General features: G+C 45.5%; 1 protein-coding gene across 1 annotated transcript; it reads left to right on the top strand.

The window, feature by feature from the left end:
- Positions 1-5,534: 5,534 nt before the first annotated feature.
- On the top strand, positions 5,535-49,428 carry chrnb1l (cholinergic receptor, nicotinic, beta 1 (muscle) like). The gene is made up of 9 exons (XM_072459204.1): positions 5,535-5,574; positions 5,649-5,758; positions 5,904-6,012; positions 6,092-6,239; positions 6,403-6,588; positions 15,852-16,075; positions 20,406-20,587; positions 24,795-24,927; positions 49,092-49,428. The coding sequence occupies exons 1-9, from the start codon at positions 5,548-5,550 to the stop codon at positions 49,230-49,232; spliced, it is 1,260 nt and encodes a 419-aa protein (XP_072315305.1). The 5' UTR covers positions 5,535-5,547; the 3' UTR covers positions 49,233-49,428.
- The last annotated feature ends 14,896 nt before the right edge of the window (positions 49,429-64,324 follow it).

Below are 64,324 nucleotides of genomic sequence, written 5' to 3'. Positions count from 1 at the left end.
CTTGTCCTTGTAAACAAATTGTTTCTGTGTGTGTGTATGTGTGTGCGTGTGTGTGTATGTGTGCGCTTGTGTCTGTGTATGTGTGCGCTTGTGTGTGTATGTGTGTGCGCGTGTGTGTGTGTGCGCTTGTGTGTGTGTGCGCGTGTGTGTGTATGTGTGCGCTTGTGTGTGTATGTGTGTGCGCGTGTGTGTGTATGTGTACGCTTCTATGTGTATGTGTGTGCGCGTGTGTGTGTTTGTGTGTGCGCGTGTGTGTGTATGTGTGTGTACGTGTGTGTGTGTGTGTGTGTGTGTGTGTGGGCTTGTGTGTGCGTGTGTATGTGTGTGTGTGTGTGTGTGGGCTTGTGTGTGTGGGCTTGTGTGTGCGTGTGTGTGTGTGTGTGTGTGTATGTGTGCGCTTGTGTGTGTGTGTGTGTGTGTCCTGTGTGTGTGTGTGTGTGTGTGTGTGGGGGGGCTTGTGTGTGCGGGTGTGTGTGTGTGTGTGTGTGTGTGGGCTTGTGTGTGCGTGTGTGTGTGTGTATGTGTGTGTGTGTGTGTATGTGTGTGTGTGTGTGTGTGTGTGTGTGTGTATGTGTGCGCTTGTGTGTGTGTGTGTCCTGTGTGTGTGTGTGTGTGTGTTTGTGTGTATGTGTGCGCTTGTGTGTGTGTGTGTCCTGTGTGTGTGTGTGTGTGTGTGTGTATGTGTGCGCTTGTGTGTGTGTGTGTCCTGTGTGTGTGTGTGTGTGTGTGTGTTTGTGTGTGTGCCCCGTGCCTCTGTGAGCTGCAGATCTAGGGCGGGGCAGACAAGACTGGGTCCATCGTTAAAGATACAAAAGCTCCACCCATAAGGTGGAGGCGTCGACCAGAGAGTCGTGGTAAAAGATACATACGCTCAGCACAGACGTGTGCAGAGGCAGAAAGCGCGCTGACGTCTAGAGACGGTCAAACATGGGAAAGAATCAATCTAAAAGCGATGGGCCCGTCCTGGAGACGCCTGTCACTATGGCAACATCAAATAAATGTGGGAAAGAGTGTCTGGAGTGTCGGCCAGGGTGGACCAATAGCGGTTTTCCATCTGGTGGATCTCTGAGCACGAACAAAATGTATGATTCATGTCAGCAAAACTGTCAAATGAATGAACAGAAATGAGTCTTGAGTGAATTTAATACTTTTTTCCTGAAGAACTTTGAATTGCCTTGTGTTCGAATTGTACTCTCCAAATAAACTTGCCTTGGACTGCTGCCCCGACAAAATTGTCTATAAGTTTGAAATAAATATTTTTATATAATCATGATAGAGTTTAATTATTGCGTTTTTAAAAAATCTGTTATTAGTAAGTCTTTAATTCTTAAATTTGGAACTTTGATTTGAACATTGGAAAATGAACGTGTACTTTTTATTTCTTGTATCAGAGTGGTTGGAATTGCTTCACATATTTTTTCTGAAATCTTTCGTAATGTTGATTTTTCTTTTGAAATCCTCCAAGTTTTGTATTTTACCATAATATCAAGGACAAATATAATATCATGGCCAAACAATTTGAAACAATGAGCACATGAGGGAGTGGAATTATGGGTAAATATATTTTCCAGTGATACAACACGATATCTTCTCTTCTCTTATATCCTAACAGCTCATTTACATATATCAAGGTCACATTTGAAGCCAACAACAAAACACAGTTCTGTGAAGTTCATATTCCTGTTCCTTCTGCAGATGCATTCATATGACTCTTTTAGTCCATATTCATCTTTCACCTGCTGCAGATTTGTCCAACAATGTTCACAAATAACTATTACTCTGTAAAAATGATTTAGGTTTTATAATGTTTTTTTACGGTATGTTGTATGATGAGTGTCCAAATGTGGCCCTTGGCCCAACATGAGTTTGACACTGCTCTAAGGGATCAGTTTGACCTTGTGTCCTCAGAAGTTGCTATAGAGCGACTGGTTTCATCCTTATTGGCAGCAGCTCTTGAACATTGACGTCAGCACTGGATTTGTTTGTTAGGCTATTGTTACCTTCCCTTTTGGCTGTTTTGTATTTTTTGGGGATTAGTTTTTTTTTGGCAGTTTCTTAAATTGTTTTTTATGTTGTAGCACAATAAAGATAACTTGAACCTTGACTGGGCCGTTGACCCTTGACTGGGCCGTTGACCCTTGACTGGGCCGTTGACCCTTGACTGGGCCGTTCTGTGATATATGTTTAGTGCTACTTGTGTTTCTCTGGGTTCTCCGGCTCCTCCCACATGAATGTGAAAGTGAATGTCTCTGTGTGTGTTGACCCTGCCACGAGCTGGCCCCTGTCCAGGGTGTACCCCACCCAAGGCCTAAATTCACTGGGATAGGCTCCAGTCCCCCGGGACCCCTAATAGGAACAAGCGGTAGGAAATGAATGAATGGAAAAAAATTACTTCAGCAATGTACAGAGACCTAAATATAGTATTGAATGTACAGTCCAGTGTTCTCCCTGTGTCTGTGTAGGTTACCTCCAGGTGCTCCGGTTTCCCCCACCACTAAAAACATGTACAACAGGCTCCTCCCCTCTGGGGCCAGGACTCCCCTGCAACAGAGAATCTTAATCTCAGTGGGACTTTCCTGGTTTAATAAGGTGAATGAATAAATACATCTAATGAACATCTTGTGTATCAGGAGCGTCAGAGACAGAGCGTAAACTGCACCTGAGGCTGTTTGAGAACTACAACATGAAGGTGCGTCCTGCACAGCACTGGCAAGAGAGGGTGATGGTTCGGGTGGGCATGACGCTGTCCCAACTCGTTAGCCTGGTAAGCGCTAATACAACTTTACTTGCTACTACAAAGTTTGTACCGGAATTGTACTGTATCCAACATTTCAAAGACAGACTAATATTGTTCCTTTAGCCTTTAGCTTTATTCACAATAGTTTGATGAATACTAGAAAATGTTCTCACCTCGACCATCAAAAACACTCCATTCTGAATTTCCCCCGATCTGTGACATTTTCTTGATTTATAACATGGCTTGTATCATCTCCAGACTTGTTCTGCACATTTCTCTGGTCTAATCATGATCAGTAAAAACACTCACTGCATTTGCCTTTTACTTGGCCAGATTCTTTTATGAAATATGTCATTTCGGACTTACGGTTATGGTAACGTTTCGAGCAGACGCACCCACACCTCTGCTGCAGAACTTGGCTTTAAAATCATCATTTGACCCACATAATTCAAAAGAGGAAGAACAAGAGATGAGTAAACAAGACAACAACAACAACAACAACAAACAAAGCTGAGGGTCCATGGCCCCATTGGAAAACAGCCCACCTCACAAACTGATAGGAGACCATGGCTAGTGAATTTGACGCAGAGGCCGGTCTCCATCGGAGAAATTGGGTTTTTTGGTTTATTGCCATTGCTAATGAACAAAATCCACAAACATATGAACTCACTTTGGTGATTCATTGCAACATGAAACAATAAACCTATATAAAAAACAATTTAAATCTTAGGATAGGATAAAAAAATTAAAAATAGGCTTACTATGTACACCGAAGGCCCTGTGGGGCCAGGGTGACGACACTGGAGGCCCTGTGGGGCCAGGGTGACGACACCGGAGGCCCTGTGGGGCCAGGGTGACTACACCGGAGGCTCTGTGGGGCCAGGGTGACGACACCGGAGGCCCTGTGGGGCCAGGGTGACGACACCGGAGGCCCTGTGGGGCCAGGGTGACGACACTGGAGGCCCTGTGGGGCCAGGGTGACGACACTGGAGGCCCTGTGGGCCAAGGCCCTGTGGGGCCAGGGTGACGACACTGGAGGCCCTGTGGGGCCAGGGTGACGACACCGGAGGCCCTGTGGGGCCAGGGTGACGACACCGGAGGCCCTGTGGGGCCAGGGTGACGACACTGGAGGCCCTGTGGGGCCAGGGTGACGACACTGGAGGCCCTGTGGGCCAAGGCCCTGTGGGGCCAGGGTGACGACACTGGAGGCCCTGTGGGGCCAGGGTGACGACACTGGAGGCCCTGTGGGGCCAGGGTGACGACACTGGAGGCCCTGTGGGCCAAGGCCCTGTGGGGCCAGGGTGACGACACTGGAGGCCCTGTGGGGCCAGGGTGACGACACTGGAGGCCCTGTGGGGCCAGGGTGACGACACTGGAGGTCCTGTGGGCCAAGGCCCTGTGGGGCCAGTGTCCTCAGAACACCGGGAGAAGCAGAGGCGCTCCTCAGAACACCAGGAGAAGCAGAGGTGCTCCTCAGAACACCAGGAGAAGCAGAGGTGCTCCTCAGAACACCAGGAGAAGCAGAGGTGCTCCTCAGAACACCAGGAGAAGTAGAGGTGCTCCTCAGAACACCAGGAGAAGCAGAGGTGCTCTTCAGAACACCAGGAGAAGCAGAGGTGCTCCTCAGAACACCAGGAGAAGCAGAGGTGCTCCTCAGAACACCAGGAGAAGCAGAGGTGCTCCTCAGAACACCAGGAGAAGCAGAGGTGCTCTTCAGAACACCAGGAGAAGCAGAGGTGCTCCTCAGAACACCAGGAGAAGCAGAGGTGCTCCTCAGGAGAGATGGAGTCACCAGTGTGGGGCATGTGAGTTCAGGTTGTGGTCACCATGGTGATACATTCTGTTCATTTGAAGAGACTGATGACATGATGTATTTGTGTTTAACATCAGACTTTATTCTCCATGTTGGCGTCTGCTTTAGGACATAAACTCTGACTAAATACATCGACTCATCATGTGTCAAATGTGGGAGATTAGATTAGTGGAAAAATGGACAATACTTGTAGAGTCCAGCAGGGGGCGTGATGAGTTAAGGGAGGTTATATATCCAGTTATTTTTGAGGATTGGTTTTATTTTCTTTGGTGAACCCTTCATCAGAACTGGACTTCTTTTTAATTTATTTGTGTCGCACATTTCATACACAAGACAATTCAAAATGCTTCACAGCAGAAAAATTGCACTCAAATCACAAAGAAATTACAGCAACGGAAATACAATAAAATTAATTAATTAAGAAAATAAAAAAAATAAAAACACATAGCCACAAAGAGTAACGTGTTTTGGGAGTTCAACTCCCTTTTAAATAAAGGGAGTTGAACAAACTTCACTAACATAGGAACTTGCAACATAAAACAATGAACAATGATAAAACAATATTTATAAAATCAAAAAGCGCATGCATTAAAGAAAAACTATTTCCATATACTATAGGATAAAAATTAAAATAGGTTTACTACGTACAAAAAAGTGAACAGTGAGTGATTAAATGATGACTGAAGTGACAGCGTTTAAGAAGCAGCAGAGAGAACTCAGCAGAGCGCGACATCAGTGATGTTACCAGTCATTTTCTACCACTTTTTCCCTTGAGACTGGAGTCTGTCCCAGTGATATTGGGCTTGCACAGACACACGGACACACAGACGACCATTCGCTCTCACAAAAAATTCACTAGGGGCAATGTACTGTTGGCAATTTACCTAAGACATGAATGTGTTTGGATGAACCCGGGAGAACCAGCGGTAACACGGGGAGGACACGCCCCCCTTTCATTGTAGTTTCTGTCTCATTTCAGAATGAAAAAAATGGTGAGATGACGACCAATGTGTTCATGAATATGGTAAGGCCTTTGTGGTAAAACAATGCCACTGGAACAATCTTAATTCCATCATATTTTTTGTAAATCATTTCCAGGCATGGACAGACTACAGGTTGTCGTGGAAACCAGAAGAGTATGACAATATTGACGTTTTGCGAATTCCTTCAAACAAAGTGTGGCGTCCAGATATCTTCCTCATAAATAAGTAAGTCCAGTTCCATCATACTTTGGATTCTCGACTACACTGAAACCAGTCATAACTTTGTAAAGTACTGAATGACAAATTAACATTTGTATTACCTTTATTCAAAAGTGCTTTATTTGTACTTTATTTGTCTCGTCTTGTGAAGTAATGATGGTCAGTTCGATGTGGCCCTTCATGTCAACGTCCTCGTTTACAGCGATGGAACGGTCAACTGGCTTCCTCCTGCTATTTACCGCAGCTCCTGTTCCATAGAGGTACATGCAAGTACATGAACATTAGAATAAAAAACACAAAGATTTGACATCATCTTGAAGGGTATGTTTTGTGCTGCAGGTGGCGTATTTCCCGTTCGACTGGCAGAACTGCAGCATGATCTTCCGCTCGTACACGTATGACGCCTCGGAGGTGGACTTGCAGTACTTCCTGGATGAAGAGGGGAAGGAAATCCAGGAGATTGTCATCGATGACAACGCTTTCACCGGTATGTTCCGCTGTTATCTTTTTATCTGAATGTCTTAACTGCTCAAGGGTATGCAACACATCTTGGTTATTGTAATAATGAATTGCTGCATTGTCATAATATTGTTGCACTTATTAAGCCCCGTGATTCAAAGTATGTACCTGTAAAGTACCTGCCTTCACAGAAAATGGCGAGTGGAACATCTGTCACAAACCCTCTCGTAAGAACGTGAAGGAGAACCTGTATGAAGACATCACCTTCTACCTGATCATTGAGAGGAAGCCGCTCTTCTACATCATCAACATAATAGTGCCATGCATCCTCACTAGCGTCCTGGCCATCTTCGTCTTCTACCTCCCTCCAGGAGCAGGTAGTAACAGGCCAAACAAGTCATGAGCCATGTTTCAACTGGCCCTGTTCCCCAGACCGGTTCGCCCTGGAGTGGCTTTGGAACAGTTATTTGAAAGGCAGATTGCGTCGCCATGCTCCATGGACAGAGCATGAATTATACTTTTTGATCATGAGGCCAATTTCCTTTTAACCCCAAAAAACTTTTAGATATTCCAAATGTGTTTGGCTTTGAGATGCAGTTAAAGATTGAGTAAACAGGAAACTACTTCCGGATTTTCCTCAGCTTTTTCTGCATTTATTTCCCTTCTCTGCAAATCCTCCTCACCACGTTTGAACCTCTTTATAATAATAATAATAATAATAATAATAATAATACATCTTTTATTTGTATAGCGCTTTTCAGGGACCCAAAGACGCTCTGACATATACAAAAAAGGGGGGGTATTTACAGACAGGGGGGACAGTACGTACAATATACAATGTACACAATAATTTACAGATAAAATGAACAAGACAGAAGAAGTAGAAAGAAAATGATGGGGATGTAACAGGGGGTAAAAGAGTAGGCAATGGGGTAGAGGAGGCTAGGGGTAGGGTAGGTCATAGGCTTGGGTGAAGAGGTATGTTTTTAGGCGGGATTTAAATGTTGTGAGTGAGGGAGAGTGGGACGGGGGGGGAGGGAGTTCCAGAGTCGGGGTGCTGTTCGGGAGAATGCTCTGTTACCAAAAGTTTTGAGTCAGGATGTTGGTGCAGTCAGGGTGAGAGTGGAGGAGGAGCGGAGGGCTCGGGAGGGGCGGTGGGGGATGAGAAGGTCAGACAGGTAGGGGGGGGGGGGCTAGGTGGTGAAGAGCTTTGAAGGAGAGGAGGAGTATTTTCAAGTTTATGCGCTGCTTGATGGGGAGAGAGTAGAGAGAGCGGAGAACGGGAGTGATGTGATCATGGGACCGGGTGTGGGTGAGGAGGCGGGTGTGGGTGAGGAGGAGGGTGTGGGTGAGGAGGCGGGTGTGGGTGAGGAGGAGGGTGTGGGTGAGGAGGCGGGTGTGGGTGAGGAGGAGGGTGTGGGTGAGGAGGCGCGCAGCGGAGTTCTGGACCATTTGGAGTCTATGGAGGGAATGGGAGGAGATGCCAGTGAGGAGGGAGGTGCAGTAGTCAAGGCGGGAGGAGATGAAGGCATGGATGAGGGATTCAGCAGCGGGGAGGGTGAGGCAGTGTTGGATTTTGGCGATGCGGCGGAGGTGGAAGTATGAGGTCTTGACGATGTGGCTGACATGGGGAGTGAAGGAGAGGGTGGGGTCCATGATGACACCGAGATTGCGTACCAGGGTGGAGGGGGTGATGGTCGAGGTATCGATGGTGAGTGAAAAGGGACCAGTTTTATTGAGAGTGGATTTGGTGCCAATGAGGAGGAGCTCTGTTTTGTCACTGCTCAGTTTGAGGAAGTTGAGAGTTAGCCATGATTTTATTGTAGAGATGCAGGTTTGGATGTGGGTGAGGGGAGGGTTTGGATGTGGGTGAGGGGAGGGTTTGGATGTGGGTGAGGGATTGGACGTGGGTGAGGGTTTGGATGTGGGTGAGAGGAGGGTTTGGATGTGAGAGAGGGGAGGGGTTTGGATGTGGGCGAGGGGAGGGTTTGGATGTGAGTGAGGGAAGGGTTTGGGGGTGGGGAGTGGGTGAGGGGAGGGTTTGGATGTGGGCGAGGGGAGGGTTTGGATGTGGGTGAGGGTTTGGGTTTGGGTGTGAGCGAGGGTGGGTTTGGAAGTGGGTGAGGGGAGGGTTTGGATGTGAGTGAGGGGAGGGTTTGGGTGTGGGGAGTGGGTGAGGGGAGAGTTTGGATGTGGGTGAGGGGAGGGTTTGGATGTGGGTGAGGGGAGGGTTTTGGGTGGATTTGGTGGTGACGTAGATCTGGGTGTCATCAGCGTAGCAGTGGAAGTCCAGGTTGAGTTGGTGAAGGATGTGACCAAGGGGGAAGAGGTAGCAGATGAAGAGGAGGGGGCCGAGGACTGAGCCCTGGGGGACCCCTGCGTTACTGGGGAGAGGGTGGATGAGTGACCGGAGAGGGAAATGAACTCTTGCCTGTTGGTGAGGAGGATGTGAGCCAGTCAAGTGCAGAGCCCTCAACACCCAGTTGGCGCAGCCTTTGTAGGAGGATGGAATGGTTTATAGTGTCAAAGGCTGCGCTGAGGTCCAGTAGTAACAGGATGTTGAGGGCCCCGGAGTCTGCAGAGGTGAGGAGATCGTTGATTACTTTGACCAGGGCTGTTTCAGTGCTGTGAAGTGGGCGGAAGCCAGATTGGAGGGGTTCGTAGTAGAGGTTGTTTGACTTGTTTTTTGAGGATGGGGGTGATGGAGGCCAGTTTGTAGATGGAAGGAACATGGCCGAGGGATAGAGACTGGTTGAAGAGGGTGGTGAGATGGGGGATGAGAACAGGGAGGCAAGCCTTGGTTAGGGTCGTTGGGAGGAGGTCGAGAGAGCAGGTGGTGGTTTTGGAAGCGTTGATGATGTCTAGGATATGAGAGGAGTTAACAGAGGAGAAGGTGGTGAGGGGAGGGAGGGGTGGGGGGGGGGGCAGGGGGGGTGATTGAGTTGATGGAAACGGCAGTCAGGGAGCAGTTGATTTTGGAAATGTTGTCATTGAAGGAGGAAAGAGTTGCAGAGGTCAGGGGAGGAGGGTGGAGTGATGTCCGGTGGCTGGAGCAGCTTGTTGACGGTGGAGAACAGGGTGCGAGGGCTCCGGTGAGATCTGTTGATGAGGGTGGAGAGGTGGGCAGATTTGGCGGCTTGGAGAGCATCACGGTTGGAGGAGATGTGTAGTTTGAAGGCTTCGGCGTGGACGGTGAGGCGGGTTCTTTTGAGGAGTCGTTCGAGTTGGCGGCCAGTCTGCTTCATGGGGTGGAGTTCAGGGGTGTACCAGGGGGCGGGGTTGATGTATGAGACGGAGGAGGTTTTCCAGGGGGCTAGGGAGTCAAGGGAGTCGGAGAGGGTGGTGTTGAGCATGGCAGCATAGTCGTCGGGTGAAGAGGGGGCGGAGTCAGGGGGGAAAGCAGAGGATATGAGCTGGGAGAGCGAGAGGGGGTTGACTGACTTGATATTGCGGTAGGTAATGGTGCATTTTTTGGGGTTGTGGGGCGAGGGTAGGGGGGCGGAGAAAAGGATGCAGAGATGATCAGGGAGTGCGAAGGGGAGGGGGTGGGGCTTAGATATGGGTAGGAGAGAGGAACAGACTAAGTCCAGGGTGTGGCCTTTGGTATGGGTGGGGAAGTCAATGTATTGGGTGAGATGGAGGCAGTCCAGGAGAGAGGAAGTCGGACATCAGTGTAATAAAGTATATAATATATTAATATTATAGAAATGATTGCAAACAACTTTGAGGGAACCCTAATCTGTGGCGGAGATTGGAATTTTCATATTAAACCTAAATTAGATGTTTCAAATTCGAGAGGCACTGGAGGAACATTAAATAAGAAGTTCTGTAAATGAATGAAGAAAATAGGACTGACTGACATCTGGAGGGGAATGAACCCTAGTGCACGCCAGCACAGTCTTTTTCTAATCCTCATACAATCAAAACAACATTAAGATGGAGAGGAAAATTATACTGGGGAAACTTCCCCGCCCATCCTCTAAAACAGTTTTGAGAGGAAAAATGTGTTGATTTGCGGTGGGGATCGGAGCAGTCCCATCAGCCTGTGGGTAGTAGCAGAATTCAAAGCAGAAACTAGATGAAAATATTTCAGGTCAGAGCACTCAGGATCACCAATGTGGAAGCTTGTAGAAAGAGGCAAGAGGTGTGCTGCGGTGGTTGACTGGTTATGGCACAGCACAGCACGTATGCCAGGTTCCAAGCCGGCCGGAGTGTTGTGAGTGCCGACAATTTACTGCATATCCTCCCTCTCTCATCCCCATTTCACACTCTCCTCTCCTGAGGCAAGAGGAACAGTTCCGTCTCTACTTTATTACTTCTAACAGACTAAAGGTGAAACAACGGTTAACATCAGTTTGAACGACATTAGCCAAAACCAACTTCCTGCCTGAAGTCCCTTCACAATAAAATACCTTCGCCATAGTGTCATGTATATGCATTCTACTGCAACAGTCTTAAAACCTTTGAACTCAGTTCAACCACAAACTCACCACACAGCGTTAAGGTTCATTACAGGAGAAGGATACAGAAACCATTACTGTCATTTATACAGAAGGATGTGAGGAGGAACAGCACTACATGTGATATGTGACTGACCGTGGATAAACCAGTTACATGTCTACCCGGAGACATTTTGAGTTATTGTGAATTATATAGTGTGAATTCAAAGCTACGCAATGATGTCGCACTCATGCACATCTGATCATATTTGAGTAAGTTGTGGTCATTTGAATGTAAACAACTCTCAAAACCTTTCACCGAGAAAACTGCCTCTAAAGTTTCTCACCGGAGTGAGCCCAGAGTTACAGGGGGGCTCATTTGCATCTCATTGAGATAAGCCCTCCCCCCTGTCACACTGACACCACCTTCCTCTACAGCTGTCACTGAAGACTCAAGAGGAGTGTTGTTATTGATGGTAACTGGACTTGAATCAGAATAAGTTACTATATTGAAATGGAAATACTTGGATCAAAGAATCAGAATCAGAATCAGAATCAGAATAGGGTTCATTGCCATATGTCAATAAACCGAATTCACAGGTGATTCAGTGCAACAAAAGATAAGATAAGATAAGATAAGATAAGATAACCTTTAATGTTACAACGCAGTAGATACAGGGGGAAAGGACAGATAACTTATAGGAAGTTTAAAAAAACACTGTTAATAGAAGAACTCTTATAAACAGATGCCAGGGCCAGGTATACGAACTGCAACGGGTCCATGGCTTTGAATATATGAGATATGAGATAATAGATATGATATGTAAGGCAAGGCAAGTTTATTTGTAGAGCACATTTCATACACAAGGCAATTCAAAGTGCTTCACACAGTAGGAAAAATATATTAAAATCACAAAGAAAATACAGAAAGAGAAATACAACAAAATTAACTAAATTCAAATTAAATAAAGAACACCTAGCCAAAAAGGGTAACGTGTTTTCGGAGTCCAACTCAAATCCTTTCAGTCATATGCGCAGCTAAACAAAACAGTTTTTAGCTTAGACTTAAACATTGTCAGAGAAGCAGCCTGTCTCACATCTTCAGGAAGAATGTTCCAGATTTTAGCTGCATAAAACTGAAATGCAGATTCCCCATGTTTAGTCCTGACTCTGGGCACCAGCAGGAGGCCGGTCCCTGAGGTCCTCAGAGTCCGAGATGGTTCATATGGAACTAACATATCCAAGATGTACTTTGGTGGTGGAGAGACTTGTACACACGCAGAGCTGCTTTAAAGTCTATTCTCTGAGGCACATGGAGCCAGTGCAGAGACCTGAGAACAGGACTAATGTGATGGTACTTCCTGGTTCTAGTACATAGTTCATGTACACCATCAGAGTCCAATTACATCAGAGATCACATCCTCTTCTTCGTCTGTGCACTCTTCTGTGCTGTGACTCTTGGCGCTGGGCATGTGATGTCTTTTGCCTCGTCAGCACAGAAAGGCCTGATTTTTTCATGCAGATAAGTGCCTGTCAATGTTCAGACCAGGACATGGAGATTGTCAACCAGAGGCAGAACAGCTGAGTTGCGTAGTAGCTGAAATTCCACTGGATCTGCTTCACAGTGACTTTTCGCAAGCACCACACCTGGTCTCTTGGCATCAAAGCTGTAAGCAAATAACAGGACATTTAAGAAATGGCTAACTATTTCACATAAAACACTCATTAACTCATTTTATTTAACACAATGTGAGAGTTTCAATATAAATACCTGAAGTGCTGATAACTCTTGATCTTTGGAAGCCGTCTGAAGAAGGGACTCAGATGCTTCTGCCAGTCCAAGTTCTTGACAAACACTTTGCCATCCGCCGTTCCAACAAGCTGTGGGATACTGAGGTGAGACTCAGGAGAGCTGTTTTCCACTCCCTGATGACAAGGGCGACAATGTAAAAAAATGAGAACAGAAGAAACATATCTTAAGCAGAGAGCAGCACTGAAGTTTTGCCAGGCTAATGTTTACACATTACAGTAGTCAAATAATATAAACTAACCTCAACGATGTCTTCCAAAGTGTCAACCCTGGTCTTCATGTATGCTCGCTTGATAAGTCCAAAGCCACAATCAGGGGAGAATTTGGTGTGGCCAGCAATGAGGAAGTGGATGTCCATTGTGTGGTGAAGCTTGTGTCCAACACGCCAGGCAGCATACCACAACATGAAAGTGTTTTTGTTTTGGCCACTGCAGTTGTCACAATGAAGATCTACGTATTTTTTTCCAACACCGAAGCTGTTGAAGAAATGATGCATGTAGTACTTGACATGCTGCATAGGGTTTGATTTAGCAATTCGGGCCCGGGGCTGACAAAAGCCTGGAGCTACAGCTTAGCGGACGCAAAAGCCGACAATAAGTCACAATAAAATCACAAAAACTATTACCAAACAAACCCTGCACGACCAACACAATCCACAGGCTAACCTTGCCTGAGGGGAGTGGCCTCCTGCCTGAGGGGAGTGGCTCAAATAGTCCATGTCCAGGGTGAGAAGGGTCGGCTGTGATCCGACCTGCTCGTCCCAGAGTCCTGGAGACGTACAGGTCCTGCAGAGATGGAAGTCTGTGGCCAATCACCTTCTCTGCAGAGGGCGCTGTAGTCTCTGTTTGTCCCTGGTTGTGGCTCCAGCGTACCACACGGTGATGGAGGAGGTGATGGAGGAGGTGAGGATGGACTCAATGATGGCCGTGTAGAACTGCACTATCATCTCTGCTGTCAGCTTGTCTTTCCTCAGCTGCCGTAGGAAGTACATCCTCTGCTGGACCTTCTTGATGAGGAGCTGATGGTGGCTCCCACTTGAGGTCCTGGTGATGGTGGTGCTGAAAAAGCAGAAGGAGTCTACAGTCGCGATGGGGGGGTCTAGTAGTTCTAGTAGTTCTCTCTTGTGCTGAGTTGTCATTGAAGAAAGAGACATGGAGTTATGTTGATTTGTTTTGGCCTGTGGCCAGACATCTGGATGCAGCCGCTCTGTAACACTGAAGTTGTGGAACTTCAGTGTTATAGGCCTTGGACGCTGGTTCTGAGCCGGTTTGGGAGCCAGGGAGTGATGTGCACAGTCAATCTTTACTTTTCCCAGTTTTGGTAGGAAGATTGAGATATACGAGGATCCATCCGGGGTCTCCTTACATTACCACATTTTTACCCTCAGTGTCCTCTGAAATGTCCAGTTTGTCTGTCAAAACATGCACCTGGTTTTTAAATTCTGCCAGTTTAGTTTGTAAGGTAGACACGTTGTCCTTCAGGTCAAATACCTCCTCCTCGGCCCTTGTGGTTCGGGTGTCCAGTTTGCCATTCTTGGATTTCAGATCATGCATCTCTGCCAGGGCCACATCTATCTTTGCGTCCACTGCCTTTGTAATCTTATCAGTAAGCTACAATCACCAGGTCTATCTTGCTGCGGGGCTCCTCTACTAACAAGTCTGACCCGGAGCTGGAGCGGGCTTGGGAGGTGGCCGGAGCAGGGGGGGAGCTTGGGCCAGAGCCTGTGCCAGGGCACTGTGGCAGGTGCAGATGCAGCGCATGAGCCAGAGCTAGAACCTGAGTGCACAGGAACTGGCACCAATGTGGAGCGAGCAAGCTTTGCCAGCCTGGTTCTCTGTGACGTTTTTTTCTTCTTGTTGTTGAGCTTGAGTCCAAGCTCATTATATGTCTGCTCTCATGTAGACATTTTGGGTCTCCCCATGTGAACTTGCAATAAAAACGGATTATTCCAACTGATGTGGCCGCAGCCAGACAGACACATCCGAACTAAGCAGCCATCATCCCGGAAGTCCAAGGGAATAATTTCAGTTTAACTTGTTAAATCAAAAACATGAGTTAGGGCAAAGCAAGGCAAGTTTATTTGTAGAGCACAATTCATACACAAGGAAATGCAGTGCTTCACACAAGAGTAAAAATGCATTAAAATGACAAAGAAATTACAGAAATCACAAAACCTTTATTTCTATTCATTAAATTTAAGTGTTGCTGACATGAATCATACATTTTGTCCGTACTTAGTGATCCACCAGATTGAAAACAAAATCTATTGGACCAAACTGGGAGACATTCTTTCCCACATTTATTTGACATTGACAGCGTGACATTGACAGCGTGACAGGACACGTCGCTTTTAGATTGATTCTTTCCCATGTTTGACCGTCCCTAGACGTCAACGCACTATCTGCCTCTGCACACGTCTGTGCTGAGCATATGTATCTTTTCCCACGACTCTCTGGTCGACGCCTCCACCTTATGTGTGGCGCTTTTGTATCTTTAATGATGTGTTAAACGTTGTTAAACGTGTTAAAACTGGTAACTAGCAACATAGGTCTGGGGGTATCTTTTTTGGATCTATAGAGAGCGACACATTTAGTTCTTCAAACTGTGTGGAGGACTTAAGGGAAAATACTTGATCATCAGGTCTATTCTCATGTACCAGCAGTGAGTAAAATGCTGGTTAAATGCATCACAAATAGATTTTTTTGTTGTCAGACTAGTTGAATCTTTGATCATTTAATTTGTTAAAGAAGGAGCAGAATTTAACCGTTTGCCAACATTTTGCAGAACTGCCTGTGATTCAGTGAAAGTTTTGACGTCGTAAGATGTTTTGGCTTTAGGAACAGTAGAAACATATTTATTTCACTTATGACAAAACTGCTGCCAATCTGCTGCTGGTTTGGTTGCCGTGGTTTCTGCCCAGACTTTATCACGCTCTCGAGATAACGCTGCGATGTCTGGACAGAACCAAGGATTATTCTTGTTTTTGACCCTGACTCTTTTAAGAGGGGCGTTATATCATTATGTGTTAAAGTCCAGTGCTGTGTTGGGCAGGCTGTTAGTAGGTTTGATGTTGATTAAATAGAATTTGTTGTTATTCAAGACACAATTGTGAGGCTTGTGATAATCACCTGATTCCTTTCCCATTTGAATAGGGGCAATAGAGTGTTGTGCAGGTTGAGGTCCTGACACTATTATTCTCCTAGTGATCCTGACTGTTCTTATCTGATCTTAAAGTCCATGAACACTTGATGTCAACATAGACATTAAAATGGTTGAAAAAACATTTCAATTCATTTGCCAGAACATGACCAGTTTTACCATCACAATTGACACCCTGAGAAAAAATGTAAAATCAACTTCTGCACAATTAATTCTTATTGTCTTTTCCCAGGAGAAAAGATGACCCTGTCAATCTCCGTGCTCATCGCCTTGACTGTCTTCATGTTGCTTCTGGCTGACAGAGTCCCTGAGACCTCTCTAGCGATCCCCATCATTGTCAACTACGTAATGTTCACCATGATCCTGGTCACCTTCTCCGTCATCCTCAGTGTAGTGGTGCTAAACCTGCACCACAGAACATCCAGCACCCACATCATGCCAGCCTGGGTCCGCAAGGTATGACTGACTTTGGTGTTTCCTTTGGTTACTTAGAGCTGAGTGATCTTCGCCCTTTGAGGCAACTGCTGTTGGGATTTTGGGCATTACAAACGTTACAACATTGAATCGAATGATTAAAAGGCACAGTACGTAACTTTTTAGCCAAAGTGAGCAAGCTTGCATCTCCACAAACCTGAACTGTACTTGGTCTGGAGAAGCATCCTCCTGCTTGTTTCCATGAAAATGTTCCTTTAGCTCTCCCTGGAGTCATGCCATGTCCCAGCCTGCTTCAAGTAGTCCATCATTGTCCCTGTCCCCAAGAAGCCCCGGATCATTGGACCATTGTAGAAAAAGATTGAAGACAGTCTATTGAAGACAGTGAGGTGAAGATTCTAAGATCTGCAATCTTTAAAAAAAAGAAAAAACTTCCTTAAATAGAAACAGTGGTTTAAGATCAACCTTCCCGTCATTTATAATGGTGTTTTTCCAAAATTCCATTACAAACAACAGGATGGAATTTTGAATCCCGGGAGAGGTAGACACCCAGGGCACTCGGGTGCTAATCAGGTCCTCAGGGAAGAGAAAGAGTGTGAGACTGGGACATAAGGGAGACATTAAAGGACTGATAGAAAACAAAGAGGTGTAAGTTTCTGAAACCAACAACTTTTTTCATCAGGAAGGCCCGGTGGGCGGGGCTTACCACAGAATAGAATAAATATCTGAGTTCTTGGTCTAATTCGCAGATTGAGAATGACTCTTGGATGAGAGTCGAAACATATTGTTTTCTCTAAAACTGAGTCCAGATGAAACAACTGAACCTTTTTCTACAATGGAACACTCCTGGACGAATGGGATTACACCGACAATTTGAAAAACATATAAAAACAAACACAGAGAAAGAAAAACACTGGCCCACGGTCTTATTTTGTCTTGTGTTTGGTAATGAATCCTGTCTGATCATTGTGGATTAAGTTTGTTAGTATTTGTTCCATTATTTTGGACATTATTGAAGTGTATATACCAGGGGTGCGCAATATGTCGATCGCGCTCTACCAGTTCAGGGTTCAGAATAAGCGGTATCGCATCGCAAAATGCGACGCAATTTCTTTCAAATGCGATGCATTCGTCAGAAAAAAGTGTGTTTGTATCGCAGCTTTACTTTACTTTACTTTGCAATACAAAAATGTGTGTTCAATTGTAAAACCAAAGCGCCTAAAAGTACTGATCACTCGTCAATCGATTGTCAGTAACAGCATGACACATGTAGGACGCTGTGTTGTCATGACACATGTAGAACACTGTGTGGACATGACACATGTAGAACACTGTGTGGACATGACACATGTAGGACGCTGTGTGGACATGACACATGTAGAACACTGTGTGGACATGACACATGTAGAACACTGTGTGGACATGACACATGTAGGACGCTGTGTGGACATGACACATGTAGAACACTGTGTGGACATGACACATGTAGAACACTGTGTGGACATGACACATGTAGGACGCTGTGTTGTCATGACACATGTAGAACACTGTGTGGACATGACACATGTAGAACACTGTGTGGACATGACACATGTAGGACGCTGTGTGGACATGACACATGTAGAACACTGTGTGGACATGACACATGTAGAACACTGTGTGGACATGACACATGTAGAACACTGTGTGGACATGACACATGTAGGACGCTGTGTGGACATGACACATGTAGACGCTGTGTTGACGTGACGAGTCCCGCTGCGTCTCAGATCGTGAGTCTGAAAGTGGGAGGAGCCACGTGCGGTAAAGTTAGCGTCACAGATTCAGACTTCCGAGGTCAATAGCTCCTAAACACAAAAGTCTTTGCAGATCATTCACAGCCAAAATACACATATTTACACTGCAGTGACACAACCTCGTTTTTAACAATCAGATGCTTATTTTGGGCGCAGCGAATTACACTGATCCCAATGTGCAGAGCCGAGACGCGTGATTAGGGACCGTCATCAAATGTGCAGACGGAGCGGTGACGAGTGCTTAGGGTCCGTCATCAAATGTGCAGCAGGAGCCGAGACGAGAGTACTTAGGGACCGTCATCCAATAACAAAACGAAAAATGGAATGGAATGGTCAAATAGACCTGTACAATTTGAATAACACATAAAATACACCATGATGGTCGCCACAGCAACCTTTATTTTTCCATCAGAAGCTTAATACATATTTTTTGTGAGTGTAAAGACAATTAATATGTAAATGAGACTTCTGCAAATAGTCATCTGATGATGATGATCAGATGGAAGAAATTTGTAAATGAGGCCATCTGACTTTGTGTTGATTAATTTGTTCAACAACTCATTTTATTTGCAAGTTTTCTTTTTTTTTCTTTTTTTTTTAATTTAAAAAGTGTTTAAAACTTAATTTGTTAAGAGTTTTTTTTTTAAATAGAATGTTTACAAATACATATTAAATAAATAATCGTGTTATATCAATGGAGAATATTGATTGTTAGTCACTTTCGTGTTTTGCTATGCAATTATCAAATTGCTATACAAATTTGAAAAAATTAACAGATTGTTTAGCAGCGCCGCTATACAAGTGAAAATCCTTCATCTGAGCCCTGCAGTTGATCTCAAAGGAACTGTGGGTAGATCGCATGACAATAAAAAAAATAGATGTCAGCCTATCATCCATCCCGTCACTTTACTGATATACAGGAGAGCCAGTCAGATGACTTTTTCTGACACTTAGGTCACTGCACATGCACAAACAACACCGCTAAGTACAGCAAAACTAACAAGCTAGCTACCGAGTTACCTTCACTCGTGAGGTTGATTCACATTGTTTCACTTCAACTCTTCTGAAGTGGAAGATTTTGACACTACATGCCGACATTCATCTGAAGTCCAGACCTCATGGACAGTTCTGGAATCTACTCACAGAGGAAAAGTACCCCAACATGAGGAAATGTGCTACCTCCTTGACAGCATTATTCGGCTCCACTTTTTATTTATGTGAGTCAGCGTCTTCACACATGAAGATCATTAAGTCAAAGTACCGTTCCATCACTGATAATCATTTGGAGGTATGCTTGAGGCTGGTGGTCAGCAGCTGCTGTCTGGACTATGCATCCCATGATTCCATTCAGTGCAAGTCATGTTATTACAACAACAACATGTACATAGTTAATTGTGTTGTGCAATATGGGCTCATCAACATATTCTGTAAAAATAATTCTCAATATATTTAATAATAAATATATGTTTTGTAGTAGGTGGATCATTTGATAAGTAGCTAGCAAGCTTAAACATTTTTGAGCGCCCCTGGTATATACGATAGTCCACATTCAGGATAGAAATAGGTCTATATGAGGCACAGTCCATTTTGGTTCTTCCCTTCTTTTGGTATCAAGGATATTATGGCCTCTTTCCAACTAGGAGGGGTCTGACTTTCGTAAGTGCCCCGTTGGTTGCGAAAAGGAAAGGAGTAAGTGTCTTTTTTAAAGCTTTATACCACTCTGAGGTGAATCCATCACTCCCGGAGATTTTTTGCTCTTTAATCTTTTGATTGCACCCTGTATTTCCAAAAATGTTATGTCAGCTCCATTATTTTGTTCTTCTGACATCACAGGCACATTGAGGGTGACCAGAAAGAAATGTATATAATCTTCTTTATCGTCTGGAATTTTTTAGAAAAGTTTGTAATAAAAGGGTTCACATGCTGATTGAATTTGGTCCTGTTTGGGTAAATTTTGATCCACTCTCATAATATCTTTGTTTGGTAAAGATCATTTTCTTAACTATTTCCTGTGAAGCCAGATAATTAATTTCTTGTGGCATTTTAGGACACCCTTTTTTAGCAATTACATTTTTAAGCGTTTTCCCCTTTTTTTCCCAGCTATGGCTATAATTTGTCCTCTTGAGACTGCTTTGGAAGCGTCGCAAAGGATGGGTGGCCTCACTTGTTTAAACTTCCCTTTGGGATTAGGTGGGTCAAACGATGATTTTGAAGCCAAGTTTTGCAGCAGAGGTGTGGGTGCATCAGCGCAAAGCGCCCACCATAACCTGAAAGTCTACACGCCAAAGGCTTTTAAAAGGAAAAAGATGTTGTACTGCATCTACAATTCTGTTGGCCTCTCCATAATATCGTAATCAATATCGTACCATGAAATGAGTATTGTGATAATGTCGTACTGTAAGATTTGCATATTGTTACATCCCTACTAGCATTTTAGTTTGTTAGCTGCATAGTGAGGGCAATTTGACTGCTGAATGTATATTATTACTATAAGGTATTTTACAGTATAGACTGCAAAAATGCCAAGGAGCAGCCAATGAACCCTTTTTCCCTTCCAGGCGTTTATTGATTTCCTGCCTAAGTACATCGGCATGACGCGCCCCGAGCAGGAGGACTCAGTGGAGAGGGGGGAAGAGTCTGAAGGGGACGCGCCAATCAGGAGTAACAATGGCCGCTTGCCCGGAGGAGAGTACTTCTTCAGGAAGATCAACCCCGACTTGGTGCTGCCCTGGAGAGGAAGGTCAGACCAACAGTAGGAGCATTTATTTAAAAAAGTTGTTTTGACATTGTCTGACCTCATCGCCACCACAGACATTGTCTGACTTCATCGCCACCACAGACATTGTTGATTCATTTCTCCCTGTGGCCCTCAGAGGCAACTGTTGTTGTGATTTTGGGCCTTACAAAAATAAATTGATTTGATCTGATTTGATTTATTGATGCATGTGGTCTTTTTTTTTTTTGCTGGAGCATCCGTCCAAGATTGTTAAAATATTTCAAAATCCATATAGCCTCCTTCCATTTGGTGATTCCTCAGTTGTTAGTCACATCTACAGAGAGGAGCCAACTAGAAACTGGCCTCTCTCCTCATTGGGCGTCTCTCAGTGAGTGAGATTTATACATGAGGAATTGAAGAAACAGAATTGTTCAAAGGATTTGGGGTCAGTGCAAATGCTGGTCATTTAATGTTTTCTCACCGCACTTTTCCGCAATGGATCCAGACTGAACCAAGTCTATCCCTGTAAACTGAACAGACTGAACCATGAGGAGGGTAGGACCTGCTCCATGCGTTATGACGCACAGCCCCAGAACTCCCCACCCTCCTTGAGAGGGCAAGCCACCTTTTTCCGGTAGAGAACCATGGCCTTGGATTTGGAGGTGCTGATTCTCATCCCAGACGCTTCACACTCGGCTGCAAACCGTCCCAGTGCAGCTGCAGGTCCGGGTTTGATGTAGCCATCAGGACAACATCGTTTGCAAACAGTAGACAGGGAATCCTGTGGTCCCCAAACCGGACACCCTCCGACCCCTGACTGCGCCTAGAAATTCTGTCCATAAAAATGATGAACAGAACCGGTGACAAAGGGCAGCCCTGGCGGAGTCCAACATGCACTGGGAACAGGTCTGACTTACTGCCGGCAATGAACACAGCTCCTGCTCCGGTCATACAGGGACCGGACAGCCCTGAGCAAAGGGCCACGGACCCCGTACTCCCAGAGCACCCCCCAAAGGACACCCCGAGGGACACGATCGAAAGCCTTCTCCAGATCCACAAAGCATATGTGGACTGATTGGGCAAACTCCCATGAACCCTCGAGCACCTGATGGAGGATATAGAGCTGGTCCAGTGTTCCACGACCAGGACGAAAACCACTCTGCTCCTCCTGAATCCGAGGTTCGACTATCGGTCGGATTCTCCTCTCCAGTACCTTGGAATAGACCTTACCGATGAGGCTGAGGAGTGTGATCCCTCTGTAGTTGGAACACACCCTCCGGTCCCTTCTATTGAACAGAGTGAACACCACCCCGGTCTGCCAGTCCAGAGGCACTATCCCCAACCGCCACGCGATGTTGCAGAGACGTGTCAGCCAAGACAGTCCTACAACATCCAGAGACTTAAGGTACTCAGGATTTCATCCACCCCCAGAGCCCTGCCACCGAGGAGTTTGCCAACAACCTCAGTGACTTCAGCTTGGGTGATGGATGAGCCAGCCTCCGAGTCCCCGGTCTCTACGTCCTCTTCGGAAGACGTGCCTGAGGGATTAAGGAGGTCCTCAAAGTATTCCTTCCACCGTCTGATGACATCCCCAGTCGAGGTCAGCAGGTCTCCACCCGCACCGTAAACAGTGTTGGTAAAGCCCTGGTTCCCCCTCTTGGTTTGCCAGGTCTCCTGGTTTGCCAGGAGGGGGACGGTTTGCCAGAATTTCCGTGGGGCTGATAGGCCCGTTCCCCTCTCAGCCCCGGGTTTTTGCCTCCTCAACAGCACAAGCTCCAAGAAGGCCGGGTACTCTGCACTGCGGCCCGAAGGCCGACTTAACAGTGAGAGACCTGTCCCCCACCCGAAGGCGAGGGGACGCGACCCTCTCGTCCATCGGGGTGAACTCCAACAAGTGGCAGTTGAGCTGAGGGGCTATAAGCAAGCCCACACCAGCCCGCCGCCTCTCCCCGGTGGGGCCCCGGTAACGCCAATCCGGGCGACGTAACTGGCCTTGATCTTGTACTCGTCAGATAGGGCTTCTGAACAGCTCTTTGTCACCTAGGACCTAGGTTTGGCTTGGGAGACTCTACCACCAGGTCGGCCACCAGGCGCTCGCCGTCCCTCAAATAGTCAACATTTTGCTTCTATCGGGAACATTCCCAAGAGCCTTAAAAACTGTCTCTCTTTAGGAAGAGCAGTCTTGATGCCAGAGTGTTAAAGAATTACCGGCCCTTCTCAAACCTACCGTTTTTGGGGAAGGTCTTTGAGAAAGTTCTTTACCAACAGCTTAATAATTATCTTGTAATTTAACACTGTCGATCATGGGACCCAGGGGCGGCAGTAGCTCAGTGGTAGAGTGCTCGTCTTCTGATCCAAAGGTCGGCTTTGTTAGGTTCGACTCCCCTCTCGGTCAGAGCAGTCAGATCCACTGGCCCGCAGGTTGGCGATGCGATCGCAGCTGCCTCATGAGAATACTGCCGTTGTGTCCTTGGGCAAGACACTTAACCCAACTCGTCCCCCAGTGTCTGCGTACATCTGGTGTGTGAATGGGTGACTGGTTCCTTGATGTAAAGCGCTTTGAGTACCTTGACGGTAGAAAAGCGCTATATAAATGTGACCATTTACCCTCTGGGTGGGCATCACTGGCACCGCCCTAAACTGGTTAAGGTCCTATCTAGAAGACATGGAGTAACGTATTTTTAGGACTTAAGCCGCTGTTGGCCAATACAACGGTGCGTCTTATTTATAGATTTTACTAGCTAACGGCCACCGGGGGCACTCTAGCAAGCATTTGACACACTGTAGAAGAAGACGTCAGTGAACAGTGGAAGCTCTGCCAGGGGACACGTCGTGTGCTCTATATTTTAAACTTCAAAATGCTGTGTGTTTTATTACAATCAGACTCATATTCACTGAGAAATTAGTCTAATTAGTCCCGTGGCGCAGCAGCGGACCGCGGGTGCGCCTCGAGTACCCCAGTTCAAAAGACCTATATGGACAATTTCTATTTTCTTTGTAAATTTTGTGTGCGCTGCTTTTATTCAGGATTGCTGTATAGCCCAAAAAAGTACGGTACTTTGTTGGGATCAGTAACTGTGTCTTTTTATCATCTGAAGAATATTGCCAAAATCATAGTGTCTAAACCAGATTTGGAGAGACTTATCCATGCGTTTGTCTCCAGTAGATTAGACTGTAACGGCCGCTCACTGGTCTCTCCAAACGAGCTGTAAAACAGCTGCAGTTCATCCAGAACGCTACTGCTCGGGTCCTGACTAGAACCAGGAAGTACCATCACATTAGTCCTGACCAGAACCAGGAAGTACCATCATATTAGTCCTGACTAGAACCAGGAAGTACCATCACATTAGTCCTGACTAGAACCAGGAAGTACCATCACATTAGTCCTGTTCTCAGGTCTCTGCCCCCTGTGGCTCAGAGAAGAGACTTTAAAGCAGCTCTGCTTGTGTACAAGTCTCTCCATGGCCTAGCACCAAAGTACATCTCGGACATGTTAGAGCCATATGAACCATCTCGGACTCTGAGGACCTCAGGGACCGGCCTCCTGCTGGTGCCAGAGTCAGGACTAAACATGGAGCGGCCTCCTGCTGGTGCCAGAGTCAGGACTAAACATGGACCGGCCTCCTGCTGGTGCCAGAGTCAGGACTAAACATGGAGCGGCCTCCTGCTGGTGCCAGAGTCAGGACTAAACATGGACCGGCCTCCTGCTGGTGCCAGAGTCAGGACTAAACATGGAGAATCTGTGTTCCAGTTCGACGGGGCAAAGGTCTGGAACAGCCTTCCTGAAGTTGTGAGACAGGCCCCGCCCCCGGCTTTGTTTAAATCTAAGCTAAAAACGGGTTGGTTTATGCTTTTGTGTGAAGGCTTTTTAAACTACAAACTAATTAATTCTAAATACATTTTTAATGTAATTATTTATGCTTTTATTTTGTCTTGTGATTTATGTTATATTGTGATTTGAATATGTTTTTACGATTGTGGAGCACTTTGATTGAATGTTGATCACTGCATGAGGACAGCAACAAATTGTTCTATGAACTATCATTGTTTCCTGTCAAACTACTTAAATAGCATTGTATTGAAAATGTGTACAACATTTAGTTTATTTCACAAACCACTTATTGTCTATATTTATTTGTCTTCATTCAAGTCATTCAATTAAACTCTACAATTTCCCTCTAAACTCACTTTGAGAAAGCCTGAATTCGAGTTTCGTTTGTTTGTGTTGCAGATGTGAGAGCGCCGTCTATCTCCAGAGACATCCGGACGGTTACTGCCTCATTCTGCCTCCAAACCTGAATTCGGCCATCGCTGCGGTCACGTATATGGCCGAGCAACTGAAGAAACAAGACACAGACGACACGGTCAGATAACCACACTGCCCCCTCTGGTGTGGAGGGAGACTCACGGTCACAGAGTGGGGATTTGTAATATCTGCATAGGGCTTTACAGAGCTCCTGAATAAAAAACGCTCCAACAGAATTTACAAAGAAACTAGAAATTGTACAAACACCTGCACCTGTCAATAATCTGCAGGTGCCCACGTTGTAACTTGAGATATTTACACACGTCACTGTCTTCTGAACCGGGCGTCTCGCGGCGCACCCGCCGGTCAAATTATACATCGTTTGAAAGCTCTAAGCCTTCCCGATGCCGCCATGGGGTGGAATCATCATTACGAGCACTTACGCGCTCGTCAGTCCCTATTCCGTCGGGATGCCCCGCCCTCTCCCCATAGACTTCCATTGATTTGAGCAGATACAAGCATGGCCCATGCCTGCGGCATGGATTCTCGCGTACGGGATGATGCCAGGAGGGTTTTTGGAGGAATGCAGCGCTTCGCGCTGCTGTTGTCAACAATTAGTGAATGGGCTACGCCCATTCACTAATTGTTGACTATTTCTGTCATAGCAGGAGTAAGTATGCATGATCCATGCCTTCGGCATGGGCTAGTTCACTGTACTTGCCAGGGGCGACGGGGTACCAAACATGCAGGCTGCGCCCGCATGTTTGGTCAGACAGTTACAATGCTGCCTTCGGCAGCATTGCGGGAGCAATAGGCCCTCCGCCCTGCTGGGGCTCGGGCCTAATAATCCATACAGTAAGGGCTCTGGATTATAAAGCGCACTGACGGTTTTTGAGGACATTAAAGGCTTTTAAGTGCGCCTTATAGTGCGTAAAATACGGTAGATTTAAATGATCACTTTCAGCTCTCTGATCACTTCACATCAATCAAATATCACTCAGGACTTGAGTAGTGTAAATATATTTGGATAACTACACCTAGGTATGTCATGTTTTATACAGAACAACCTCTTTCCTCATGAGGGCTGCACCCATCAGACGTTCTTTCTAACAACTGTGTCACATGTGTACAAATACTTCTATACATTTAAAATACCTTATGACTTATGTTTGCTGTTTATGAGATACATTTTCTCAATATTTTCATGATCAAAACACATATAATATCGGGACTTAACAACAGACTATGAATAAAAAGAGTCCTACATCTGCCTCGGGGGCCCGGTAGCAGCTGGTTGTGACCGGGTTTTGGGCCCGGCCCAGTGGTTGGGAACCCCTGTTTTAACGGACATATTCTGGATGATGTATAATTTAAACATGCTCTTGTACCTTTGCTCTGGCATCTCATGTTCTCATGTTTCTCATGTTTTACAACTTAAAACAACGTACACAATATAAAAATGCAACACTTCATGAGCTGAACTAGAAAATATCTATTTCTCAAATATTGTTCACAAATCCGTCCAAATCTGTTTTACTGAGAAATTATGGTTGATATTAATAATCCGGTTATGGTCCTGGAATAAACACAAGCATAACACTGTTGACATTTGCCTTAAAAATGTCTGTTTCACCAACTTTACCATCAACATACACGAGGAGCCAGAGAAAAGACTGTAAAGCAAGCGACCTAACCATATTTACACATGAGGCCCCTACACCATATTTACACATGAGGCCCCTACACCATTTTTACACATGAGGCCCCTACACCATTTTTACACATGAGGCCCCTACACCATTTTTACACATGAGGCCCCTACACCATTTTTACACATGAGGCCCCTACACCATTTTTACACATGAGGCCCCTACACCATTTTTACACATGAGGCCCCTACACCATTTTTACACATGAGGCCCCTACACCATTTTTACACATGAGGCCCCTACACCATTTTTACACATGAGGCCCCTACACCATTTTTACACATGAGGCCCCTACACCATTTTTACACATGAGGCCCCTACACCATTTTTACACATGAGGCCCCTACACCATTTTTACACATGAGGCCCCTACACCATTTTTACACATGAGGCCCCTACACCATTTTTACACATGAGGCCCCTACACCATTTTTACACATGAGGCCCCTACACCATTTTTACACATGAGGCCCCAACACCATTTTTACACATGAGGCCCCTACACCATTTTTACACATGAGGCCCCTACACCATTTTTACACATGAGGCCCCTACACCATTTTTACACATGAGGCCCCTACACCATTTTTACACATGAGGCCCCTACACCATTTTTACACATGAGGCCCCAACACCATATTTACACATGAGGCCCCAACACCATATTTACACATGAGGCCCCAACACCATATTTACACATGAGGCCCCTACACCATATTTACACATGAGGCCCCTACACCATATTTACACATGAGGCCCCAACACCATATTTACACATGAGGCCCCAACACCATATTTACACATGAGGCCCCAACACCATATTTACACATGAGGGCCCAACACCATATTTACACATGAGGCCCCAACACCATATTTACACATGAGGCCCCAACACCATATTTACACATGAGGCCCCAACACCATATTTACACATGAGGCCCCAACACCATATTTACACATGAGGCCCCAACACCATATTTACACATGAGGCCCCAACACCATATTTACACATGAGGCCCCAACACCATATTTACACATGAGGCCCCTACACCATATTTACACATGAGGCCCCAGCACCATTTTTACACATGAGGCCCCTACACCATATTTACACATGAGGCCCCAACACCATATTTACACATGAGGGCCCAACACCATATTTACACATGAGGGCCCAACACATGAGGCCCCAACACCATATTTACACATGAGGGCCCAACACCATTTTTACACATGAGGCCCCTACACCATTTTTACACATGAGGCCCCTACACCATATTTACACATGAGGGCCCAACACCATTTTTACACATGAGGCCCCAACACCATATTTACACATGAGGCCCCTACACCATATTTACACATGAGGGCCCAACACCATATTTACACATGAGGGCCCAACACATGAGGGCCCAACACCATATTTACACATGAGGCCCCAACACCATATTTACACATGAGGGCCCAACACCATATTTACACATGAGGCCCCAACACCATATTTACACATGAGGGCCCAACACCATATTTACACATGAGGGCCCAACACCATATTTACACATGAGGGCCCAACACCATATTTACACATGAGGCCCCAACACCATATTTACACATGAGGCCCCAACACCATATTTACACATGAGGGCCCAACACCATATTTACACATGAGGCCCCTACACCATATTTACACATGAGGCCCCAACACCAGATTTACACATGAGGCCCCAACACCATATTTACACATGAGGCCCCAACACCATATTTACACATGAGGGCCCAACACCATATTTACACATGAGGCCCCAACACCATATTTACACATGAGGGCCCAACACCATATCTACACATGAGGCCCCAACACCATATTTACACATGAGGGCCCAACACCATATTCACACATGAGGCCCCAACACCATATTTATACATGAGGCCCCTACACCATATTTATACATGAGGGCCCAACACCATGTCTACACATGAGGCCCCAACACCATATTTACACATGAGGGCCCAACACCATATTCACACATGAGGCCCCTACACCATATTTACACATGAGGCCCCAACACCATATTTACACATGAGGCCCCTACACCATATTTACACATGAGGGCCCAACACCATATTCACACATGAGGGCCCAACACCATATTTACACATGAGGCCCCTACACCATATTTACACATGAGGGCCTAACACCATATTTACACATGAGGCCCCTACACCATATTTACACATGAGGGCCCAACACCATATCTACACATGAGGCCCCTACACCATATTTACACATGAGGCCCCAACACCATATTTACACATGAGGCCCCTACACCATATTTACACATGAGGGCCCAACACCATATTCACACATGAGGGCCCAACACCATATTTACACATGAGGCCCCTACACCATATTTACACATGAGGGCCCAACACCATATCTACACATGAGGCCCCAACACCATATTCACACATGAGGGCCCAACACCATATTCACACATGAGGGCCCAACACCATATTCACACATGAGGGCCCAACACCATATTTACACATGAGGCCCCTACACCATTTTCACACATGAGGGCCCAACTATATATTTACACATGAGGCCCCTACACCATATTTACACATGAGGCCCCAACACCATATTTACACATGAGGCCCCAACACCATATTCACTCATGAGGCCCCTACACCATATTTACACATGAGGGCCCAACACCATATTTACACATGAGGCCCCAACACCATATTCACACATGAGGGCCCAACACCATATTTACACATGAGGGCCCAACACCATATTTACACATGAGGGCCCAACACCATATCTACACATGAGGCCCCAACACCATATTTACACATGAGGCCCCAACACCATATTTACACATGAGGGCCCAACACCATATTTACACATGAGGCCCCAACACCATATTTACACATGAGGCCCCAACACCATATTTACACATGAGGCCCCTACACCATATTTACACATGAGGCCCCAACACCATATTTACACATGAGGGCCCAACACCATATTTACACATGAGGCCCCAACACCATATTTACACATGAGGCCCCAACAGCATATTTACACATGAGGCCCCAACACCATATTTACATATGAGGCCCCTACACCATATTTACACATGAGGCCCCTACACCATATTTACACATGAGGCCCCAACACCATATTTACACATGAGGCCCCAACACCATATTTACACATGAGGCCCCTACACCATATTTACACATGAGGCCCCAACACCATATTTACACATGAGGCCCCAACACCATATTTACACATGAGGCCCCTACACCATATTTACACATGAGGCCCCAACACCATATTTACACATGAGGCCCCAACACCATATTTACACATGAGGGCCCAACACCATATTTACACATGAGGCCCCAACACCATATTTACACATGAGGGCCCAACACCATATTTACACATGAGGCCCCAACACCATATTTACACATGAGGGCCCAACACATGAGGGCCCAACACCATATTTACGCATGAGGCCCCAACACCATATTAACACATGAGGCCCCAACACCATATTTACACATGAGGCCCCAACACCATATTTACACATGAGGCCCCTACACCTTATTTACACATGAGGCCCCAACACCATATTTACACATGAGGCCCCAACACCATATTTACACATGAGGCCCCAACACCATATTTACACATGAGGGCCCAACACCATATTTACACATGAGGGCCCAACACCATATCTACACATGAGGCCCCAACACCATATTTACACATGAGGCCCCAACACCATATTTACACATGAGGGCCCAACACCATATTTACACATGAGGCCCCAACACCATATTTACACATGAGGCCCCAACACCATATTTACACATGAGGGCCCAACACCATATTTACACATGAGGCCCCAACACCATATTTACACATGAGGGCCCAACACCATATTTACACATGAGGGCCCAACACCATATTTACACATGAGGGCCCAACACCATATTTACACATGAGGCCCCAACACCATATTTACACATGAGGCCCCAACACCATATTTACACATGAGGGCCCAACACCATATTTACACATGAGGCCCCTACACCATATTTACACATGAGGCCCCAACACCAGATTTACACATGAGGCCCCAACACCATATTTACACATGAGGCCCCAACACCATATTTACACATGAGGGCCCAACACCATATTTACACATGAGGCCCCAACACCATATTTACACATGAGGGCCCAACACCATATCTACACATGAGGCCCCAACACCATATTTACACATGAGGGCCCAACACCATATTCACACATGAGGCCCCAACACCATATTTATACATGAGGCCCCTACACCATATTTATACATGAGGGCCCAACACCATGTCTACACATGAGGCCCCAACACCATATTTACACATGAGGGCCCAACACCATATTCACAAATGAGGCCCCTACACCATATTTACACATGAGGCCCCAACACCATATTTACACATGAGGCCCCTACACCATATTTACACATGAGGGCCCAACACCATATTCACACATGAGGGCCCAACACCATATTTACACATGAGGCCCCTACACCATATTTACACATGAGGGCCCAACACCATATTTACACATGAGGCCCCTACACCATATTTACACATGAGGGCCCAACACCATATCTACACATGAGGCCCCTACACCATATTTACACATGAGGCCCCAACACCATATTTACACATGAGGCCCCTACACCATATTTACACATGAGGGCCCAACACCATATTCACACATGAGGGCCCAACACCATATTTACACATGAGGCCCCTACACCATATTTACACATGAGGGCCAAACACCATATCTACACATGAGGCCCCAACACCATATTCACACATGAGGGCCCAACACCATATTCACACATGAGGGCCCAACACCATATTCACACATGAGGGCCCAACACCATATTTACACATGAGGCCCCTACACCATTTTCACACATGAGGGCCCAACTATATATTTACACATGAGGCCCCTACACCATATTTACACATGAGGCCCCAACACCATATTTACACATGAGGCCCCAACACCATATTCACTCATGAGGCCCCTACACCATATTTACACATGAGGGCCCAACACCATATTTACACATGAGGCCCCAACACCATATTCACACATGAGGGCCCAACACCATATTTACACATGAGGGCCCAACACCATATTTACACATGAGGGCCCAACACCATATCTACACATGAGGCCCCAACACCATATTTACACATGAGGCCCCAACACCATATTTACACATGAGGGCCCAACACCATATTTACACATGAGGCCCCAACACCATATTTACACATGAGGCCCCAACACCATATTTACACATGAGGCCCCAACACCATATTTACACATGAGGCCCCAACAGCATATTTACACATGAGGCCCCAACACCATATTTACATATGAGGCCCCTACACCATATTTACACATGAGGCCCCTACACCATATTTACACATGAGGCCCCAACACCATATTTACACATGAGGCCCCAACACCATATTTACACATGAGGCCCCTACACCATATTTACACATGAGGCCCCAACACCATATTTACACATGAGGCCCCAACACCATATTTACACATGAGGCCCCTACACCATATTTACACATGAGGCCCCAACACCATATTTACACATGAGGCCCCAACACCATATTTACACATGAGGGCCCAACACCATATTTACACATGAGGCCCCAACACCATATTTACACATGAGGGCCCAACACCATATTTACACATGAGGCCCCAACACCATATTTACACATGAGGGCCCAACACATGAGGGCCCAACACCATATTTACGCATGAGGCCCCAACACCATATTAACACATGAGGCCCCAACACCATATTTACACATGAGGCCCCAACACCATATTTACACATGAGGCCCCTACACCTTATTTACACATGAGGGCCCAACACCATATTTACACATGAGGCCCCAACACCATATTTACACATGAGGCCCCAACACCATATTTACACATGAGGGCCCAACACCATATTTACACATGAGGGCCCAACACCATATCTACACATGAGGCCCCAACACCATATTTACACATGAGGCCCCAACACCATATTTACACATGAGGGCCCAACACCATATTTACACATGAGGGCCCAACACCATATCTACACATGAGGCCCCAACACCATATTTACACATGAGGCCCCTACACCTTATTTACACATGAGGGCCCAACACCATATTTACACATGAGGCCCCAACACCATATTTACACATGAGGCCCCAACACCATATTAACACATGAGGCCCCTACACCATATTTACACATGAGGCCCCAACACCATATTTACACATGAGGCCCCAACACCATATTTACACATGAGGCCCCTACACCATATTTACACATGAGGCCCCAACACCATATTTACACATGAGGCCCCAACACCATATTTACACATGAGGGCCCAACACCATATTTACAAATGAGGCCCCAACACCATATTTACACATGAGGCCCCAACACCATATTTACACATGAGGGCCCAACACCATATTTACACATGAGGCCCCAACACCATATTTACACATGAGGGCCCAACACATGAGGGCCCAACACCATATTTACGCATGAGGCCCCAACACCATATTAACACATGAGGCCCCAACACCATATTTACACATGAGGCCCCAACACCATATTTACACATGAGGCCCCTACACCTTATTTACACATGAGGGCCCAACACCATATTTACACATGAGGCCCCAACACCATATTTACACATGAGGCCCCAACACCATATTTACACATGAGGGCCCAACACCATATTTACACATGAGGGCCCAACACCATATCTACACATGAGGCCCCAACACCATATTTACACATGAGGCCCCAACACCATATTTACACATGAGGGCCCAACACCATATTTACACATGAGGGCCCAACACCATATCTACACATGAGGCCCCAACACCATATTTACACATGAGGCCCCTACACCTTATTTACACATGAGGGCCCAACACCATATTTACACATGAGGCCCCAACACCATATTTACACATGAGGCCCCAACACCATATTTACACATGAGGGCCCAACACCATATTTACACATGAGGCCCCAACACCAGATTTACACATGAGGCCCCTACACCATATTTACACATGAGGCCCCAACACCAGATTTACACATGAGGCCCCTAGACCATATTTACACATGAGGCCCCAACACCATATTTACACATGAGGCCCCAACAGCATATTTACACATGAGGCCCCGACAGCATATTTACACATGAGGCCCCTACACCATATTTACACATGAGGCCCCTACACCATATTTAAACATGAGGCCCCAACACCATATTTACACATGAGGCCCCAACACCATATTTACACATGAGGCCCCTACACCATATTTACACATGAGGCCCCAACACCATATTTACACATGAGGCCCCAACACCATATTTACACATGAGGCCCCTACACCATATTTACACATGAGGCCCCAACACCATATTTACACATGAGGCCCCAACACCATATTTACACATGAGGCCCCTACACCATATTTACACATGAGGCCCCAACACCATATTTACACATGAGGCCCCAACACCATATTTACACATGAGGCCCCTACACCATATTTACACATGAGGCCCCAACACCATATTTACACATGAGGCCCCAACACCATATTTAAACATGAGGGCCCAACACCATATTTACACATGAGGCCCCAACACCATATTTACACATGAGGCCCCAACACCATATTTACACATGAGGGCCCAACACCATATTTACACATGAGGGCCCAACACCATATTTACAAATGAGGCCCCAACACCATATTTACACATGAGGCCCCAACACCATATTTACACATGAGGGCCCAACACCATATTTACACATGAGGCCCCTACACCATATTTACACATGAGGGCCCAACACATGAGGGCCCAACACCATATTTACACATGAGGCCCCAACACCATATTTACACATGAGGCCCCAACACCATATTTACACATGAGGGCCCAACACCATATTTACACATGAGGCCCCTACACCATATTTACACATGAGGGCCCAACACATGAGGGCCCAACACCATATTTACACATGAGGGCCCAACACCATATTTACACATGAGGCCCCAACACCATATTTACACATGAGGCCCCAACACCATATTTACACATGAGGGCCCAACACCATATTTACACATGAGGGCCCAATACCATATCTACACATGAGGCCCCAACACCATATTTACACATGAGGGCCCAACACCATATCTACACATGAGGCCCCAACACCATATTTACACATGAGGGCCCAACACCATATCTACACATGAGGCCCCAACACCATATTTACACATGAGGCCCCTACACCATATTTATACATGAGGGCCCAACACCATGTCTACACATGAGGCCCCAACACCATATTTACACATGAGGGCCCAACACCATATTCACACATGAGGCCCCTACACCATATTTACACATGAGGCCCCAACACCATATTTACACATGAGGCCCCTACACCATATTTACACATGAGGGCCCAACACCATATTCACACATGAGGGCCCAACACCATATTTACACATGAGGCCCCTACACCATATTTACACATGAGGGCCCAACACCATATTTACACATGAGGCCCCAACACCATATTCACACATGAGGCCCCAACACCATATTTACACATGAGGCCCCTACACCATATTTACACATGAGGCCCCAACACCATATTTACACATGAGGCCCCAACACCATTTTTACACATGAGGCCCCAAAACCATATTTACACATGAGGCCCCTACACCATTTTTACACATGAGGCCCCTACACCATTTTTACACATGAGGCCCCAACACCATATTTACACATGAGGCCCCTACACCATATTTACACATGAGGCCCCAACACCATATTTACACATGAGGCCCCAACACCATATTTACACATGAGGCCCCAACACCATTTTTACACATAAGGCCCCTACACCATATTTACACATGAGGCCCCTACACCATATTTACACATGAGGCCCTAACACCATATTTACACATGAGGCCCCTACACCATATTTACACTTGATGCCCCAACACCATATTTACACATGAGGGCCCAACACCATATTCACACATGAGGCCCCAACACCATATTTACACATGAGGCCCCAACACCATATTTACACATGAGGCCCCAACACCATATTTACACATGAGGCCCCAACACCATATTTACACATGAGGCCCCAACACCATATTTACACATGAGGGCCCAACACCATATTTACACATGAGGCCCCAACACCATTTTTACACATGAGGCCCCTACACCATATTTACACATGAGGCCCCTACACCATATTTACACATGAGGCCCCAACACCATATTTACACATGAGGCCCCTACACCATATTTACACATGAGGCCCCTACACCATATTTACACTTGATGCCCCAACACCATATTCACACATGAGGCCCCAACACCATATTTACACATGAGGGCCCAACACCATATTTACACATGAGGCCCCAACACCATATTTACACATGAGGCCCCAACACCATATTTACACATGAGGCCCCAACACCATATTTACACATGAGGCCCCTACACCATATTTACACATGAGGCCCCAACACCATATTTACACATGAGGCCCCAACACCATATTTACACATGAGGCCCCAACACCATATTTACACATGAGGCCCCAACACCATATTTACACATGAGGGCCCAACACCATATTTACACATGAGGCCCCTACACCATATTTACACATGAGGCCCCAACACCATATTTACACATGAGGTCCCAACATCATATTTACACATGAGGCCCCAACACCATATTTACACATGAGGGCCCAACACCATATTTACACATGAGGCCCCAACACCATATTTACACATGAGGCCCCAACACCATATTTAAACATGAGGGCCCAACACCATATTTACACATGAGGCCCCAACACCATATTTACACATGAGGCCCCAACACCATATTTACACATGAGGGCCCAACACCATATTTACACATGAGGGCCCAACACCATATTTACAAATGAGGCCCCAACACCATATTTACACATGAGGCCCCAACACCATATTTACACATGAGGGCCCAACACCATATTTACACATGAGGCCCCTACACCATATTTACACATGAGGGCCCAACACATGAGGGCCCAACACCATATTTACACATGAGGCCCCAACACCATATTTACACATGAGGCCCCAACACCATATTTACACATGAGGGCCCAACACCATATTTACACATGAGGCCCCTACACCATATTTACACATGAGGGCCCAACACATGAGGCCCCAACACCATATTTACACATGAGGGCCCAACACCATATTTACACATGAGGCCCCAACACCATTTTTACACATGAGGCCCCTACACCATATTTACACATGAGGCCCCTACACCATATTTACACATGAGGCCCCAACACCATATTTACACATGAGGCCCCTACACCATATTTACACATGAGGCCCCTACACCATATTTACACTTGATGCCCCAACACCATATTCACACATGAGGCCCCAACACCATATTTACACATGAGGGCCCAACACCATATTTACACATGAGGCCCCAACACCATATTTACACATGAGGCCCCAACACCATATTTACACATGAGGCCCCAACACCATATTTACACATGAGGCCCCTACACCATATTTACACATGAGGCCCCAACACCATATTTACACATGAGGCCCCAACACCATATTTACACATGAGGCCCCAACACCATATTTACACATGAGGCCCCTACACCATATTTACACATAAGGCCCCAACACCATATTTACACATGAGGTCCCAACATCATATTTACACATGAGGCCCCAACACCATATTTACACATGAGGCCCCAACACCATATTTAAACATGAGGGCCCAACACCATATTTACACATGAGGCCCCAACACCATATTTACACATGAGGCCCCAACACCATATTTACACATGAGGGCCCAACACCATATTTACACATGAGGGCCCAACACCATATTTAAAAATGAGGCCCCAACACCATATTTACACATGAGGCCCCAACACCATATTTACACATGAGGGCCCAACACCATATTTACACATGAGGCCCCTACACCATATTTACACATGAGGGCCCAACACATGAGGGCCCAACACCATATTTACACATGAGGCCCCAACACCATATTTACACATGAGGCCCCAACACCATATTTACACATGAGGGCCCAACACCATATTTACACATGAGGCCCCTACACCATATTTACACATGAGGGCCCAACACATGAGGGCCCAACACCATATTTACACATGAGGGCCCAACACCATATTTACACATGAGGCCCCAACACCATATTTACACATGAGGCCCCAACACCATATTTACACATGAGGGCCCAACACCATATTTACACATGAGGGCCCAATACCATATCTACACATGAGGCCCCAACACCATATTTACACATGAGGGCCCAACACCATATCTACACATGAGGCCCCAACACCATATTTACACATGAGGCCCCTACACCATATTTACACTTGATGCCCCAACACCATATTTACACATGAGGGCCCAACACCATATTCACACATGAGGCCCCAACACCATATTTACACATGAGGCCCCAACACCATATTTACACATGAGGCCCCAACACCATATTTACACATGAGGCCCCAACACCATATTTACACATGAGGTCCCAACACCATATTTACACATGAGGCCCCAACACCATATTTACACATGAGGGCCCAACACCATATTTACACATGAGGCCCCAACACCATTTTTACACATGAGGCCCCTACACCATATTTACACATGAGGCCCCTACACCATATTTACACATGAGGCCCCAACACCATATTTACACATGAGGCCCCTACACCATATTTACACATGAGGCCCCTACACCATATTTACACTTGATGCCCCAACACCATATTCACACATGAGGCCCCAACACCATATTTACACATGAGGGCCCAACACCATATTTACACATGAGGCCCCAACACCATATTTACACATGAGGCCCCAACACCATATTTACACATGAGGCCCCAACACCATATTTACACATGAGGCCCCTACACCATATTTACACATGAGGCCCCAACACCATATTTACACATGAGGCCCCAACACCATATTTACACATGAGGCCCCAACACCATATTTACACATAAGGCCCCAACACCATATTTACACATGAGGTCCCAACACCATATTTACACATGAGGCCCCAACACCATATTTAAACATGAGGGCCCAACACCATATTTACACATGAGGCCCCAACACCATATTTACACATGAGGCCCCAACACCATATTTACACATGAGGGCCCAACACCATATTTACACATGAGGGCCCAACACCATATTTACAAATGAGGCCCCAACACCATATTTACACATGAGGCCCCAACACCATATTTACACATGAGGGCCCAACACCATATTTACACATGAGGCCCCTACACCATATTTACACATGAGGGCCCAACACATGAGGGCCCAACACCATATTTACACATGAGGCCCCAACACCATATTTACACATGAGGCCCCATCACCATATTTACACATGAGGGCCCAACACATGAGGGCCCAACACCATATTTACACATGAGGGCCCAACACCATATTTACACATGAGGCCCCTACACCATATTTACACATGAGGGCCCAACACATGAGGCCCCAACACCATATTTACACATGAGGGCCCAACACCATATTTACACATGAGGCCCCAACACCATTTTTACACATGAGGCCCCTACACCATATTTACACATGAGGCCCCTACACCATATTTACACATGAGGCCCCAACACCATATTTACACATGAGGCCCCTACACCATATTTACACATGAGGCCCCTACACCATATTTACACTTGATGCCCCAACACCATATTCACACATGAGGCCCCAACACCATATTTACACATGAGGGCCCAACACCATATTTACACATGAGGCCCCAACACCATATTTACACATGAGGCCCCAACACCATATTTACACATGAGGCCCCAACACCATATTTACACATGAGGCCCCAACACCATATTTACACATGAGGCCCCAACACCATATTTACACATGAGGCCCCAACACCATATTTACACATAAGGCCCCAACACCATATTTACACATGAGGCCCCTACACCATATTTACACATGAGGGCCCAACACCATATTTACACATGAGGGCCCAACACCATATTTACAAATGAGGCCCCAACACCATATTTACACATGAGGCCCCAACACCATATTTACACATGAGGGCCCAACACCATATTTACACATGAGGCCCCTACACCATATTTACACATGAGGGCCCAACACATGAGGGCCCAACACCATATTTACACATGAGGCCCCAACACCATATTTACACATGAGGCCCCAACACCATATTTACACATGAGGGCCCAACACCATATTTACACATGAGGCCCCTACACCATATTTACACATGAGGGCCCAACACCATATTTACACTTGATGCCCCAACACCATATTTACACATGAGGCCCCAACAGCATATTTACACATGAGGCCCCAACACCATATTTACACATGAGGGCCCAACACCATATTTACACATGAGGCCCCAACACCATATTTACACATGAGGCCCCAACACCATATTCACACATGAGGCCCCAACACCATATTTACACATGAGGGCCCAACACCATATTTACACATGAGGCCCCAACACCATATTTACACATGAGGCCCCAACACCATATTTACACATGAGGCCCCAACACCATATTTACACATGAGGCCCCTACACCATATTTACACATGAGGCCCCAACACCATATTTACACATGAGGCCCCAACACCATATTTACACATGAGGCCCCAACACCATATTTACACATAAGGCCCCAACATCATATTTACACATGAGGCCCCTACACCATATTTACACATGAGGCCCCTACACCATATTTACACATGAGGCCCCAACACCATATTTACACATGAGGGCCCAACACCATATTTACACATGAGGCCCCAACACCATTTTTACACATGAGGCCCCAACACCATATTTACACATGAGGCCCCTACACCATATTTACACATGAGGCCCCAACACCATATTTACACATGAGGCCCCTACACCATATTTACACATGAGGCCCCTACACCATATTTACACTTGATGCCCCAACACCATATTTACACATGAGGCCCCAACAGCATATTTACACATGAGGCCCCAACACCATATTTACACATGAGGGCCCAACACCATATTTACACATGAGGCCCCAACACCATATTCACACATGAGGCCCCAACACCATATTTACACATGAGGGCCCAACACCATATTTACACATGAGGCCCCAACACCATATTTACACATGAGGCCCCAACACCATATTTACACATGAGGCCCCAACACCATATTTACACATGAGGCCCCTACACCATATTTACACATGAGGCCCCAACACCATATTTACACATGAGGCCCCAACACCATATTTACACATGACGGCCCAACACCATATTTACACATGAGGCCCCAACACCATATTTACACATGAGGCCCCTACACCATATTTACACATGAGGCCCCTACACCATATTTACACATGAGGCCCCTACACCATATTTACACTTGATGCCCCAACACCATATTCACACATGAGGCCCCAACACCATATTTACACATGAGGGCCCAACACCATATTTACACATGAGGCCCCAACACCATATTTACACATGAGGCCCCTACACCATATTTACACATGAGGCCCCAACACCATATTTACACATGAGGCCCCAACACCATTTTTACACATGAGGCCCCTACACCATATTTACACATGAGGGCCCAACACCATATTTACACATGAGGCCCCAACACCATATTTACACATGAGGGCCCAACACCATATTTACACATGAGGCCCCTACACCATATTTACACATGAGGCCCCTACACCATATTTACACATGAGGCCCCTACACCTTATTTACACATGAGGCCCCAACACCATATTCACACATGAGGCCCCTACACCATATTTACACATGAGGCCCCAACACCATATTCACACATGAGGCCCCTACACCATATTTACACATGAGGCCCCAACACCATATTCACACATGAGGCCCCTACACCATATTTACACATGAGGCCCCTACACCATATTTACACATGAGGCCCCTACACCATAGTTGGTGCTGTGCATTTCTTTCTCCTCACGTGGAGTTGTGTTTTTTCCAAACTCAATTTTGGTTTAATATGTCACAGAATATGACGCCACTAGTTCTGGGAACTTTCAGCTGATCTTTTGCGAACTTCCAACGTGCTGCTTCCTCCGTGGCGTCTTCACATGAACTCCTCACATGAACTCCTCACATGAACTCCTCACATGAACTCCTCACATGAACTCCTCACATGAACTCCTCACATGAACTCCTCACATGAACTCCTCACATGAACTCCTCACATGAACTCTTCACATGAACTCCTCACATGAACTCCTCACATGAACTCCTCACATGAACTCCTCACATGAACTCTTCACATGAACTCTTCACATGAACTCTTCACATGAACTCCTGGCATGAACTCCTCACATGAACTCCTCACATGAACTCCTCACATGAACTCTTCACATGAACTCCTCACATGAACTCCTCACATGAACTCCTCACATGAACTCCTCACATGAACTCTTCACATGAACTCTTCACATGAACTCCTCACATGAACTCTTCACATGAACTCTTCACATGAACTCTTCACATGAACTCCTCACATGAACTCCTCACATGAACTCCTCACATGAACTCCTCACATGAACTCTTCACATGAACTCCTGGCATGAACTCCTCACATGAACTCCTCACATGAACTCCTCACATGAACTCCTCACATGAACTCTTCACATGAACTCCTCACATGAACTCCTCACATGAACTCCTCACATGAACTCCTCACTTGAACTCCTCACATGAACTCCTCACATGAACTCTTCACATGAACTCCTCACATGAACTCCTCACATGAACTCCTCACATGAACTCTTCACATGAACTCTTCACATGAACTCCTCACATGAACTCCTCACATGAACTCCTCACATGAACTCCTCACATGAACTCCTCACATGAACTCTTCACATGAACTCTTCACATGAACTCTTCACATGAACTCCTCACATGAACTCCTCACATGAACTCCTCACATGAACTCCTCACATGAACTCTTCACATGAACTCCTCACATGAACTCCTCACATGAACTCTTCACATGAACTCCTGGCATGAACTCCTCACATGAACTCCTCACATGAACTCCTCACATGAACTCCTCACATGAACTCCTCACATGAACTCCTCACATGAACTCCTCACATGAACTCCTCACATGAACTCTTCACATGAACTCTTCACATGAACTCCTCACATGAACTCTTCACATGAACTCTTCACATGAACTCTTCACATGAACTCCTCACATGAACTCCTCACATGAACTCCTCACATGAACTCCTCACATGAACTCTTCACATGAACTCCTGGCATGAACTCCTCACATGAACTCCTCACATGAACTCCTCACATGAACTCCTCACATGAACTCTTCACATGAACTCCTCACATGAACTCCTCACATGAACTCCTCACATGAACTCCTCACATGAACTCCTCACATGAACTCCTCACATGAACTCTTCACATGAACTCCTGGCATGAACTCCTCACATGAACTCCTCACATGAACTCCTCACATGAACTCCTCACATGAACTCCTCACATGAACTCCTCACATGAACTCTTCACATGAACTCCTGGCATGAACTCCTCACTTGAACTCTTCACATGAACTCCTCACATGAACTCCTCACATGAACTCCTCACATGAACTCCACACATGAACTCTTCGCTCGGGGTTCACATACTTGTTCCACACTTTTCACAATGTTTACATGTTGTGTTCAAGACAAACATGAAAACACATACTGTATTTTACAGATTATAAATCACACTTTTTTACATAGTTTTGGCCGATTTATTCTCCGGAGAGACTTATTTCTGATATTTTTTGTTATTTTCACACTGGCCACCGCATTCCACATGCCGACCACAAGAGGGCTCTAACACCGCTCTGAGACAAGGCCAGTTTATTTGTGTCGCACGTTTCATACACAAGGCAATTCAAAGTGCTTCACACAACAGGACAAATGCATTAAATCACAAAGAAATTAAATGAAACAGAAATACAATAAAATTATCTAATTAATTAATTACAAAAATAAAATAAATATAAATAAAATACCTAGCCACAGAGGGTGACGTGTTTCGGAGCCCAACTCCTTTTTAAATCAGTCCAACTGATTGTTGAAGAAGAGTCACTTCCTTTGCCTTTGGAATTCAGGAGTTGTCATGGATCTATTAGATAAGATAAGAGAAGCCTTTATTTGTCCCACAATGGGGAAATTCCAGTTTTGCAACACAGAGTAGGTACAGAAGTAAATAATAAAGAACAGATAACTTATACAAAACTTTAAAAACACTCTTAATAGAAAAACTCTTATAAAAAAAAACTCTTATATTCTTAATAAAAAGTAACAAAAAATAAAATAATGATATTATCGGTTGTTGTTTAAAAGTAACACAGGAGGTTGTGATTAATTGTGCAGTAACACGTGCAGTAATGTATGTACAAGTCAATTCGGAACTAGTCAAAACGACTCAAAACAACGTTGAGGCTGCAACGTGGGGGACTAACCCGAGGCTAAACCTGGAACTAAACCTGGACTAGAACAGGACCAAACCAAAGTCTTCAACAAGGACGATGTATGGGAAGTGTTTCATGGATTGAGTGATTTGGGGTAAAACTGATGCTTTGCTAAACTTGTTAGCATGTTCTTTATGCCATAGTTTTCTGAATAACTGTTCATATGTTACGTTAACATACGACAGTCTAGCCTCATGTAGCTGAATGTTAGCATGTTAGCATGTTAGCATGTTCACCTATTCACCGCGTTGTTGTGCTGTAGTATTGATGGTTCATACTTGGTGTAACTCTGGTGTTGATGGTACTAAGCGTGAAGCTGGTCCGGAGTGGCTAATGTGCCACTGTTAGCGTCTGTGACCGTCTGTGCGTCATGTAGCTTAAGGTGTTGCGTTGTTTGTTCTCTAATCCGTTTATATTTTAAATTGCATTTCAAGATGTTTCTGGATTTGATCTAATCAATATCCTCCAAACATGGGACTTATACTCCAGTGCGACGTACATGTTTTTTTCTTCTCTATTATGCATTTTTTGGCTGGTAAGACTTATACTTTGGAGCAACTTATAGTCCGGAAAATACGGTAATGTTTGTGCAGTATTAGTTTGAAAAGATTGTGTTTTTCTATTGTTGTGACTTAGATGAAGGTCTCAACACATTTTATGACCAATTTAAGCAGAAATCCAAGTAATTCCAAAAGGCTTTTTTCTTGCAACTGTAACTTTACAACCGGCCGTTTTATGAGTGGAATAAAACAATCTCATGATTTGTAGAAACCTCGAATCCGATTTAAAACTACAATAATCAAAAGAAGAATTGGATTGGGGTTTGCCTGTCTGAAAAATGACTTTATTTCTTTTTTTTTTACCCATGGGCTTTATTAGACAGGAAAAACAGCCTGAAAGACAGTGAGAAAGACGGCCTGAAAGACAGCGTGAAAGAAGGCATGAAAAACAGCTTGAAAGACAGCATGAAAGACAGCGTGAAAGACAGCGTGAAAGACGGCCTGAAAAACAGCCTGAAAGACAGCGTGAAAGACAGCGTGAAAGACGGCCTGAAAGACGGCCTGAAAGACGGCCTGAAAGACGGTGTGAAAGACAGCGTGAAAGACGGCCTGAAAGACAGCCTGAAAGACAGCGTGAAAGACGGCCTGAAAGACGGCCTGAAAGACAGCCTGAAAGACAGTGTGAAAGACAGCGTGAAAGACGGCCTGAAAGATGGCCTGAAAGACGGCGTGAAAGACGGCGTGAAAGACAGCGTGAAAGACAGTGAAAGACGGCCTGAAAGACGGCGTGAAAGACACGTGAAAGACAGCGTGATAGACAGCGTGAAAGACACGTGAAAGACAGCGTGAAAGACAGCGTGAAAGACAGCGTGAAAGACACGTGAAAGACAGCGTGAAAGACAGCGTGAAAGACAGCGTGAAAGACGTGAAAGACAGCGTGAATGACATGTGAAAGACAGCGTCAAAGACATGTGGAAAGACATGTGAAAGACAGCGTGAATGACATGTGAAAGACAGCGTCAAAGACATGTGGAAAGACATGTGAAAGACAGCGTGAATGACATGTGAAAGACAGCGTCAAAGACATGTGGAAAGACATGTGAAAGACAGCGTGAAAGACACGTGAAAGACAGCGTGAAATGGGGGATGTGGGAGAAGGGAGGACATGCAGTACATTTCCAGAGTCGGGACTGGAACTCTGGACAGTGTGGAGCCTGGCACACGTGTACTGAGCCTTAACCACTCAACCACCGGGCAGCATGAAAAATGACTTTATTTCAGCTCAAATCAGAGCGTTGCTGGTGTGACCCAGAATACCAGCTCAATGGTCTCATACTGAGAGTCATGTGGTGCCGGGGGTTCCTGTACAGGTCTTACAGGCAGATGACAGACGCTTGAGTTTGACGGAGAAGGTGGAAATCTGTTCTTACAACATGGAAGGAGATAATCAAGACATACAAACTAAACAAAGATTCTAAAATCTTAAACTGGTCGGCTTACAAAGGTTTTGTAAGAAACAGAACTGATCTGAGACTCAAGGTCTGGATTACAAAGGTCTAAAGGTTTTTCACCAGATTGTAAAAGAGAATCTCATGAAAAGTTTTTGAAATGTTGAAAGAATGCTATGGCTTTCAGAAACAGGACTTTTATAGGGTTTTACAAATAAGGGCTAAGGATTACTATAACTAAGAAATAAAACAAGCTAATGACTACTGTAGCCCTCTGACTGACATGTTTATCAAGGCTTTAAGGGAATAATATATAAATGATATCAATACATTTCTAATCTGGACAACTACTCTACTCTAAAGCAAGTTGCAAAGAGAGAGTGGTCTTGTTTTGACGGACAAAAAGTGGGAAGATGTTTGTCCATCCCAGTGGAGAACTACAATGACATGTTTGGATTTAAAGTGCCCATAATTGACAGGGAGGTACAAACTGTTGGAGAACTTGTGGCAGCAGGAAGCAAACCACTATCCCACTACCCCAAAGAAATTCTGGCAAACCGTCCGGCGCCTCAGGAGGGGGAAGCAGTGTCTCACCAACGCCGTTTACGGTGCGGGTGGAGGCCTGCTGACCTCGACCGGGGATGTCGTCGGACGGTGGAAGGAATACTTTGAGGACCTCCTTAATCCCTCAGGCACGTCTTCCGAAGAGGAAGTAGAGACCGGGGACTCGGAGGCTGGCTCATCCATCACCCAAGCTGAAGTCACTGAGGTTGTTTGCAAACCCCTCGGTGGCAGGGCTCCGGGGGTGGATGAGATCCGCCCTGAGTACCTAAAGCATCTGGATGTTGTAGGACTGTCTTGGTTGACACGTCTCTGCAACATCGCGTGGCAGTCGGGGCCCGTGCCTCAGGACTGGCAGACCGGGGTGGTGGTCCCTCTGTTCAAGAAGGGGGACCGGAGGGCGTGTTCCAACTACAGAGGGATCACACTCCTCAGCCTCCGGGTAAGGTCTATTCCAAGGTACTGGAGAGGAGAATCCGACCGATAGTCGAACCTCGGATTCAGGAGGAGCAGAGTGGTTTTCGCCCCGGTCGTGGAACACTGGACCAGCTCTATACCCTCCATCGGGTGCTCGAGGGTTCATGGGAGTTTGCCCAACCGGCCCACAATTGCTTTGTAGATCTGGAGATGGCTTTCGACCGTGTCCCTCGGGGTGTCCTTTGGGGGGTGCTCCGGGAGTACGGGGTCCGGGGCCCTTTGCTCAGGGCTGTCCGGTCCCTGTATGACCGGAGCAGGAGCTGTGTTCGCATTGCCAGCAGTAAGTCAGACCTGTTCCCAGTGCATGTTGGACTCCGCCAGGGCTGCCCTTTGTCACCGGTTCTGTTCATAGTTTTTATGGACAGAATTTCTAGGCGCAGTCAGGGGTCGGAGGGTGTCCGGTTTGGGGACCACAGGATTCCATCTCTGCTGTTTGCAGACGATGTTGTCCCGATGGCTCCATCAAACCCTGACCTGCTGCTGCACTGGGACGGTTTGCAGCCGAGTGTGAAGCGGCTGGGATGAGAATCAGCACCTCCAAATCCGAGGCCATGGTTCTCGACCGGAAAAAGGTGGCTTGCCCTCTTCAGATGGATGGGGAGTCCTTGCCCCAAGTGGAGGAGTTCAAGTATCTCGGGGTCTTGTTCACGAGTGAGGGAGGGATGGACCGTGAGATTGACAGGCGGATCGGTGCAGCGGCTGCAGTGATGCAGTCACCTCATCGGACCGTTGTAGTAAAGAGGGAGCTGAATCAAAAGACAAAGCTCTCGATTTACCGGTCGGTCTACGTTCTGACCTCACCTATGGGCATGAGCTTTGGGTAGTGACCGAAAGAACAAGATCGCGGATACAAGCGGTCGAAATGAGTTTCCTCCGCCGGGTGGCTGGGCGCTCCCTTAGAGATAAGGTGAGGAGCTCGGCCACACGGGGGGAGCTCGGAGTAGAGCCGCTGCTCCTCCACCTCGAGAGGAGCCAGCTGAGGTGGCTCGGGCATCTGTTCCGGAGCCTCCTGGGCGCCTCCCTCGGGAGGTGTTTCAGGCATGTCCCACCGGGAAGAGGCTCCGGGGAAGACCCAGGCCACGCTGGAGAGACTATGTCTCTTGGCTGGCCTGGGAACGCCTCGGGATCCCCCCGGAGGAGTTGGAGTAAGTGTCTGGGGAGGAGGAAGTCTGGGAGTCCCTGCTCAGACTGCTGCCCCCGCAACCCGGCCCCGGATAAAGCGGTAGAAGATGGATGGATGGATGGATGGACGACTCAAAATCCCCCAAAGACCAAGGACTGGACTGACATAATAACAGGAACTATTAGACTCATTTGGAAAAGGACCAATTTGACTGACTCATGGACCAAATGAGGCTTTTGTTTTTAATCAATTGTTCCATGATTTTATTTTGGAGGTTCACTCTCTGATTGGGTTCGGAAAAAAATTGAAAATATATGTATGTATGTATGTATGTATGTATGTATGTATATAGAACCTAACAGTATCTATATTCTAAATTATATATGTATTTCCCTGACTTGTGACACTTTTTTTGCCATTTCATTTGGATATATGTTAAACCTGTATCACATCTAAATATCTGCCTGAAGTGTCCTTGATTGGATGAATCTTTATAACATGCCTGTTAATGATTGGCAGATGACGGATGATTGGCAGTTCATCGCTCTGGTGGTGGACCGCCTCTTCCTCTGGCTCTTTGTCATCATCACCACACTGGGCACTCTGGCCATGTTCCTGGACGCCAGCTTCAACTACACTCCAGACCAGCCATTCCCGTGACTTGGACCAGGACATCGTGGCTTTAAATGTTGTATTTCTCACCTGAATGAGGCTGCACACAGATGACAGGCTTTAATGAGGATGAGAATATTTATATTGTCTCTGAGTTTCTCCATTTATCTCAGGTTCATAACAGGTGGATGAATGAAGGATGGCCCAATATTGATTTTTTTAAATCAGAGGTGCCCACACACTTTTATATTCAACAAAGCCCGAAGATCAACTATAGATCTAAATTATTGTATGATTTAGTACTATTTTTATTGTCAGTATTAAACAGGTTTTTATTTTTGTTTAACCATAATTAGGCTATAGAAACACAATGTTGGCTTTCATTAATAGCCTAATATTAGAGAAAATCTGCTGTTTAACTCGACCATTTAATACAGCTGAGTATTTTGAACGCTAATGAAAGAAGGTTGAGCTTAACCAGAACTTCCTCTCTCCTTCCTCTGCGTTACACAGCTTCCACGCACTCCGGCGCTTCTCATGCCTCTGAGACTCTCATGCCTCTGAGACTCTCATGCCTCTGAGACTCTCATGCCTCTGAGACTCTCATGTCTCTGAGATTGAGCGGTAGATGGCGATGGACGTATTGGGCACCCCTGTTTTAAATTATACCAATGTCTGATATTTGACTTACTGGCCAATATTCATATTTTATAATCCAACAAAGCCCCAAATTTATGGCAAGTTGTAGAAAAGTTCACAAATGAAATGCACAGTTGAACTTTCTGGAGGTGAAAAATCACTTGCATGATTCGATGAAAATAGAACATGTTCTTTTGTGTAAAAACATACATACTGTGGCTTTAACTTTTCACTTTTGTAAAAAATAATAAATGCATTTATGTGGGATATAAAATACTTTGTTGCATGGCTGTGTTAATATACTGCCACATTTGTGCTCTTTTATTTTCCTTTTAACTCAAAAAGACACATTTGATGCACTAACAAACTTGAAAGGACTCACAAGCAAACAAAGATACACAAAGACACACAAAGACACACAGAGACAGACAAAGACACACAAAGACAGATAAAGACACACAAAGACACACAAAGACACACAAAGACACACAAAGACAGATAAAGACAGACAAAGACACACAAAGACAGATAAAGACACACAAAGACACACAAAGAGACACAAAGACAGATAAAGACAGACAAAGACACATAAAGACACACAAAGACACACAAAGACACACAAAGACAGACAAAGACACACAAAGACACACAAAGACAGACAAAGACACACAAAGACAGATAAAGACACACAAAGACACACAAAGACACACAAAGACACACAAAGACACACAAAGACACACAAAGACAGATAAAGACAGACAAAGACACACAAAGACACACAAAGACAGACAAAGACACACAAAGACACACATAGACAGACAAAAAGAATGCTTAGAATAAATGATGAACACAGTTTGTGGGCAAACGCCACTTTTCCCATTCACTGCATGTTTGTTTGTTTTTACCATGGGATATTTAAAAGGTCAATTCAAAAATGTTGGCCCTGATGATGAATCCCTGATAATAAATCCCTGACGATGAATCCCTGTGACTTCACCTCTAAACTCACTGTATTTTAAAGACACGGGTTTGAGCTGCCACCATCTGTCTTCAGGCTGGTGCCTAGAGTTCAAACGGAGCTGGAGGTCAGGTACTGACTGCAGATGTGTTTACTTGGTTTATGGTTAATATCTCTGTCATTTCTGGTCCAATCCAAACAAAAACTGGTAGTTTTCAGTTCAACGTCTTTTATGTCAGCATAAATAAACAATAGCCTTAGAAAGTGGTGCCATTATTCAACTCCAAAAGTGTCATTGTTGTCAGTTTAAAGGATTTAAGCCCAAACATAATAATGATGAGGTTCAACGTTTGTGGATTTCTACTTTGGGCATTTCTTCCAAAAACAGTGAAACTCCCGTAGAGCGTCATTGGCCCTGCCGGCCCTGCCCTGCCGGCCCTGCCATCATGACATCATGAAACTTTTAACGTGAATGCAACTTTATTATCCCAGAAATGAATTTGCTTGGGACCTTTTGGAGCAACAAGCTTTGTAGATGGTCCTATGGTGATTTTTGGACGCCCAGAATGTTTGGTCCAACAGAAGAATCTGTTTTAACTAAAGTATCCTCACAGGTAAGGCTCTCCTACTGTTCACTAATAAGAGAGTACTATATATATATATATATATATATATATATATATATATATATATATATATATATATAATTAGTCAGGTCTGACTAAGCATCTACAGAGACAGCAGCAGTTCTTCCACCTGTAGCAAAGGAAAGACAAGTTTATTTCTGGAGCAGAATTCGTTCACAAGGCGATTCTTCAACAGTAAAACAAAGTATTGAAATCGCAGAAAAATCACAAACTTCAAATTTGGATGTTTGACTGGATTTTGGAAGTAAAATAGGATTTTGGAGTGAAACCTGAAATCATGTGATACAAAATAAGCATGAAATTACGATTAAGTATCACACGTAATAGTTTCATGTTAAATAGGGATAAAACAAATATAATTAAATTACATTAAAATAAATGATGGTTTAATTATGTGAAAGAAAATCATCCCTTTATTACTTGATGGTGTAAAGTCACGTAATCAAACTGTGACACCCAGACGAGACATGTGATCCATACCCTATGTTACACATGTGATCCATACCCTATGTTACACATGTGATCTATACCCTATGTTACACATGTGATCTATACCCTATGTTACACATGTGATCTATACCCTATGTTACACATGTGATCCATACCCTATGTTACACATGTGATCTATACCCTATGTTACACATATGATCCATACCCTATGTTACACATGTGATCTATACCCTATGTTACACATGTGATCTATACCCTATGTTACACATGTGATCTATACCCTATGTTACACATGTGATCCATACCCTATGTTACACATGTGATCCATACCCTATGTTACACATGTGATCTATACCCTATGTTACACATGTGATCTATACCCTATGTTACACATGTGATCTATACCCTATGTTACACATGTGATCTATACCCTATGTTACACATGTGATCTATACCCTATGTTACACATGTGATCTATACCCTATGTTACACATGTGATCCATACCCTATGTTACACATGTGATCTATACCCTATGTTACACATGTGATCTATACCCTATGTTACACATGTGATCTATACCCTATGTTACACATGTGATCCATACCCTATGTTACACATGTGATCTATACCCTATGTTACACATGTGATCCATACCCTATGTTACACATGTGATTTATACCCTATGTTACACATGTGATCTATACCCTATGTTACACATGTGATCCATACCCTATGTTACACATGTGATCTATACCCTATGTTACACATGTGATCCATACCCTATGTTACACATATGATCTATACCCTATGTTACACATGTGATCTATACCCTATGTTACACATGTGATCCATACCCTATGTTACACATGTGATCCATACACTATGTTACACTTGTGATCCATACCCTATGTTACACATGTGATCCATACCCTATGTTACACATATGATCTATACCCTATGTTACACATGTGATCTATACCCTATGTTACACATGTGATCCATACCCTATGTTACACATATGATCTATACCCTATGTTACACATGTGATCTATACCCTATGTTACACATATGATCTATACCCTATGTTACACATGTGATCCATACACTATGTTACACATGTGATCCATACACTATGTTACACATGTGATCCATACACTATGTTACACATATGATCTATACACTATGTTACACATGTGATCCATACACTATGTTACACATGTGATCCATACACTATGTTACACTTGTGATCCATACCCTATGTTACACATATGATCTATACCTTATGTTACACATGTTATCTATACCCTATGTTACACATATGATCTATACCTTATGTTACACATGTGATCTATACCCTATGTTACACATATGATCCACACCTTATGTTACATATCCTCTAGTGGAACTGCACGCAGACCTTTGAATGAGACACAAAGGTGAAGCTCAGTGAACATGTTTCTGCCGCTGAATCTGAATTTCTTTCAGGATCAATAAAGGATCTATGTATGTAGTGCTAGAGTTAGGGCTGTGGGAGTGTGAGACGTAACTTTGAGGCAGTGATGTGTGAGCGGTCAGGGCAATCAAGGCAGTCAGTGATTGACCAATATAGTCTAAAATTACAGTGTGTCACAACTATATATATAACGTTCTCCCGTTTTCCCCACACTTCTGCTGCTGAAGAGTTGGCTGAACTCACGGTGTCTTTTAGTGGCCTCTACAGGCCGCTGGGCAGTACTGCATTCACACTATGTTTAAGCTTTGCTTCAATTATTATTCTGTAATTTTAATCAACACAGTAAATGATTAAACCTGTCCCTGTCATCTGGCGTCACCAGAGAGAGGAGACTGCAGGAGCTAAACGACAGGGCTGTCCCTGTCATCTGGCGTCACCAGAGAGAGGAGACTGCAGGAGCTAAACGACAGGGCTGTCCCTGTCATCTGGCGTCACCAGAGAGAGGAGACTGCAGGAGCTAAACGACAGGGCTGTCCCTGTCATCTGGCGTCACCAGAGAGAGGAGACTGCAGGAGCTAAACGACAGGGCTGTCCCTGTCATCTGGCGTCACCAGAGAGAGGAGACTGCAGGAGCTAAACGACAGGGCTGTCCCTGTCATCCGGCGTCACCAGAGAGAGGAGACTGCAGGAGCTAAACGACAGGGCTGTCCCTGTCATCCGGCGTCACCAGAGAGAGGAGACTGCAGGAGCTAAACGACAGGGCTGTCCCTGTCATCTGGCGTCACCAGAGAGAGGAGACTGCAGGAGCTAAACGACAGGGCTGTCCCTGTCATCTGGCGTCACCAGAGAGAGGAGACTGCAGGAGCTAAACGACAGGGCTGTCCCTGTCATCTGGCGTCACCAGAGAGAGGAGACTGCAGGAGCTAAACGACAGGGCTGTCCCTGTCATCTGGCGTCACCAGAGAGAGGAGACTGCAGGAGCTAAACGACAGGGCTGTCCCTGTCATCTGGCGTCACCAGAGAGAGGAGACTGCAGGAGCTAAACGACAGGGCTGTCCCTGTCATCTGGCGTCACCAGAGAGAGGAGACTGCAGGAGCTAAACGACAGGGCTGTCCCTGTCATCTGGCGTCACCAGAGAGAGGAGACTGCAGGAGCTAAACGACAGGGCTGTCCCTGTCATCCGGCGTCACCAGAGAGAGGAGACTGCAGGAGCTAAACGACAGGGCTGTCCCTGTCATCCGGCGTCACCAGAGAGAGGAGACTGCAGGAGCTAAACGACAGGGCTGTCCCTGTCATCCGGCGTCACCAGAGAGAGGAGACTGCAGGAGCTAAACGACAGGGCTGTCCCTGTCATCCGGCGTCACCAGAGAGAGGAGACTGCAGGAGCTAAACGACAGGGCTGTCCCTGTCATCCGGCGTCACCAGAGAGAGGAGACTGCAGGAGCTAAACGACAGGGCTGTCCCTGTCATCCGGCGTCACCAGAGAGAGGAGACTGCAGGAGCTAAACGACAGGGCTGTCCCTGTCATCCGGCGTCACCAGAGAGAGGAGACTGCAGGAGCTAAACGACAGGGCTGTCCCTGTCATCCGGCGTCACCAGAGAGAGGAGACTGCAGGAGCTAAACGACAGGGCTGTCCCTGTCATCCGGCGTCACCAGAGAGAGTAGACTGCAGGAACTAAACGACAGGGCTGTCCCTGTCATCCGGCGTCACCAGAGAGAGGAGACTGCAGGAGCTAAACGACAGGGCTGTCCCTGTCATCCGGCGTCACCAGAGAGAGGAGACTGCAGGAGCTAAACGACAGGGCTGTCCCTGTCATCCGGCGTCACCAGAGAGAGGAGACTGCAGGAGCTAAACGACAGGGCTGTCCCTGTCATCCGGCGTCACCAGAGAGAGGAGACTGCAGGAGCTAAACGACAGGGCTGTCCCTGTCATCCGGCGTCACCAGAGAGAGGAGACTGCAGGAGCTAAACGACAGGGCTGTCCCTGTCATCCGGCGTCACCAGAGAGAGGAGACTGCAGGAACTAAACGACAGGGCTGTCCCTGTCATCCGGCGTCACCAGAGAGAGGAGACTGCAGGAGCTAAACGACAGGGCTGTCCCTGTCATCCGGCGTCACCAGAGAGAGGAGACTGCAGGAGCTAAACGACAGGGCTGTCCCTGTCATCCGGCGTCACCAGAGAGAGGAGACTGCAGGAGCTAAACGACAGGGCTGTCCCTGTCATCCGGCGTCACCAGAGAGAGGAGACTGCAGGAGCTAAACGACAGGGCTGTCCCTGTCATCCGGCGTCACCAGAGAGAGGAGACTGCAGGAGCTAAACGACAGGGCTGTCCCTGTCATCCGGCGTCACCAGAGAGAGGAGACTGCAGGAGCTAAACGACAGGGCTGTCCCTGTCATCCGGCGTCACCAGAGAGAGGAGACTGCAGGAGTTAAACCACATGGCCCTTCACCAGATACAAACCAGGCCCTTCACCAGATACAAACCAGGCCCTTCACCAGGCCCTTCACCAGATACAAACCAGGCCCTTTACCTTCACCGGGCCCTTCACCGGGCCCTTCACCAGGCCCTTCACCGGGCCCTTCACCTTCACCAGGCCCTTCAGCTTCACCAGGCTTTTCACCGGGCCCTTCACCTTCACCAGGCCCTTCACCAGGCCCTTCACCGGGCCCTTCACCGGGCCCTTCACCGGGCCCTTCACCGGGCCCTTCACCGGGGTGACATCGGGAATGTGACTCGTGTTCCTTTCCAGGAGGAACAGACTTTTCTTGTGAACTTGAACTTCAAACGTAAAGACAATCTGGCTCAATTGTAAGAGTGAATGTTTGGAGACACATTTGTATTTTATTTCTAATTTTACCATTTATCTGGTTTTAACTATAATAATGATTAGCCCTTATATTTTATTCTCTTTAATTAGGACCTGGATGGAAGACCGCTCCGGAGTACTCAAGTACCAGGTGCTGTAAGCTTTTATCCATCTCTTTGTAAACCCTCACTTCAAATGTTCAAAACTATAAGACAAAACCTTTCAAATAACAGTGGCATTAACATAAAAAACTGCTGTTTTGATTATGACCAAAAGAGGGAGCTGTATATCATTTTAACCAGTCCTTCTTGTGTTTTTGTTTTCCACAATGCAATTCTGACAAGATAACCTAGCTAACCATAATCAAACTAACTGTCCCTAAACCTAACCCCAATCTTAACCAAACTAACTGTCCCTAAACCTAACCCCAATCTTAACCAAACTAACTGTCCCTAAACCTAACCCCAATCTTAACCAAACTAACTGTCCCTAAACCTAACCCCAATCTCAACCAAACTAACTGTCCCTAAACCTAACCCCAATCTTTACCAAACTAACTGTCCCTAAACCTAACCCCAATCTTAACCAAACTAACTGTCCCTAACCCCATTCTTAACCAAACTAACTGTCCCTAAACCTAACCCCAATCTTAACCAAACTAACTGTCCCTAAACCTATCCCCAATCTTAACCAAACTAACTGTCCCTAAACCTAACCCCAATCTTAACCAAACTAACTGTCCCTAAACCTAACCCCAATCTTAACCAAACTAACTGTCCCTAAACCTAACCCCAATCTTAACCAAACTAACTGTCCCTAAACCTAACCCCAATCTTAACCAAACTAACTGTCCCTAAATCTAACCCCAATCTTAACCAAACTAACTGTCCCTAAACCTAACCCCAATCTTAAGCAAACTAACTGTCCCTAAACCTAACCCCAATCTTAACCAAACTAACTGTCCCTAAACCTATCCCCAATCTTAACCAAACTAACTGTCCCTAAACCTAACTCCATCCTTAACCAAACTAACTGTCCCTAAACCTAACCCCAATCTCAACCAAACTAACTGTCCCTAAACCTAACCCCAATCTTTACCAAACTAACTGTCCCTAAACCTAACCCCAATCTTAACCAAACTAACTGTCCCTAAACCTAACCCCATTCTTAACCAAACTAACTGTCCCTAAACCTAACCCCAATCTTAACCAAACTAACTGTCCCTAAACCTAACCCCAATCTTAACCAAACTAACTGTCCCTAAACCTATCCCCATTCTTAACCAAACTAACTGTCCCTAAACCTAACCCCAATCTTAACCAAACTAACTGTCCCTAAACCTAACCCCAATCTTAACCAAACTAACTGTCCCTAAACCTAACCCCAATCTTAACCAAACTAACTGTCCCTAACCCCAATCTTAACCAAACTAACTGTCCCTAAACCTAACCCCAATCTTAACCAAACTAACTGTCCCTAAACCTAACCCCAATCTTAACCAAACTAACTGTCCCTAAACCTAACCCCAATCTTAACCAAACTAACTGTCCCTAAACCTAACCCCAATCTCAACCAAACTAACTGTCCCTAAACCTAACCCCAATCTTTACCAAACTAACTCTCCCTAAACCTAACCCCAATCTTAACCAAACTAACTGTCCCTAAACCTAACCCCAATCTTAACCAAACTAATTGTCTCTAAACCTATCCCCAATCTTTACCAAACTAACTCTCCCTAAACCTAACCCCAATCTTAAGCAAACTAACTGTCCCTAAACCTAACCCCAATCTTAACCAAACTAACTGTCCCTAAACCTAACTCCAATCTTAACCAAACTAACTGTCCCTAAACCTAACCCCAATCTTAACCAAACTAACTGTCCCTAAATCTAACCCCAATCTTAACCAAACTAACTGTCCCTAAACCTAACCCCAATCTTAACCAAACTAACTGTCCCTAAACCTAAGCCCAATCTTAACCAAACTAACTGTCCCTAAACCTAACCCCAATCTTTACCAAACTAACTCTCCCTAAACCTAACCCTAATCTTGACCAAACTAACTGTCCCTAAACCTAACCCCAATCTTAACCAAACTAACTGTCCCTTAACCTAACCCCAATCTTAACCAAACTAATTGTCTCTAAACCTAACCCCAATCTTAACCAAACTAACTGTCCCTAAACCTAACCCCATTCTTAACCAAACTAACTGTCCCTAAACCTAACCCCAATCTTAACCAAACTAACTGTCCCTAAACCTAACCCCAATCTTAACCAAACTAACTGTCCCTAAACCTAACCCCAATCTTAACCAAACTAACTGTCCCTAAACCTAACCCCAATCTTAACCAAACTAATTGTCTCTAAACCTAACCCCATTCTTAACCAAACTAACTGTCCCTAAACCTAACCCCAATCTTAACCAAACTAACTGTCCCTAAACCTAACCCCAATCTTAACCAAACTAACTGTCCCTAAACCTAACCCTAATCTTAACCAAACTAACTGTCCCTAAATCTAACCCCAAACTTAACCAAACTAACTGTCCCTAAACCTAACCCCAATCTTAACCAAACTAACTGTCCCTAAACCTAACTCCATTCTTAACCAAACTAACTGTCCCTAACCCCATTCTTAACCAAACTAACTGTCCCTAAACCTAACCCCAATTTTAACCAAACTAATTGTCTCTAAACCCAACCCCAATCTTAACCAAACTAACTGTCCCTAACCCCAATCTTAACCAAACTAACTGTCCCTAAACCTAACCCCATTCTTAACCAAACTAACTGTCCCTAAACCTAACCCCAATCTTAACCAAACAAACTGTCCCTAAACCTAACCCCAATCTTAACCAAACTAACTGTTCCTAAACCTAACCCCAATCTCAACCAAACTAACTGTCCCTAAACCTAACCCCAATCTTTACCAAACTAACTCTCCCTAAACCTAACCCCAATCTTAACCAAACTAACTGTCCCTAAACCTAACCCCAATCTCAACCAAACTAACTGTCCCTAAACCTAACCCCAATCTTTACCAAACTAACTGTCCCTAAACCTAACCCTAATCTTAACCAAACTAACTGTCCCTAAACCTAACCCCAATCTTAACCAAACTAACTGTCCCTAAACCTAACCCTAATCTTAACCAAACTAACTGTCCCTAAACCTAACCCCAATCTTAACCAAACTAACTGTCCCTAAACCTATCCCCAATCTTAACCAAACTAACTGTCCCTAAACCTATCCCCAATCTTAACCAAACTAACTGTCCCTAAACCTAACCCCAATCTTAACCAAACTAACTGTCCCTAAACCTAACCCCAATCTTAACCAAACTAACTGTCCCTAAACCTAACCCAACAGTGTCGTGCGGTGAGGTTCAGGGCGAGTGAGGCACTGACTTCTTCAGAGTCACATTTTCAAATGTGAATGAACCAAAAGAGCTCCTTAAACATAATTTAATTGACAAAGACAATGAGTTATTCTGTATATCTCATTTCAGCATTTTTTACACAAACATGTGACACATATTTTATAGAAGCTCAAAATGAGTTCCAATTGAGCCGATTTCAAGCCAAAATAAATTCTTGTTTAGTTTCTGGTCTTATCTTTACATTTTGATCAGCCGGATTGTAAATAAGAAATGAACAAGTTCAAGAATGAAGACGATTCTACAGTCCATGGGCTCAGGAGCGCCCTCTGCCATGAGGCAGGAGTATGCGCCCTCTGCCATGTGGCAGGAGTAAGCGCCCTCTGCCATGTGGCAGGAGTAAGCGCCCTCTGCCATGTGGCAGGAGTAAGCGCCCTCTGCCATGTGGCAGGAGTAAGCGCCCTCTGCCATGAGGCAGGAGTAAGCGCCCTCTGCCATGAGGCAGGAGTAAGCGCCCTCTGCCATGAGGCAGGAGTAAGCGCCCTCTGCCATGTGGCAGGAGTAAGCGCCCTCTGCCATGAGGCAGGAGTAAGCGCCCTCTGCCATGAGGCAGGAGTAAGCGCCCTCTGCCATGTGGCAGGAGTAAGCGCCCTCTGCCATGAGGCAGGAGTAAGCGCCCTCTGCCATGAGGCAGGAGTAAGCGCCCTCTGCCATGAGGCAGGAGTAAGCGCCCTCTGCCATGAGGCAGGAGTATTGTTTGCCTCGCCGAGTGAACTTTTACTGCTTTTTTTTATAATGAATCTGCCTAAAACACGTTTCAGAAATACATTTCATACATTATCCAGAATATGGAAGTACAGAGCATATCGTAAGAGTGTTTTATTCGTTATAAACAGAGGCACAGTAGGACATTATGACATATCACAAGAGCGGCTGTCTCGGAGGGCGAACTTGAGAACATTCCAGGCAAAGCTAAAACATCTCCATCCCTGGAGGACGTGGCAGACACAAGTTACATAGTGAACCTTCAAAGAGCTGAAAGTATATCGTATTATAAAGTGATGCGCCCCCTTGAGGCTCACTGGCATAAATGCAGGGCAACATAACACAGAATCTACAATTAACTACATCATTTTAATGAAATCACTTTTCTACACTTAAATCAATAGCTGCTCCTGATTCCATTCTCCGCTCCATCCACATTCCTGCACTGGTGGTGTGTTGTTCTTCCTCTGATGTGCCCCGCCCACTCCACCTCCAGACGAGTCCAGCTTTATCCACCGCCTTCTCGTGCCATGGCAGAGTTCCAGGCCCATGCAGCCTTCTCCGCTCTTCCAGAACACACCAGGCTTATCACCACAACGCCACCAGATGATTATCACAGAGATTTGCAAACATATTTCCCATGGGATCTGGGTATTTTTTTTGCAGCTTCTTGACAGTCAAGCATGACAGATGAATGATTTAAAAGTGGTAGAAGTATTGATGCAAATCAGTGAGATATTGTTTGCAGTAAACAGAAAAGGGTAGAAGCTAATAGTTCAAAATGAAGACATAACACGTCGAACACAGAACACAGCCAAAGAGCAGTAGACAAAAAAGACAATAAATAGCACAGAACATACGTATATTGAAATAAAGTGTTTTTCAGACTTCCTATAAGCGATGTGATCTGTTCTGTTCTTCTGGATCTACCTCTGTATCTACCTGCGTTGCACCAATGAAATTTCCCCATGTGGGACAATAAAGGAATATCTTATCTTATCTTATAGAATCACAACTTATTAAACTATAAATATTGAGATTGAATTGTCAAGGTCAAAACTGAGTCCAAATGTGATTGTTTTTATTTATATTGTCCATCTCCATTATGTCCATCCATCCATCCATCTTCTGCCGCTTTATCCGGGGCCGGGTCGTGGGGGCAGCAGTTTGAGCAGGGACTCCCAGACTTCCTCCTCCCCAGACACTTCCTCTAACTCCTCCTCCTCCCGAGGCATTCCCAGGCCAGCCGAGAGACATAGTCTCTCCAGCGTGTCCTGGGTCTTCCCCGGGGCCTCTTCCCGGTGGGACATGCCCGAAACACCTCCCGAGGGAGGCGCCCAGGAGGCATCCGGAACAGATGCCCGAGCCACCTCAGCTGGCTCCTCTCGACGTGGAGGAGCAGCGGCTCTACTCCGAGCTCCCCCCGTGTGGTAGAGCTCCTCACCTTATCTCTAAGGGAGCGCCCAGCCACACGGCGGAGGAAACTCATTTCGACCGCTTGTATCCGCGATCTTGTTCTTTCGGTCACTACCCAAAGCTCATGACCATAGGTGAGGTCAGAACGTAGACCGACCGGTAAATCGAGAGCTTTGCCTTTCGGCTCAGCTCCCTCTTTACCACAACGGTCCGATGCAGCGACTGCATCAATGCAGCCGCTGCACCGATCCGCCTGTCAATCTCACGCTCCATCCTTCACTCACTCGTGACCAAGACCCTGAGATACTTGAACTCCTCCACTTGGAGCAAGGACCCCCACCCACCTGGAGAGGGCAAGGCACCTTTTTTCCGGTCGAGAACCATGGCCTTGGATTTGGAGGAGCTGATTCTCATCCCAGCCGCTTCACACTCGGTTGCAAACCGTCCCAGTGCATGTTGCAGGTCTGGGTTTGATGGAGCCATCAGGACAACATCGTCTGCAAACAGCAGAGATGGAATCCTGTGGTTCCCAAACCGGACCCCCTCCGACCCCTGACCACACCCTCCGACCCCTGACCACACCCTCCGACCCCCTGTTACTTCAGCTTCTATTTTTCATGTCGTGCTTCTGGTTAAACAGGCAAATTGAGTGTCTCGAGAAAGCATTTACATCCTGCTCTTTATCTCCTGAAATTTTAGAGACAAGTTTTTTATAGAAGGATTCAAATACTGATTGGATTTGTCTTGTTTTGGTTAAGATTGTATTACTTTGCCAGTCCAGTATTTTTTTGAATGTTCTTTCAGCTTGTTGTTCTCCTTAGGATAATAATCTAGAAACTTTTGATCCACTCTCATAATATATTTGTTTGGTAAAGAGCATTTTCTTTACTGTTTCCCGTGAGGTCTGGTCATTTATTTCTCCTCTTTATCTTTTTAATTTCCTGTAGCATTCTGAAGTATCTCTTCAGTATTTGGTGCCTTCTTGTGGCAGTGTGATAGTGACGTGATGCATGTGAGTCACGTGAACAAGCTGATTTAAACATGGCGGTTCATTCAGTCTCCAGGAACAGGGCGTGGCATTGGGAAAGGGCTGCAGCGGGTCAGTGGTTAAGTCTTACATTTCATCCAAACCTTTATAGATGTTGTCTGTCAGAACTGAGTCGTTTGAAGCGGGTGACATGCTCGGATTAGTCACTTCCGGCGCTAGCCGCGCTCCATTCACTTTAATGGTTAGCTTAGCAATAGCTCGTATTTCTATGGTAGGGTGACCAGATTTTCAACTCAAAACTGGGACACTATAATTTCACCAAAGAAGACAACTCATTTTAAATAGAATCTGCGTTTATTAGCAGTCAAAATAGTTCACATGGCTTACTTTTGTTTTGTTCCTTTTGTATGAAATGTTTTATTGCAATAGCGTATTATTGTGATACTGTTTATTTGGCCAAAATTGAAAGTGTCCAACAAAATGTAAAAACAAAAAGTAGTTACATTTGAATTCAAACATCGTTTAATAATCAAAACTACGGTTCATTAGAACATACATAAAACAATTATTCTGACTTTAGTATTTTAAGCTGGCGTGTACCTTTAAGTGGACGGGTTTTCGATCACCCTTGCATAGTACTCTGAGCATCTATCATGAGCGTTCACCCGTGTAGTGCGCAGCGCCTCCAGAGTGTTCAGTACATGCAGTTTCATAATGACGGCTGTGCGGCCACTACAAACAGAGAGTTTCCTAAACAGTCCGTTGTGCTGACTCACTGTTCACAGCAGTAAAAACAGGAGTAGAAGCAGTTGTAGTCTGGTTGGACAGGTTGTACTAGACACACATGTCAGTGGACTCTATGGAGGGGCCCCAGTGTTCCCCCAAAACACCTCAGAGCCACGCCAGACGTTCTCACCACCATCACTCATCATCACTCATCATCACTCACACTCATCATCAGTCACCATCACTCACCATCACTCTTCATCACTCACCATCACTCACCATCACTCTTCATCACTCACCATCACTCACCATCACTCATCATCACTCATCATCACTCACCATCACTCATCATCACTCATCATCACTCATCATCACTCACCATCACTCATCATCACTCATCATCACTCACACTCATCATCAGTCACCATCACTCACCATCACTCTTCATCACTCACCATCACTCACCATCACTCTTCATCACTCACCATCACTCACCATCACTCATCATCACTCATCATCACTCACCATCACTCATCATCACTCATCATCACTCATCATCACTCACCATCACTCTTCATCACTCACCATCACTCATCATCACTCACCATCACTCATCATCACTCATCATCACTCACCATCACTCATCATCACTCATCATCACTCTTCATCACTCACATCACACTTCATCACTCACCCTCACTCTTCATCACTCTTCATCACTCACCATCACTCACCATCACTCATCATCACTCATCATCACTCATCATCACTCACCATCACTCATCATCACTCATCATCACTCACATCACACTTCATCACTCACCCTCACTCTTCATCACTCTTCATCACTCACCATCACTCACCATCACTCACCCTCACTCTTCATCACTCACCGTCACTCTTCATCACTCA

This window comes from Eucyclogobius newberryi, unplaced genomic scaffold (assembly GCF_026437365.1).
Source record: "Eucyclogobius newberryi isolate DKJ021-1_F unplaced genomic scaffold, fEucNew1.0.hap1 SCAF_22, whole genome shotgun sequence".
Lineage (NCBI taxonomy): Eukaryota > Metazoa > Chordata > Actinopteri > Gobiiformes > Gobiidae > Eucyclogobius > Eucyclogobius newberryi.
This window is presented reverse-complemented; position numbering and strand designations above follow the sequence as displayed.

Bases quoted from the DNA above. Each gene is read 5' to 3' on its own strand.
- chrnb1l (XM_072459204.1), top strand. From the start codon at position 5,548: ATGACGACCAATGTGTTCATGAATATG. The intron at 5,759-5,903 runs GTAAGTCCAGTT...CGTCTTGTGAAG, and splicing joins GATATCTTCCTCATAAATAA to TAATGATGGTCAGTTCGATG. The intron at 24,928-49,091 runs GTCAGATAACCA...AATGATTGGCAG, and splicing joins AACAAGACACAGACGACACG to ATGACGGATGATTGGCAGTT.